Raw genomic sequence first — 72,089 nt, forward strand, 5'->3', positions numbered from 1 at the left:
TTTATTTACATGCACAGTCAAATTAAATTTGCCTGGCCTTCGAAAACTTGCATCTGTTGAGTGTCTAATTTGTATTGCCATTTGTTCCACAGATGTGTAACAAGACAAATACCTGTCCAGGCTTACATGGGATTCAGAAATGCTTACGTTAATCATGCTGGTGGAAAGGGGTTAAGGGCTATACAATAAATCAGCCTCCAAATGGTTTCACTTGGAAAGGCCTGGGAGAACAGGGTTATTTTTATCCTAGGATGCTTTTAATTTGAATCAAAAATGCTTTACCACATGTTCTGCCACAAGTTCAAAAGGATTGGTAACAAACATTTAATCTTTTTCTTCTCGGATTGGCGCTAAGCCCTCATCAAAAAGCGTATGCAGTCAAGCAGCTTATCTCCACTGAGCTGCTTCCCTTAATGTGTTCCTAATTATAATCGTATATATTGCTCACTGTGGCCGATTGAACAATATGGCAGTAATTTCTTTACAGGCCTCCCTGCTCTTTGAACTGTGAGTACAGAGGGCTAGAACAGAACCAGATCAATGGGATTTGAGTGCTGGCAAATCAAGCCAGATGCGATCTTTAGAGAATGAATCTCCAGCTGTTTCCCAGAAAGGAATTTCAACCGACAGCTGGGAACCTTATCATTATCATCATGATCGTGATCATCACCATTCCCACAAAATAGACCCACGACTCTAGGAAATGTGCAACTATTCTCATCTCTTCTTAAATCACTACCCACCATAGAGTCTCCTAAAGGCTTTGAAATGGAGGCTGCGTAACACAGATAAGGCTGTGACTGATGACGTGGAATGGAAGCATAATAATATTATATTGACACAATATATTTGTCAGTGCTGTGTGATATGTGGCTGCAAGCAATATCTAGAAGTCATTTTTCAAGTATCAAATGCTCACAACATTTCTCAGTGTTTGTAAGAGGGAGATAACCTAATCCTTGTTCCCTTGGTCAAAATGACATGTTATGGCTTTGTGCACACACCTTTGTGTCCTCCACATTACTGTCACCAGGGCTTGTTTGAGGTAGCGTCCAATAACTGTTCCTGGGAGGAATGAGTCTTTGCTTAGTACTGAGTCTTGTGCTGCATGGGAAGAAGGCAAGCTTAAAAAATCCAAAGGAAGTAGCTGAGACTGTGAAATGAGGCTCCCAATCTAAGAGAACTAATACATGAGTTTAAAATGATTATTATTTAGAATAATTTAAGAATCATTCAAGACAAAGGAAATATCCAATGGGAGTGGGACCCACAGGGTTTCCTACATGCAACTTTTACAGTTGGCTGCCCTCTATGAAATGATTTATGCCTCCCTCAAAAGCCTACCTCATAAAAACCCTTCACCTCTCACCTGCTCCTGGCCTCCCTTTCTCAGGACTTTCTGTGGATATCTCATTTCTGTTGGGTTACACCATTATATTTCCAGGGAAGAACTTCAGAAGAGCCAGGATCAGTCAAATTAAACTCATTATAACCTGTTGTCACCTAAATGAGGTTGGTCAGGTAAAATACATAGAGGAGTATGAGGTGGGAAGTCAAGGTCAGGAATCCTTAGGGACTCCCAAGATATGAGCAAATGAGAACAAGACGAGCGAGCTGTTTTTTTGGAACAGTGGCCAAAGAAGAGGAAATCTGAAAGAAGTAGAGAGGGGTAGTCATGGAGAAACCATCTACAAGGCTTTGTTCATATCTTGCTTAAAACTTTCTCCGTTTTATTTCAGTTTGTATCTTTTTTCCAATAGCTTGTAAACTCCATGAAGACAGGAATCATCAATTCTACTTTGTTCATCACTTAATCTTCATTACTTAACGCTTGAAACAAGCAAACACTAAATAAATATTTATTAACCTTTGTATCTTCAGTGTATCATAGTAGGTGCTCCATAAATATTTGAAGACTATATAACTCTTAATTTTAGTTTGACTATCCTTAACTGAAAAATTCTTCTAGATTCTGATTCTCAAAAACAGACAAACAAACAAACAGCCTTTAGGACTAAAAGTGTATTGTACAATTAGTCCTTCCATGTGGATTTTGGCACTGAGGGTAAAACAGTGTTTTAAATCTATTGCAAGACCTAGAGTGTACAGGGGATGAATCAGGAAAGTTTAATCCTATTTGCTTAGCTGAACTGAAAATTCAAGGAAGTATATCACTTTACATAGGTGTAGAGGAACATAATTTATTTTAACCAGCCAAATATATTGGTACATAAATAGTACCTGAATGTGATTTAAATCACATAATATGTCTTGAAGCTATTTTTTTCTTAGGTCACACAGATAGTAAACGTGAGTTGTTTGGAGCGGTGGTCTCCAACATTTTTTGATTAAAAACTATTATGAGTTTTAAAAAATTGTGAGCATGCATCCCCTATATTCATAAGTTATACATGTACTTCTATTGATAGTTAATCTATTTCTTCTTAGCGTTAGATAAAAATAAATTTAAATAGCAATTCAAATGGAATTTGTCCACAAGCTAATGGCTCCTCTTGCCCTGTCCTGGGTGTGAACACCTCACTTGGGAACAGGCCACAGCTCTAGGGAAGTGGCTGGACAGTTGTGGATCTCATCATTCTCGATTTGTTCTCCTCTTTAGGACAACGTAGAGAGTTAGAAAAGGGCAGAAACGTACCTTTGGCTGTGCAGAGAGAATGCCAATGACCTGCCTGTGCAAGGGAGGGGACTAAATTGCTTACACAATCAAAAAAGCATGGGTTTTTTTCATTTTGGGGGAGTTTTTTTGGTTGTTTTTTTTTTGCGGTACAAGGGCCTCTCACTGTTGTGGCCTCTCCCGTTGCGGAGCACAGGCTCCGGACGCGCAGGCTCAGCGGCCGTGGCTCACGGGCCCAGCCGCTCCGCGGCATGGGGGATCTTCCGGGACCGGGGCACGAACCCGTGTCCCATGCATCGTCAGGTGGACTCTCAACCACTGCGCCACCAGGGAAGCCCAAAGCATGGGTTTTTGAAGCCTCTACAATGTCCATCTGTTCTTGGCCAACACTTTAGTAAGTATATCTCTGCAATAGGGTGGAGAGGACCAGTGCCTTCTGAAGAATATGTGAAATCATCACAACCTTACTTAAGTTTGTGCTCTGCAGAAAATTAAAAGTGAAACTAATTTCCACTATGAACCTATTACAGTGTTTTCCTGCTCCCAGGCCACAGGTCTGTGAGCAAATTTGAATTAAGACTTGGATAAATTGTTCTTTCTGAGCAGGAAGGGCAGGTAATGTGATCAGGGATGGGTAAACAGAGGGCTTCAACTCTCTTTGCTTTATTATTGAATTTTTTTTTTTAAGTGGATAAAGAGAAATAGTAGATATTATCCTGGAAATATTTTAAGAAATTTAGAAAGTCCTCGAAGTGGGTTTACTAGAATGATTTAAATAATCAGGTATATAGGGATTGGAGACACTTAAATTACTCTGAAGTGACTTGTTGTAATGAGGCCCAACTTGATGGAGCATGTTGTTAGAGAATTTGGTCTTCTTCCTTTTAAGTCCAACTTTGGAAGGATGAACACTGTGGTATTAAAAAAAAAGTTTAACTTCCTTTTAGGAGTGCATACCAGTACTTATAGCTTGTATAAATACTCTCTTTTATGCCAGTTGGATAGTCACCGGTTCTATAAAATCCTCCATTATAATTTTCATGGAAAACAAATCAATTCTAATTCAATTCAGCAATTACACATTGATCGCCTAAAATGTGCCAAACATAATACATGCATTTTACAGGAAAATTGGACTGCACTAAGATATGCAGTAAATCATCTGCAATTTTATGAAAAGGGAAGCCAAGCACGTTAATGGAGTTTGTTTTTATAAACATGAAGTGTTTGGGCATGTTTGATTTTTCAGTTGGGCTGCTCAGCCAAGCTTAGTTAACACCTTGTAAAAAGTGAGTTGCTTCTCATTTCCTTAATGGAAAGCGGTGAGAGTCATAGTCAAGATCTCTCCTATCAGCTGGAGGCCTTCTGCAGCATTCCTTAAGCCTCTGAGGTTGGATCTAGGATGCAAATCCATCTGGATACTTGAGACCAGAATGTGTATTTCTCCAGAGACTTAAAACTCTCTCCCCATCAATCTTAGACAAGTAAACTATATAAAAGCAGATCTTTGTTTCAAATTGCTAAGTTGGAATAAAGGTGCTATTGATAAGCTTTTACATCTTAATAATTTCTTGAAATATGTAGCTGGATCCTCATTTTTACAATCCATTTGGCCTTCAGTACATACCATATTTCTGCATCTGTGTGGATATCACTTTTCTCAGTAATATAATGTTAACTTAAGAATGTGATAAAACAGGAAACATGCTGGAACTTTTTCTTGTCCCGTGGCCTTAACAAGCCACAGCTGTATCAGCAGCTGGTCACTGAAGGAGCCTGGTCCGAGCCTCTCCCAGCATCCTTTTTCAACTAGATCAAAAGGCAATAGATGAGGCACAAGGTTTTATCATCAAAGCCAATAGAAATCTGTGGGAACCAATATTTCCATTTAGATTGCTTTAGCCTCATCAGACTGAAAAGATTTTTCTCTAGTGAGAAGCCGTTGTTAAATCAGCCAATTTGAAAAGCTTTTTTATCCTCACAAATTTATCCTCACTGAGTTTGTCAAAGAAAAGGAGTAGTGTGTCAAAAAGTTTGTTCACCTCCCAGCATTCTTTGCTAAGTTGTCAGCTTATTCTCTTACCAGTTATTTTAAAAGTTGTATTAAATATCTCTAGTGATTGCTTAGATAGCATTTTCATGGCAAATAGCTTGCCGTAGAGTTAATAAATGAACCTCAAACTTCTATTTCATTTGTAGGTAGAGCTAAGGAATAAGTACCATGAGGGAATAAATATTAATGGTTTCTAGAGATAAGTCAAATGAACTTTGTTTCCTTTGAAACTGTTAAAAATAAATATCTTAATTCTTTCAGCTGACGCTGTTTCAATCCAATTGCTTGCCCATCCCTACAGGCTAAGTTCAATTTATCATTCAGTGGACTCACTAAGGCCATAGAGAAACGTTGAGAAATATTCTGTTTACTTTTTTAAATCTTTTTTAAAGACTTCATTTTCTTTAGAGGAGTTTTAGGTTCACATTAAAATTGAGAGAAAAGTACAGAGATATCTGACATACCCTCGGGTGCCACACATGCATAGCTTCCCGGGTTATCAACAAACCCCCATATGGTACATTTGTTACAACTGATGAACCTACATTGACACATCATTGACACCTATAGTACAGACATTAGGGTTCCCTCTTCGTGTTGTCCATTCTGTGATTTTGGAGTTGATGGTTAGGATGTGGGGAAATTGGATCCCTTGGGCCCCATTGATGGGAATGTAAAATGGTGCACCTGCTGTGAAACATAGTGAAGTTCCTCAAAAAAAACCCCCCAAAACCATAGGATCACCATATGATCTAGCAATTCCACTTCTAGGTATATAACCCAAAGAACTGAAAGCAGAGACTCAGACATTTGTCCACCCACGTTTATAGCAGCATTATTCACAATAGCCAAGGACTGCAAATGACCCAACTGTCTTATTAACAGATGAATGGGTACACAAAATGTGGTATATAATATAATGGAATGTTATTCAGCCTTGAAAAGGAAGGAAATTATGACACATGCTACAACATGGATAAACCTTGAGGATATTAATTGAAACAAGTCAGTCATAAAAGGACAAATATGGTATGATTTCACTTATATGAGGGACCTACAGTAGTTTCACAGAGACAGAAATTAAAAGGGTTGTCAGAGGTTGGGAGGGAGGAGATAATAAGGAATTATTGTTTAATGGGCACAGAGTCTCATTTTTGTGAGATGAAAAGAGTTCTGTGGATGGATGGTGGTTATCGTTGCCCAAAAATGTAAATGTACTTAATGACACTGACCTGTACACATAGCAATGGTTACAATGGTAAACCACAATTTTTTAAAGGGTAAAACAAAAAACTTTTATTTTTTTTCTATTGTAGTATACTTGACTTAAAATATTGTTAGTTTCAGGTGTACAACATAGTGATTCAATATTTTTATAGATTATACTCCATATAAAATTATTATAAAATATTGGCTATATTCCCTATGCTGTACATCACATCCTTGCAACTTTTTATTTTATACCTAGTCATTTGTACCTCTTAATCTCTTTCACCTATCTTGTCCCTCCCCCCACTCCTCTCCTCTCTGGTAACTGCTAGTTTGTTCCCTGTGTCTATGAGTCTGTTTCTGTTTTGCCATATACATTCCTTTGTTTTATTTTTTATGTTTTAGCTGCTGTAGCTGCCTTTATTAATTTATAATTAATTTTTATTGAAGTTTTACAATGTTGTGTTAGTTTCTGCTGTACAGCAAAGTGAATCAGCCATACATACATCCCCTTTTTTGGATTTCCTTGCCGTCTAGGTCACCACAGAGCACTGAGTAGAGTTCCCTGTGCTGTAGGTTCTCATTAACTATCTATTTTATACACACTAGTGTATATATTTCAATCCCAATCTCCCAATTCGTCTCACTCTCCCTTCCCCCTCCCCATATCCACATGTCCATTCTCTACATCTGTGTTTCTATTTCTGCTTTGCAGATAAGTTCATCTGTATCGTTTTTCTAGATTCCACATATAAGCGATATCATACAATATTTGTTTTTCTCTTTCTGACTTACTTCACTCTGTATGACAGTCTCTAGGTCTATCCACGTGTCTGCAAATTGCACAATTTTGTTCCTTTTTATGGCTGAGTAATATTCCATTGTATATATATACCACATTTTCTTTATCCACTCTTCTGTTGATGGACATTTAGGTTGTTTCCACATATTTTCTATTGTAAATAATGCTGCCATGAACATTGGGATGCACAAAACACTTTAAAAGTAAAAAGAACACAACATATAGTGTTCAGATCTTGGTTTCTAAATACCATTCTCCAATAAAAGGAACCAAGACTCTTTTGAGAAATGGCTGTTTCTAGATTTGGGGCGGTGAAAGTACAAGATAAGCCTGGAGAATCTTGCCAAAAAGTAACGAAGTGCTCAAAGAAACAAAGGGAGCAGAATGAAACAGAACAACAACAAATGATGGGGCATGTTAAAGGGACACTGGAGTCAACTGAAAAAGCCAGCTGGCCAAAGCTTGAACAATTTGAGCAATAAAATAAATAATGTAGTAGTATTGGATTCTAACCCAAAGTATGAAATAAACATCTGTGAGTGCATACTAATATATCAGTGTTTTATAAATCAATAAGTGCAAGAGGTGGGGCCAAGCTTTCTTATAGAATAATTTTAAATAATATATGTAGGTGCTCTCTCCCCTAGGAGGTGAAGGTAGGCGAGATTTCATGACTAGCTTGGCGAATAGAGTATGGAAGAGGGAAGAAATAGTAATTTTGCAATGGGGAAACCTAGCAAACATTACCTTAATCAAGACTAACACCAGAGACAAGTAAGGCTGATATCACGTACTCATGCATGCGATGTGATAAGAAGGGCACTTGTCTGTTGCATTCTTCCCCCAAGCCTGTAACTCTAACCATGAGAAAAACATCAGAGAACCTCAAACTGAGGAGCATTGAACAAAATCCCTGACCAGAACTCTTCAGACTTACTAGGGTTATCAAAAACAAGACTGAGAAACTGTCACAGGTTGCAAGAAACTAAGGAGACCTGAGGACCAGGTGCACTAGGGTACCCTGGATGTGATCCTGGGGCAGAAAAAGCAAATTAGTGAGAAAACTGGAGAAATCTGGATTAAATCTGGAGTTTATTTAATAGTATATACCAATGTGAATATCTTAGTTTTGACAAATGCACTGTGACTATGTACCGATCAAATTAGGGGAAAGTGGGTGAGGGTATATAGGAATTCTCCGTATTATCCTTAGAACTTTTCTATAAAACTTATTTTTAAAAAGAAATTTAAGTTACTTGCCTTGGCATGATAAACTATATCTATTTCAAACCAGTAGCTAATCAGATATAAAAGGATATTGGAGATTTTTTTTAATTAGGAAAAAAATCTAGGAAATAATGAACTAATAAATAATATATAATATTTATGAAGAAATTATGAGAGGACCTAGCACTCTTTCATACTCAGGAAGTGATAAATGTTATCACTTAACATTATTTTGGAAGTACTTACGTGTGAAAACAATAAAAATTATATTTTGGGGAAGAGAAAATATTTCTATTTACATTATTTTTATTATATATTATTTGTACTACATCCTTGTAAACAGTAAAGAATCAACTACATGACTATTATTAGTAGAAACTATAAGTATTTAAAAAATTTAGTGAACTGACTTGGCACAAGATAAATACATCTAATAACTTTTCTATGTATCAGCAAAAATAATCTGCATAAACAGAGTGGAAAAAGAAATCATTAAGAGAATCAAGCAGCATAATCTATCTAGAAATAATATAAGTACCTAACAGTACAGAAATCAAATAAGTAGTTTATGGTTTATCTATATACATGATGGAATATTATGCAGACATTTATACTTGTGTTTTCAGGAGAATTTGTGATAATAAGTCAGGTGTCTACTATAAAGTTAAGTAAAAATTCAAGATGGTGGGCTTCCCTGGTGGCACAGTGGTTGAGAATCTGCCTGCTAATGTAGGGGACATGGGTTCGAGCCCTGGTCTGGGAGGATCCCACATGCCGTGGAGCAACTGGGCCCGTGAGCCACAACTACTGAGCCTGCGCGTCCGAAGCCTGTGATCCGCAACAAAAGAGGCCGCGATAGTGAGAGGCCCAAGCACTGCGATGAAGAGTGGCCCCCACTTGCTGCAACTAGAGAAAGCCCTTGCACAGAAACGAAGACCCAATACAGCAAAAATAAATTAATTATTTAATAAACTCCTACCCCCAACATCTTCTTTAAAAAAAAAAAAAATTCAAGATGCCAAATCACATACTAAGTAGATTCACAACTGGCAGGAAATTATGCAAATATAAAAGCTCTAAAATCGATTCATTTGTTACTTAGATCAAAATGGTTAAAGAGTTAAACCTCTATGTAGTGGTGGGACAAGAACGAATCCTTTTCATAAATGATAAAAAATTTGGTTCTTCACATGTACCATGAGGGGTTTTGATGTGAGCTGACATGAGTCAACCTAGCCATTTATCGTTGTCAGCTTCTTTTCTGTGAAATTCAGGTGGCCAGTATAGAAATGGAAAGGTGAATGAGCGGCACACTAAACATACAAAAGGAGAACCTGAGTAGACAGTTGAGTGAAAAGCAGGAGAGAGGTCAGGACTGGTGAAAGAAATTTGGAGGTCACCCAATGGTGGTTAAAGCCACAGACCTCAGTGAGATCAACTCTGAATGTGAGTTCAGAGAAGAAAAGTGAGCTGACGACTGAGCCCAGACACTTCACCAATTTTCCCTTTGACTTCATCTCAATAACTTCACATAGAAGTCAAAACACTCACTGCTTTTGCATATTTCAAGTGATTTTGCATGTTTAAAATTATGAATGATTTCAGATCTAAATTGGCAAGAGTGTAAAACAACGGTAACATGTACACAATGCTGGTAGAGGCATAAGTTGATACAACCACTCTGGAAAATAATTTGGCATTATCTAATTTTGTGCAGGCTTTTCTTTTCACTTTTTTATTTGTTTTTGCGGTGGGTGGTTCTTTCCTGTCTTTTCTTCTTTTGAAATATAGTTGAGTTACAATATTGTGTTAGTTTCAGGTGTACGGCAAAGGATTCAGTTATACATATGTATGTATATATCTTTATTCTTTTTTTTTCTATTCTTTTCCATTATAGCTTGTTACAAGATACTGAGTATAGTTCCCTGTGCTATGTGGTAGGTTCTTGCTGTTTATTTTACATATAGTAGTGTGCATCTGTTAATTCCATACTCCTAATTCATCCCTCCCCCCTTCCCCTTTAGTAACCATAAGTTTGTTTTCTATGTCTGTGAGTCTGATTCTGTTTTGTAAATACGTTTTTTATGCTCCACATATAAGTGATATCATATAATATTTGTCTTTCTCTGTCTGACTTGCTTCACTTAGTATGATAATCTCTAGGTCCATCCATGTTGGTGCAAATGGCATTATTTCATTCTTTTTTATGGCTGAGTAATAATCCACTATATATGTACCACATCTTCTTTATGCATTCATCTGTTGATGGACATTTAGGCTGTTTCCATGTCTTGGCTGTTGTAAATAGTGCTGCATTCGGGTGCATCTTTCACTTTTTTTTAATTAAGTAGTAGTACTTAATTTGCATCCAGAGACAAAACAATTATTTACTTTTTTCTGTATGACTGAACTAGTTTGAATGTTCCTGCCTGCCTAAAAAATCCTTTTTCCCTAATTCAATATAGCTTAAGGGGGAAAAAAGGATCATGGAGAGATATAAAATTAAACCATATGATGTATTTCAAAGACTCTACAACTCCAGCTGACTTACTACTACTAACTTTTAAGGTTTACACAGTAAGAGTTGACTAGTGGTCACTGTTTAGTGGGTAGTGGTTGGTCCAGAGGATCTAGGTTGGTTGGGGTCTGACTCATATAGCTAGAACAGATGAAGTTGGGGCATCTATCCAGAGGTTGAAGGGAAAACGGAAGAGGGGCAAAAGTATTTTGACAAACTCTGATATTGCCCCTCAAGCTTTGCACTTTATCCCAAAGATCATAACATATCCATATTCCCATCAAAGCTACTTTTAACAAATTCCTGGTTTGAAAACAGCAGGCATAATGTTTTGTACTGGAATAAACAAACAAACATTTGTACAGTAGTAGCCTCCCAAAGGAAAACTGTGCCAGAGGGTAAAAGAGATTGAAAGTTTTTGTCCAGTGCATGCACAATTTTGGCTTTTTGCAGTTTCTTCTAGAGGATGTTGAACAGAAGTGGAAATTTGCTATGACAAGTATTCGGTAATAACAGTGTCCCTCACATGGACGTTGCACTTGAAACTATGCTGTAGAATCTTAACAGTGCCGTGTAACTTGACACCATACCTCAAGGCTGGTCTGAGCCTTAAGTCATTACACTGGTCCACGTAAAAGTTTTCCTTTCTTCCCCCTTCCTCCATGCTCTTCACCTATGTGAAACTTCTTTGTCACTGTATGCTCTGTAAAGTTAACAGCAAGAGAATGCCAGTTGTGCCGGAAAGAATGAAGAGTTCACAAGCTTAGAACAGAAAGCGAATTACTGAACTATTAAGCTCAATTAACAAGTGAAAAATGAACTAAGTTGTTCCAGAGTGATTTTCAATTCTGTCAAATAAAGAGGAACCAGACTGCCGGGTAAACTCTTATTTATTAGTTTTGGTTAATGAGTTTTTCCATAAGCAGAATTTCTTAAATGTTATTGAATCAGTAAACTTACCATTTGGAAATCTGGTTTTTCCCATCAGAGTAGGATTTTAATTGAGCGCACAGCAAACACCCAAGTGTTGTAAAGTGACTGGATACAGGCGATATTGGCCTGGCAGACGGGGTTACAGAAGTCCCTGATTTGAATGCAATCTCTACCGTGTACCTCTTGTGCATTAATTTTTATTTTCAGGGTGATGGTATTTTCCTTGTATTTATTACCAAAGAATCATTGTAAGAATAGTAATGTCAGGGCCTCCCCTTGAAGGAAGAACACTATATCTTCCCTTCTAGCCTCTGAGAGGACAGAGCATTCTTCATCACAATGTAGAGCACCTTGAACCTCTCCCAAGAAGGACGGAGTCTGGGGTGTGGTTGCCTCTGTATCATACAGATAGCTTTGTAGGACACATCCTGCCCTAGTCGGTTGCTTTGTGAACACTTGCTTTTGTTTGTAAGAGTCGAGGGAGAAAAGTATGAATCTGTCCCCACAATTTGAAAACAGTATGAAGCCTGTGCTTTGCAGAGTTGGTCAATACAGCAGACCCCTGCTTATCCAAGGGGGATACATTCCAAGACCCACAGTGGAGGCCTTAAACTGCAGATAGTACCAAACTCTATACGTACTGTGTTTTTTCCTATACATACATACCTACAATAAGGTTTAATTTATAAATTAGGCACAGAAAGAGATTAACAGCAAAAACTAATAACAGAATAATTATAACCATATATTGTAATCAAATGTATGCAGATGTGGTCTCTCTCTCCTCCCCTCTCTCTCTCAAAATACCTTATTGTACAAATGTAATGCCTTTTCCACCTTAACTAAGCACTTATGCACTGTGGCTGTAACTTTTACAGTTTGAGGTGGGACAGCAAAGCTAGCACACATTTCTTTTTCTTTCTTCACAATTTCATGGATAGAAGATCCGTTCTTACCATAGAGCTTAGCAACCTCAGCATATGATTTTTTTCTTAAGTCGGAAACTTTCACCTTTCTCTTAAAGAAAACACGTTATGGCTTCTCTTTGGCACATCTGAGTTGCCAGCATCACTACTCTTGAGCTTTGGGGCCATTATTAAGTAAAGTAAGGGTGACCTGAACCCAGCTGCTACTAAGTGACTAACTGGATACTCTGGAAAAAGAGACGGTTCACATCCCTGGCTGAACGAGGCAGGATGAAGCAGGACAGCACAATGTTTTGTCACGCTACTCAGAACGGCATGTGATTTTAAACTTATGAATAGTTTATTTCTGGAATTTTCAGTGTAATAGTTTCAGACCATGATTGACTGCAGGTAACTGAAACCACGGAAAGTGAAACTGTGGATAAGAAGCAACGATTGTATTTCCTTCATTATTTCGGAAGCTGGTTGGTGGAAAATAAAATTCCTACAGTGTGGCCCCAAGTCCTCAGATTTCTGTTTGCATTATATGTTTTTAAAGACAAAAAGAAAAAAAGAAGTAGTAAGTGCTTAGGGATTGTTAACTTACTCCTAGGAGAATGCCTAGATTAGGCGAAAGGCTTCTGCACAGATCCTTTGTTAAATGAAAGTTGTAGGATGTACCATGACAGTCATGTACTGGGGATTAGAAGAATTGGATTTCAGCCCTATTCTCCAGATCATGTATTTACCAACCAAGTGGCTTTGTGTGAATTCTACAGGGCCTCAAGCCAGACATAGCAAGAAAGCAAGTATACTTCCCTTCCCTCTCTGAAAACTTTCTCTATAGTTCCACCTCATAAATGGTAATCCCAGGTGTGGATTCAGGTTTTGTGGGATCTGGAGCTTATAAAATTTGGGGATGCTTTTAAGAGATTCACTTGACATTGCTGTCTACTGTTCATGCTAACCACGGGGATGACATAGATGTTAGATTTATCCCACTGCTCTAGACAGCTGTGCTTTTGTAGTGTTTTCTCCAGTCTGGCAAGCCAGAGGACTACGTCCCTCAGAAAGTGTCCCCAGCTGTGAGAGGTTATTCAGGCATGGCTGCAGCTAGGTAGCCGTGGCTGGAGGTGACGACAGCCTCATCGTTACTTCCCTGATTAAGGGTGTTTGTCATGGAAGCTTCTGCGTCCTGTATTAGGCTTATGCCCTAGTCACAGAGATTTGGCCGGCTCTGTTGCTAGCTTGCAAGTACGTTTTCCATCCTCTGGTAATCCCTGGCATGAAGCCAGGTGCCCTAAGTGTCCTCTTAGGTGCGTGAGAAACCTCTCTGCTACTCAACTCCCTTGGTTAATACTTCAGGGTCTAACCCAGAAAGTCGAGTTGAGAGCTCTGTGGTGGCCTCCACCTGACCCTAAGACACCCCGCTGGACGTATGTTCCAGATGAACCAGCAGTCTCCTGGGAACCTTGTCCTGTTACATGTACTTTTTTCCTGAAAAGAGTTAACTCTGATTTTATAACATGTAGCCATTTCAGCATTATCAAAATATCTTCTGCCTTCAGATTCTTCCACAAACATTTCCCACTGTCATTTTTTTTTATTCAAGAGAGAAAAGGATACTAAAAAAAAAAAAATTCATCCATTTTATTGGAAAGGAAAAAGCAAACAACCAAAACCAGACATTAGTTTCTTATGGGTCTGTCCTTCTTTCCATGAATAATAGTTTTATGATTTTGCTCAGCATAAGCTAGAAATTTCTCCGCAGTCATTTTTTTGTCTCTCCAACTCTTAATACTGATGCCGGTGTCACAATCGCTTTTCAAATTTGCTTTAGGAACTGGTTATTTATTCTCGGGGTTCCTTTCCAAGATTCAGAGCACAGGACTAATAAAAGCTTTGGAGGGGAGAAGATTGGGAGGAAAAGGTAAAATATGTACATTCTAACTAGTACAGTTATACAGTAGAAAAGATGACATGTCCATATCATTGGTATCACTCACTGAACCAACTTACTAAAATAATAACAATGCAAATCACCGGCCTTTTAAAGATGGGCTGCACCCAGACTTTCCACACTGGTTGTCTGGAATCATCTCCCTGAGTCTCTGGAATTGCAGTGCCCCAATCGATAAACTGAGAAGCTTTTCATACTCACAGCGTGAGCGCCCTGATGACTGCCGACAACCACTGTCTCCAGCTTTGCCTGTGGGATATTCTGTTAAAGGTCAAGCCCATAAAATGGAAACATGGCTGGTATGAAAATAAACTTCTGAAAATAATTTCTGCCACTCTAAAAAAGAAACCATTAATTCCAAGCTTTAGAACTTTTCTAATTCTGTTGGCAGCTGCAACTTTAGCTCTCTCCTTTGAGGTGACACTTTCTGCCCTCACGTTCTATTGGTTTGGTTCCTTCAGGAAAACACACTTTCTCCAGCCTGTCTTATGATGACCTGCTATCAAATAATCAGGCTTGTGTACCTTCTGGGATTTCATGATTTCTCTAACACACCTAGAACACACAATGGACCAATCTATTATGGTTATCAGTGCTTCCTTTTTTTTTTAATTACCTAGTTGTTTGGATTATTTTCTAACACTCTGAAAAAGTCCTTTTTGCTTTTCTTCCCTGCTTTATGAAGGCACTTAAAAGTAAGGAAGAATATTGGACTCCCCCCACCCCTTTTTTTGTTATCGGGAATTACAGGCTTCTGCTAAGTTTTCTCCGTTGAACTACTCTTTGATTTGTGAGCAAAGGTTTAAAAGGCTAAAAAGGGGGAAATTGGTTCAATATTTCAGGCACAATGAAACATCTCTTTTGTCACTTTATTTCCCTGCTGTATGAATTTGTGGTTACTCACCTTCTCCTCAGAGATCCCTGGGGAACTCCGAATCTGACTCTCCATGATCTGACACATGAACCCAAACATTTCTCCCAATAAATTACATCTCATGTGTAATAGAGCAAAATTGGCTTCTTTGGAGTCTAGAAGAATGGCTCAGGCACCACTTGGCCACGTTTTCGTTTGTGGGTCACATACATCCTGACGATGAGGCTCTCTGTGGCCTGCGCTCGCCTGGGAAGAGGAGATTTGGGTTCGCTCGGTGGACTGAACAATGCTGGAATGTTTTTTCCCTGTCCATTCACTTAAACAATGTGCCATTCTGTACCTCATAAGCACTTAATTTATTCCAACTCTTTGGCCTGACCTGTAATCCCCCTCTCCTTACCCATCTGACCCATCTGTGTTTCATTTCCCACTCGTCAGCATCCAGAGAGCTAGGCCCGGGCCCTGTTTGGAACCATTAGACAGAGATTGGCCCTCTTCCCTCTGCCTGCACCACATCCTCCGTTGGAAAAAAAAAAATGACCATCAGATCAGAGAACAGAGCCTGCTTTGTCCCTTGCAACGGGGATCTGGAAGCATTTTCAATCATTTGCACTCCATACTCACTCAAACGCATTAATGTGATCAACATTGGGCCTGTTGTGGGCATTTTTTCCAGCAAATAGCTTGCTAACATTCCAGGCATGTACTCCCCTGAAAACAAGACTGAAACAGGGCCCTGAATATTCAATTGGAAAATCACCAAGAGCAAAAGCTTAGCTTGGCACGGCCGGTGTTGATTCTTAATAAGTGACTTCCTAAAGCTGAGGCATGGGGCTTACAGCGTCAATGACTTGTTTGAAAAATATTTTGTAGGTGCCTCATACCACTCTATTTCCTGTGGTATGCGTCATATTGTGAGCTATTCCAAGCCAGCCCGGTTAAGCATGCTAACTTTCTTCTCCCCCCCAAGATTGTGGTGTTTAACTAAAAATGTCTTTATACAAGATGAGCTCATAGCTATTAGTGCTGATGTAGTTTTAACTGCTTGGATACCAACTGCCGTTGGTTGGAAATGTGCTGAAAAAGGGTAAGCCTGAGCAAAAACATATCTCATCCTGTCTAAAATGGCGGGATGGCAGTCCCAGTGGCAGAGTTGCTTCAGGAGGAAAAAGTTCCAGATTTAAGTACAATGCATACCTTTCACTTTCATTAAAAGGACTTACTGTTCTTAGTGTATTACTGAAGTCAAGGTGCTGAAGACATCTGCAACACTGGAATAAAATTAACCCTTTTTACTCCTTCAGGTACTTTGTAAAATCTGCCCAAGAATAGAGCTAAGGTAATAGAAGAAAACAAGTGTATCTTTTTGATGGTGTTTCCTAAAAGGAAACAGAAGAAATGCAAAGAGCTAAAATTCTGTCTCTAAGATTAAAATATTTGTGAGTAGGATTTGTGTCAGGATCAAATCAGATAATGCATGTAAGACATCTCGACAAGCCTTTAGAGTTCTAGAGTTGGGGAAGGGAACTCAGATTATTGACTGCCTATTACATGCCGCCTAGAGCTTTTGGCACTAATACATACTAGAGAAAGTATTCTTCACAGCACTTATGACGTAGATGTTATTTTTTTCATTTTGCAAATAAGGAGAGAAAATCCTAGAGAGATTCAGCAAACTCCCCAAATTTACACAGTTGATTAACTATAGAAGCAGGATTCAAAACTAGGTCAGGATGAATATCAAGCTTGTGTTCTGTCCTTTACCTTGCTACTCACAGGTCAAAACAGTCTTCATGTCTATTACGGTTGTAATTGTCTACTGGTTTGAAAGGATGTGTGTTTGCCATGGTGTGAAGGGCTAGAACAGGAGATGAATACAAATCTGTGTCATGTTCTCTCCCCTGCCTCCCTCCAGTGAGTAGGTTACAGACACTGTCTAGTTTGGGCCCCGTACCCAGTGGGTGCCCAGTAGCTTTCAAGTGATTAGACATCGTACATGCCATCTCCGAGTGATTTGTATTTCTACAATAGGGCCTTTTATAACACAGAAGAGAGGAATTGATACTGTGGACACTGTTCGAGCTGTGTTTGCCTCTCGGGGCAAATAATTTTCCTTGGTGCCAGGAGCAGCTCTGACGTGGCTGCTCTACCCTTGTGTGGCCTGGGGCTTTGAGCTCCTGAGCAAGGGCTTGGCTGGATCTGGGGTGAGGCAGGCAGGCAGCAAGGTGGAGCCAGGGAAGCGGAATTGTTTGTCTGAAGAGGCAAGCATGGACGTTTCTATCTCCAGGTCTTTGAGGGCACTGGAGAATGTCTCATAGGAAATGACCAATACCTTTTCTGGGGCAAGAGCTGTTGGAAAAATGCACTGTATACAGCATTGTAAAGAGAAGGAAGAGCCTGTATTCTCCTCCACGTTTAAGAAAGCACATAACGAGGCTCAACCTGTGAGGTGGAAAAGGGGGCTTTGTGTTGTGTATTATCTGTAAGTGGTTTGGCTTTGTCAAGCTTACAGGCAACGGAATTATGCACTGGGATGGCGAATCGTTAGTTTATCCATTATCTGATATTTAGTGAATTATCTAAAGGAAAAAACTTGTGTCTTGGTTGAGATTTGCAAGCTGGACAATTTTCTTTTCACAATATGGCTTTTTAGAAATGTTTTTTAAAAATGGAAAATTCTGTGACTCTTTTCCCCCCACTGCTTACAGTTCTTAATAAATTTGCAAAACCACCTGTTCCAGATGTATAACTGAATGCCAACTATGAGATTGGTTTCTGTTCTCAAGTTCTAAGTAGTTCATATTTTCTACCTGAGGCATTAGAGGAAAGCTTCCTTTAAGTGAGTAAAAAAAATATTCGCTTATTATTTTGAGGCAATTCTGATTTCAAAAGTTTATCACCTCCGGATAGTGACATCTGGGGATAAGTCATATAAATATGTTGCTGAGCTAAGAAAACTTTGACGGTTTTTAGAATTATGTATTAGAGATTTCTTTTATTCTTACAGCTTTAAGTCTGCATCAGAACTATTTAATAAGAATGCAACCTTAGGAAAGGAAAAGAGATTTTTCTAATGAAAGCAGGTAAAGTGGGTGGCAGTCAGAAGTCAGTCAATTAAGGCCTTTTGCAACCTCAATCAAAAGTGAAAATTTTTTGTTACACTGAATACTCTTGTATAATTATTATGTTCCTTGCAGGCTGATTCACTCTCTCTTGTTAGAGAGACTTTCATCCTCAGCAAAGTAATGGGAAGGAAACATGTAAGAAAATGTCAAAAGACTAAAACTGCGTGATCCATCATGGTGTTTAAGCATACATTTGGAAATATTGGCTAGGAACAGCCGACGTCCTCAACTTGTGACGTTTGAGCTGATTTGAGTTTTCCCTAAGCTGACTCCATAGCAGGCTTTCATCTTCACCATGGACATAAATTCACTGGGGCTCTTAAGTAAGGACTACATCTGAAAGAAGTGAATAGAATGCTGGGATATTTTCCTAAGATTACACATACCCCTTCAAGTAAAGTTCCATGCAACTTTCCTTCCCAGAGCTGTGCACACGAAATTTCAGGGAACAGCAGGTCTTAATTAGGCCTCCAGTTTATAGTTTCACCTGAAAAAATACATTAAAAAAAAATCATATACGTTTGGCTGTCGAGATTTTTCAAGTCAATAAATTCTTGCTAATTAATCACATTAACGGTGCTCCTTAAAAGTTGAAACAGAATCAGAAAACAAACCAAATTCCCCATAAATATCTAACATAAAGCCCTATTCACTGATGCATTTTCAGTTTCTAAGAATTTTACAAGGGTTTTTTTCTCCCTAACGGGACACACACACACATACACACTATGTCACTATCTGTAGTCGTGTTACATTATCCGCATAGGAAAACAATTCTGGTGACAAAGTTTAATACTTCAGACTGATGTCATTGTATACACGTACTCTGTGGCTTAGGGCCCTTGTGTGTGACTGTCTTAAGAGATTAGAGCCCCCAAACCCTCAGCAACACACGTCACCCCATCTAGGAGCCCCCGCAAAAGGAGAAATGAACAATGTAGGGGCAAAGAGAAGATGATGAACTAAGGAAGCAGAAGCTAAGCGGGGCAAATGGATTTCCTCCTGCTTGTTCACCATTGCATTCTTCAAAAGGATCATAACCTTTGGTATAAACATGCCCCACTAATATCCTAGTTGCTGCCTTGGTCTGCTAGGGCACATACTGTACGAAAGCGGATTGCTTAAATCCCCTTTGGAAACATCAACAAATAGATCTAAAATCCCACCTCCCCCTGTGGTATGCTTCCTGAGAATAGTGCTACTGTTGTTCGTTAAGAAAATAACCTTTCAAACTCATAAACCTTAAGCTGCCCGCATTTCTTAGGTGTGTGTTTATCAAGATGCTGTATTTGAGCATATGTTGCAATTTCAAAACTTGCTACCACTCTGTGTGTAGTAGTTAGCCATTTCTCCAAAAGGATTTCTGAATGTGGTCAATCTGTTAGAGGGAGAAACGGCCAGTTCCTATTTTCAGCAAGTAATGAATTTTAAATCAGCAAAATGGGAGAATTCCAGTTTCAAGGGAGTTTAATTTCTTTTAAACCTTTCATATAGTATTATTAGGAGGAGATGCTCCTAATTTTATATATATCTGAAGGGGAAAATGGCTGGAAGAATTTCTGCTGTAACCCATCCCCCAAGAATAAATAGTTGATCACAGCAGAAATGCAGCATTCTGTAAGATCCCTATTCAGAGATTTTAGTAGTACAGATTTGAGCTGATGTGATGTTGCATAGACAAAGGGAAAAATCACAATATTTTACCTTCAGATACTTGCCTTTGGATTTTTCTTTCTTTCTTTCTTTTTTTTAGTGTGTTAAGCTTTTAATTTTATTTTTTTAATTTTTATTTTATATTGGAGTATAGCCGATTAACAGTGCTATGTTAGTTTCAAGTGTACGGCAAAGTGATTCAGTTATACATATACATGTATCTATTCTTTTTCAAATTCTTTTCCCATGTAGGTTATTACAGAATACTGAGCAGAGTTCCCTGCCGCTATATGGTAGATCCTTGTTGGTTATCTATTTTAAATATAGCAGTGTGTACATGTCAATCCCAAAGCTTGGTTCTTCTTTGGGGGGAGAACTTTTGATTTATTTTTCCTTCCTGACTCCTTTCCTCACATTTAGGTCTTATATTCTAGGCTCTGTATTGCCAGCCATTGAGGAAGGCTAGATAAAAAGCAGCCGGTCATGTTGAAAAGAGTACTTGACCTAGTCCCAGTTAAGCCTCTAACTCAATGTTTAACTTGGGCAAAATATTTCACCTCAGTTTCTTTACCAATAAATTAAGGGGATTCAATCACTGATTCGCTCAACACACTCTCAGTGAGCGTCAATCCTAGGCAAAGCCCTGGGTTATATGCAGCTGATGCAGAAATGCATAACAGAGTCTCTGGCTTTTGAGGGTCTGTTACACGGGCAGATGTGTCTAAGATTGGAATGGGCATGATACCTGCAGATATAGTCCCTTTTTGATCAGCAGGTCTGCTACCCTTTTATTCACCACGTGGAAAGAAGGAAAATATGTTGTAAAGTAGCTCATGACAATTCCTGGAAGGGGGAGAGAGTTGAGGGGGAGAGAGAGAGAGAAAGAGAGAGAGAAGCAGCAAGGGTCCTATGTTCTTCTCCAATTTTTTCATTGAAACTCAAGTTGAGGGATGGAGGTAGGATAAAATGAATAGGTTAGTGGAAAAACCCAAACCAGAGTGGGCTTGTGTCCCATTTCTGATTTGGGACACTGAATGGAGGGAAATTGTTCTCTGCCAACAAGGAACAGCCACAACGAGTGTAGAAATGGTGGCATAGCATGAGGGAGAGAGAGAGAGAGAGAGAGAGAGAGAGAACCTTTTGTTCCCTAGCACCTGTTGGTCGCACTGGGGCAATCCAGAATTTCCCACATGTCGCCAGTGATGAGTAAGGCTGAGAGGCAGCAGGCCTGCCAGGGGGCTGCAGCAGTGGGGACGAGGGGAGCACCTAGCAGAGGCTGAAGACAGGACAGCCTCACCAGGGATCAGATGGAGCCCAAGGCCAAGATTCAGAAGATCCGAAGGGCAGAGAAAAATGAGGTCAGGCTGAGGTGCAGAGTGTGATCTGCTGGACCATGGCTGCGCTGAGAGGAGAAACTAGCATTACATCAGCTATAGAACTTCATGAGCAGATGCAGAGAGGATAGAGACCAAAATGGAGACGGGTAAGATGAGTTTACCTCAGCCTAAGGCCCACGGGGGCCAGAAGAGAAGCACAGGGCCGAGTTAACACCAGGGTCCCTGCGGTATATGGCCGTAAGGATCTGTAAGCTTCCCCTTGTGCTCATGTGTTATCTGGGAACAGAGCGGGGGAATCTGTGAATCGGAGAGACAGTCATGATGGGAAGTTTCAGCTTTACTTTGACTCTTTGCTAAGAATGGATCAAATTAACCTAAAAGGGGATTGTTTTAAGCTGGAAGATATTGAATCACTCTGAATTGGCAGGCTTAGGTCTTCTCCCACCCCCAAGTGCATTACCGTGGGACCTCAGAACAAGATGCCGATCTGATATGGATGCGACGTACATTTTTTTTGCACGTCTATATTGCAATGTATATGGTGCAGATGTGTCCTTTTATGATAGTATAATAACAGCTTACCTTTTATTTCTAGTTTTTCAGGCACTCTCCCATCCATTATTTTATCTGCTCCTCTTGGTATGAGAGGGTGGCAGGTGAGCATTATTGCCTCTATTTAATAGGTGAGAAATCTGAAGCTCAGTGAGGTTGCCTTGCACCTCATCTATAACATGGAGACAAAATACTTACTTGGCCAAAGTTTCATGCTTATTGTGAGGATCAAATAGTGGAGAACTCAGAGGGAGACATGGTTTCCTGTAACCGTAAGAACATCTAAAAGCAGATGAAGCAGGACGATATTGTAATCAAAGTGACTGAAGTGCAAATAATGCTGTCAGACTGTAGGGATGTTTTACCTAGTGAGAGGATTCCTATAAAGGTCTCAGTACGTCCATTTAAGCGTGCGATGCTCTGGTGAACCTCATGTTAAATGAAACGCTGGAGTATCGCGATTGGGTCCAAGGAATAGATGTCTTTTGTGATGTCATGCAAAGAGCATGATTTAGAACATCTGATTCAAGTTCTGGCTTCAGCACTTAAAGGATAAGTTTGATAGGGGTATTAAGTACATTTTCCCTGGAAGTTTAAATGTATCGTATTTTTCAGCTGTCATAAATCTATGAAAGCTATGATAATTGCATGCTTTTTAAAGAATGTCATTTAATTTACCCTCACAATTTCTGTAGGATAATAGAAGTGTGGTGCTCAATTAACCCAAGTTTTGGATCAATGGCAGGTCAAGGCTGCCTCCAGGCACTTCTGCTTTCTTAGGCTAAGCTTCTCAAGGCACAAGGAATGAAGTAGCCTCTGACCTTGGCTATCATGGCCTTATGTGGTCGGGTCCCTGGTGATGTCTCCCACTTGATTTCACATCCCTTCCGGTTCACTTACTACGTGCTAGTCACAGGCCCTTCATTCCACTCCTCCTTTTCCTGAATGAGGTTTTGAGCATACAGTCTTCCTTCCGCAAAGATGGTCTTCCCCTCCCTGGATTTTCAGCTCCTTCTCATACATTCCTGTCCTCCATCACTGCCCCCTCCTCAGTGAAGCCTTCGTTAATCATTCCATCTAAATACAGTCCCATGATCTTCTCCATTGTAGCACACTTTTCTTCTGTTATTGCACTTTCATATTTTGTAAACATCTGTTCGAGTGGCTGTTTATTGTCCATCACCTCATCAAGCTATAGGATGGCACTTTGTTTCACTCACCACTGCACAACTAGTCACTGAGACATAGTATAGAACTGGTGAATGAACAGGTAAATAATGAATGAACCACGCATATAAGCTCCTTCCTAGCCTTGAGTCTATGGGAATTTTGTACACTATTTTAGCATCTTTGTCCTGCATTTTAAGGATCTGTACTAACTCACTTGCTTCATAGTATTAGTGTGAAATTAAATGAGAATTTATATACAGCACTAAGCTTCCTGCCTGAAGTATATGCAGATCTGGGGACTTGAAAAAATACCGTGCTGAAAGAAGAAACAGCTTTGGACATATCATTTTAGTGACAAGAAATTGTCTAAGGTATTTCTTCTGTTTCCTAAAAATACCCATCTTACATTGTGCTGCAGACTGAGTGCACAATAAACATTCAGTTTTGCTAATGATTTCGCTGAGAGGAATAACTCACTGGTTTCTCTGTATGTGCAGGGCAGAAGTAGCTATAAATTGGTATATATAGCAATACCAGGTTAAGGGCTTCATTTCCTGAGAGCCCGCGGAATGAGTGAATCTAGAGAGGAAGAGAATTTCAAAAACAATAGGAATATTTCTTTGCCACTTTTCAATCTAATTTTCTTTCCATTGAAAGCAGCTGTGCCTTTTCTCATTCTGACAATTCAGAAATCAGAGTAATTTGTTCTTCATAAATGCTTTGGAATATGCTGGCAGAAGCTGCTTCTGACAGTAGGCTGCTGGGTGTTCAATGGTGCTTGATTATACGGAAGGTTAAAAGACCACTGTGATTATTTCCTTCTTTGTAAAACTGTCCTTGTCTTATTACAAAACTGCTAATTCTTCCAGAAACCAGAGATTATCTAAATAACCTAGAGCAGAATAAGTATTATGTAACAACAGCAGGTTCTGCTCTTTTCTTTTTCTTTTTTTCCCCCGGGGGGTGGGTGACTTTTTAAAAACAGCCTTATTGAGATATAATTTCCATACCATGAAAGGCATACATGTAAACCATACAACACAGTGGTTTTTAGGATATTCAAGTCAGTATATTTTCAGTTTTAGATGCCATCACATCACCACAGTCAATTTTTAAAACATTTTTAGCACCTCAGAAAGAAGCCCTGTACCCTTAGCAATCCTCTTCTACCTCCAATCCCCTCCTCCCATCCCTTAAACAACCACTAATCTACTTTCTATCTCTTTAGCTTTTTCTGGATTTTCGTATGAGTAGAATCATATAGTACATGGCCTTTTGTGACTGGCATCTTTTACTTAGCAAGGTGTTATCAAGATTCATCCATGTTGCAGCATGTATTAGTAGTTCATTTCTGTTTATGGCCAATAATACCCCATTATATGGATATACCACATTTTTTAAATCTATTCATCAGCTTGTGGACATTTGGGTTGTTTCCACATTTTGGCTATTATGGATGGTGCTGCTATAAGCATTCATGCATGGGCTTTTGTGTGGAACATGTTTTTATTTTTCTTGGGTATATACCTAGGAGTGGAATTGCTGGGTCTTATTGTAACTCTATGTTTAGTCATTTGAAAAACTGCCAGACTATTTTCCAGAGCGACTGCACCATTTTCATTCTCATCAGCAGTGTGTGTGTGTGGGGGGCTGCCCCTATTTCTCTACATCCTTGCCAGCCCTTGTTATCATCAGACTATTTGATTCCAACCATCCTACTGGTTGTGAAGTGCTATCTCATAGTTTTGATTTACATTTCCCTGACGATGAATGTCGAGTATCTTTTCTTGTGCTTATTGACCATTTGTATATATTACTTGAAGAAATGTTTGTTCAGATTGCTTGCCCATTTTTCACTTGGGGTAAAGGCAGATTTTTTAAAATGATTTCTAATTCATAAATTTTTTATAAAACCTAACAACTTTATGTGTATATCATATTTAACAATATCCTTAGGAAACTCACTGGATTAAAAAGAATAATAATACCTGACATTAGAACTCCTTAAAAAAAAACAGGTTATTATATAGATCATTCAACAGCAACAAAAAAACTTTAAATAATAATGATTAAACTTTGCTGGTCATCTATGTCCTCCTGTTTAGTGTTCTCCAAGGTCTCCTACATTACAACTTGGATCCATATGTCAAGATGAATATCATTTCCAAAAATATTCTATTTAATTGCCACATTTTTCCCTTGTAAATTATTGCTCTAGTTATGAGACATTTTCTCAGATTTTCATTTGTCTATTCCCGTTAGCACTTTAAGAACTCAGAGTTAATGAGAAAGATGTTTTGATTTTTTTTTTTTTTTCCTCAAACAGCATCTCATCTTCTCTGGCAGGAAATTTTCTTACCTTACTACTGACAGAAGCCTATTGACCTATAGTAACTAGAGGTCATTGACGTCCGACACCTGGTCTCTGTCAGTCTAAGCCTGCCTGGATGGAGTGGGGCAAGCTTTCTCATACCTCAGCACACCAAATGCTGCCATCGACCTTCCCCATTTCGTATTTACGTGGAGGGTATAACCATAAGCCATGGAATTTCCAGTAAAGTTCCAATTTCAAGAAACTGATCATTTTTCAAATGTATAAGTAAATAGGACTTAATTTCCCTAATGTTTAAAAATCTTCATATAAATACATTTATAAATCTTTTTTAAAATCCCTTTTTTTCTAACCCAGTATCTTGATTTGTGTTTCAGGTACACAAACCTTCAGTGGGTTAACTGCTCACATCTCCTTTCAAACTGATATTCCATAAATATTAGTTTAATATTTATTTGGAGTCTAAAGAGAAACTGGTTTCCAATTAACAAAAATTACATACAATAGGGAATTTTCCACAGGTAAGATGGAATATATAAGAAATAATACATAATAAAGATTAATTGGAGCATCAGTTATAATAGCCAAAGTGTATAAACAACTAAATGTCCATCAGTAGGGGTTTATTAAATAATTATGGATCAACCACACAATAGAGTACCATGTGAACCATTTTAAAAATATAAAGCTCTGGGCTTCCCTGGTGGCGCAGTGGTTGAGAGTCCGCCTGCCGATGCAGGGGGCGCGGCTTCGTGCCCCGGTCCGGAAAGATCCCACATGCCGCGGAGCGGCTGGGCCCGTGAGCCATGGCCGCTGAGCCTGCGCGTCCGGAGCCCGTGCTCCACGACCGGAGAGGCCACAGCAGTGGGAGGCCCGCGTTCCGCAAAAAAATAAATAAATAAAGTTCTATATTTATGATATAAAACGTTCTCCAAGATGTTTTAATTGAAAAAATACAAAGTATTGAACAACATATATATCACCTATTACCATATCAAAATATTTCTGTAGATAAATTTATAAATGCATGAGGTTTATCCAAGGAACTGAAAATGGCTGTCACTGAGGAATGAGGTGGTAGCTGAGGGGCAGGGGAAAAATGGGGACTTCTCACTGTACACCATGGAGTGTCTTTCCACCTCATGTGTATTAATTCTCTTTAATAATTCACAAATCTTATAAATAAAGCAAAATCAGGAATTTATTACATATTTTTATTACATGCTATTTCTCATATCATACATCTTCTTGGGAGGCGTTGTAACTCCTAAAATTTAGGTAATCAAGTAACTTTTTAGCAAAATGGACTAGGCTTACATTATTAGCTTTCAGAAATTCTGCTGAGATGGCTAACTTTGTAGAACTACGTGCAAGCGGACTTCAGAGATTATGGTGCTCTTTATAGAGAGGGTGTATCAGTGAGGACCTAAAAAACAAAATCTGTTTCCATTCAATGTCTTTTTATTTCTCTGGTTATTTAAGAAGTTGAATGAGGAAACCTGAATTAACTGGCACCGTATTTCTGATTTATTCCAGTATGTTTTATTGACCTTTCAGTCTGGAGCTCTGGGACCCTGCCCGTCTAAGTTGCTTCTTAATCCTTCTGTGGTTTCACATCAATGTGAGAGTTTTGCTAATGGTGTATTACTTAAAACTTAGTAGAAAATAAAATAACAGAGAATCTAAAACCTCATTTCAATTTTAACCCAAACAGATGTTTCAACTTTGGGGATCTCTTTACTGAAGACACCAACTCTTTTTAAATCTGTTGTAAGATGCGACCATTTAAAATGTCTTCCGGGTTTCCCTGGTGGCGCAGTGGTTAAGAATCCGCCTGCCAATGTAGGGGACACGAGTTCGAGCCCTGGTCAGGGAAGATCCCACATGCTGCGGAGCAACTGAGCCCACGCGCCACAACTACTGAGCCTGCGCTCTAGAGCCCGTGAGCCACAACTACTGAGCCCCGCGTGCCACAACTACCGAAGCCCACATGCCTAGAGCCCATGCTCCGCAACAAGAGAAGCCACCGCAATGAGAAGCCTGTGCACTGCAACGAAGAGTAGCTGCGGCTCGCCCCAACTAGAGAAAAGCCCGCGGGCAGCAGCAAAGACCCAATGCAGCCAAAAATAAATAAATAAATTTATATTAAAAAAATTGTCTTCTTAAACATGACATATTGAAAAGCAAGCAAGCAATAAAAGAGCATAAAAGATGTTAAGAGAAATTGTGAGAGGAAGAATACAGAGTTGTTTCTTCATATCTTCATAGTTTTGGTTTAATTTCATTTTATTTATTTAATTTATTGTTGTTTTTGGCTGCATTGGGTCTTCGTTGCTGCATGCAGGCTTTCTCTACTTGTAGCGAGCGGGGGCTACTCTTCATTGCAGTGCGCGGGCTTCTTATTGTGATGCCTTCTCTTGTTGTGGTGCACGGGCTTCATTGCTCCGCGGCATGTGGGATCTTCCCGGACGAGGGATTGAACCCATGTCCCCTGCATTGGCAGGCGGATTCTTAACCACTGCGTCACCAGGGAAGTCCCAGTTTAATTTTGTTTTAGTTTAATGGTTCTTGTTATAAGTACCGTTTATGGTAATAATAATGAAAAATCATCTTATCATAGGAAAAAAAAACCCTTTATCCAGCTGTTATGACCAGAGATTTTCCCTTAAGTTTTAGATAGATTCTTTCTCCTTTTACTTATGTGTACTTCACGTGTGTATGTGTGTATATGTTAAATATAGTCCCTTTGCTTTGTTACAAATGAAATCTGATTTTTTCCTGTTACCAAATAGTCTATATATGATCTAATAAACTTTCACTAAAGTGACTTGACCTTACTCGGGAATGACTCTGTATACTATTTTCTCCAGAAAATGGAGTTAAATACATATTTATCCCTAAAATTGTGGCAAACAAACTAAAGTGTAATTGGGAAAAATTATGCCAATTCCCTGTTGTTTAACATTTTAGCTAAGGATTTTTTTTTCCAGTAGTAGCAACTAATCTTACACTCTGAAGCCTGCAATATAATCCATGTTTGCACTGAAGAAAATCTAATCCAAAAAGTTCACCTGTGGAAAGTGGGGGAGGGAAGAGTAACGTCACAGTGGAGAAACCTGACAAGCAATACCTCAGGCAGATGATCAAATCAGCATCAACATTGACAAGGAATGTTGATAGTATGTGCCCTTGATATGATGGGATGAATATGACACTTTACCTCTGCGTTCTTTCTCCCCAAACACACAGTCCCAGTTTAACCATGAAAAAAATTAGACAAATCTCAGTTGAAGGAAGTTCTTCAAAATACCTGCCTGATACTTTTTTAAAGTGTCAGTGTAATCAGACGCTAAGTCAGAGAAACTCTTACAGCGAAGAGAAGACTTAGGACACATAACAACAAAACATAATAATGTATCCTGGATGAGATCCTGGAACAGAAAACGGACATTATATTTTCTTTTCTAAGGATGTTGAAAGAAAATGTGGATTTTAGTTAATAATAATGTATCAATTTTGGGTCATTAATTGTAACAAAGGTGTCATTCTAGTGTGAGATGTTTATAATAAGGGAAACTGAGTGCAGGGTATATGGGAACTCTCTGTACTATCTTCTCAGTATTTCTGTAAACCTAGAACTGCTCTAAAACATTAACAACATAGTTTACCAAGACTTAAAAATATAATATATCCCTTACATTCAGCAGGGAAAATTGGTACTACTGACAGACCCTACTGGCATTAGTTTAACACAAGGCATTATAAAGGTCATTTATTATTATTCTTTTTTAGTTTGGATAAATATAACAGGAAAAATATTAATAATGCATGTATTCATAGACTTTTTCATTTTTCTCCCTCGCCACACCCAACACTCCATGGAGGAGAAAGGGAAAGGATAAAAGTTATGCAGGCAGATTCTCACTACAGAGGAATTCAGAGCTGAGAACGGTGCTCTCTGGGACCTGTTCATGGTGGGGATGGCGTGCGTGCGTGCGTGTGTGCGTGCGTACGTGCGTACTGTATATGTCCGTATCTCTGTGTTGGGGTATTAGAAGAGACCAACCTAAGATGTTCTGTTGCAAAAGGTAGCACAGGGGAGATGTGAGAGATCAGAATAGTAAGGAAAAGATATGAAGCTCTTTAGGTGAAGGAGCGTGTTTCCCAGGAATTTCAGAGACCTGAAGAAATGAAGATTTTTAAAAATTAACTTCCTAAAGGATTGAAAGAGATGTAGGAGTAGAGACTGCAATGCCCTCTGGGATGGGATGATGTGTGTTATGTACATATAAGCATTGCAGTTATATTATATGTATATATTTCTGTTTTTAAATGCAGTTTTAAAAAGGAAACAATTCATTACAATATGGATTACAACAATAATATCTTGTCAAAAAATAAAATGCTACATATAGTTCAAAAGTATTCTCAGATATAAATATATTATAAGTATAGTTCTATTGCAAAATAGAGTAGTGTAATAATGGGAACTTATTTTGAAAAATACATTTAGGTATCATAGTCATTACTATTTTCTTTCAGAGTTTCTTTGAATAATCAGGATAGACTGTTTCTTTTCTAATTTCCTTACATGTGATATATATATGTCCCAGGAACTAAATTCAGAAAATTCAAAGGTCTACAGGCAACATTGACTGAGTCTTCTCTCTGATAAAAGAATCACAGTAAATATGATTTTAAATTTTGCATTTAATGCATACTTTTTAAAAATAAATCTTGTACTAAACGTAAATTTTAATATACACTTACAAATGTATTTTTCTCATTAATAACCCCAACTTTTCTAGGATAATAAAACAAAATGGATCTCATTTCTAATAAATTTTAAAGAGATTTCATCACTGAAACAATTAATTCACAAAAGGCACATACAATTATGAACACAGCACAAAACAATTTGAAATACTCCTGTCAAGAGTTAACTAACACTCTGTTGATAAAAGATGAATTATAAATCAAAAGTTGATAAGGAATATAACGTATAGAATATAGGGTTTACTCATAAATGCTAACAACTCAAACCCAGTACTATCTTCTTTGGATGCCACTTATACCACAAAAAAACACTAAGAGGGACAGAGAAAATAAAGCAGTAATGACATCTCTTGTCAAACAACTTACTGTGGGGAGATAAGGCATATTCAGATCTGAATGCAGTATAGAGTAATGATAATGTAGGGTATCAGAGGTGGGATGAATTACTTTTCTCTAGTAGAGATAAGCTGTGTTTGAGTTGGATCTTAACCATAAGTTGGATTTGAACGTTCAGCTTTGGCAAAGTAGGGCATTCTGGGTACAGTTAAGACCCTGAGCGATGACAACATAACACAAAGGAAGAAGGCTTTGGCGAATGCAGCAAAGCGTTAAACTTGATTGAAGTGTTTGAACACAAGTAGTTTGAGATAATATATGTTAAAGGTAATATGGTGATGATGCAGGGGAGAATGGTTGTAAAATGAGATAAGGAGGTCATTAAATCCATAGTTATCTAGATACTTAATTGAATTGACTGGTTCATTGATACAGTCACTTATTCATTCAAGCATTTCTTGACTGCCTACCTTGTGTTGAATCATGGTGTATCCCTTGGACCCTCAGGACCTTATGCAGAAATCAGTTCCCGAACTTAACTTTATTTCTTCCCAAAGGGATTTAGGATTTAGGAAGAGTTAAGTAAGTCGAAGTGAACAAAGATAAGAATTCAAGTCTTCTTGCTGCCTTCCTTCTTCCCTGATAGAACAACCAGAGGCTGCTTGATGTATCTGTGAGTGGTCTCACTCTCAGAAAAGCAACACAATGTAACCAAGGCCACACAGACCATGAGGCAAACTGGCTGACTCTGGACTCTTTCTGTGTAGTGAGAGGCGGTCTAGCACGAGGCTTCAGGGCATGGGCTCTGGATGCAAGTCTGGCTTAGAATCCTCACTGTCACTTGCTAGCTGTGTGGCCTAGGGCATATCACTCCATCTGTGATGTAGTTTCCTCTGTATCACAGTTTTCTCATCTGTAATACAGTAAAGTGTTTATTTAGACCAGTGCCTGGTATATGGCAAGTACTTAAATATCAGTTAGTATTATAATAACAATTTAGCATGATTATAATGATCTAAATAATATGGGATGACTCTCAAAAGAGTCTTGGACATTTAATTTTTAAGACTGTGGTATCTCTCAGAGCCCAGAGAATGGTGCTCTCTAGCTCACTTCTTTCTGTTCAAGACTAGTGTCATAGAGTAGAGAGCTGTCCTATCTCTGCCTTTTCTATCCATTTGGTTTATGCCACACCTGTTTCCATCTAGTCCTGACATCCAGGTTGGATAAATGGATATTTATACTTTTGAAAATGCATGTCTAATCCAAGGCTGTTTATTTATTGTACTTTATGATAAATATACTAACGATGAGAACCGTAAGGCAGCATCAGTATTTCCAAGAAGAAGATCAGTAGATTAGTTCCCAATATTCCAGTTTCAAACCATCTTCAGGTAATTTAACATTTTAGATCCAGTGCCCATCTTTTTTTGACCCAAATTCCTGGTCAAATTATTAGATATCATTCTCTAAGAACCCAAGTATTAAACATTCTGTCACCCACCCCTTCTTTTTTTTTTAATAAAATATTTTTTAGAGCAGTTTAAAATTAACAGCAAAATTGACTGGAAAATGTATAGAGTTCCCATTTACCCACTCACCCCCGCACTCCAATCTGTTTTCTCTGCTTTCTTTGCATATCAATTATACCTCTTTTTAAAAAAATTTTTGATGATTGCTCTAAAGTTTGCAATACACATTTAAAACTAATCCAAGTCCACTTTAAAATAACTCTAAACCACCTCACAAGCAGTATAAATATCTTATAATAACAATATTCCCAATTCCTACACCTCCCATCCCTTTTACCATTGCAGTCATTCATTACACTTACACATAAGTGTATACATATGCATAAGCATACTTAATCAAATACATTTTTGCTATTATTTCATGTAAACTATTTTCTGTTAGATCAATTAAGAATAAGAAAATAAGTTTTTATTTTACCTTCGCTTATTCATTCCCTGATGTTCTTTCTTTCTTTATGTAGATCCAAGTTTTTTACTTACATCATTTTCCTTCTCTCTGAAGAACTTCTTTTAACATTATTTTTGCAAGGCAGGTTTACTGGCAACAAATTCCCTCAATTTTTGTTTTCCCGAGATAGTCTTTATTTCTTCTTCACTTTTGAAGTATAATTTTGCAGGGTACAGAATTCTAGCTTGTTGTATTTTTTGGGGTTTTTTTTTTTTTTTTTAATGAACCAAATATTTCACTGCACTCTTCTTGACTGCATGGTTTCTGAGGAGATATCAAGTGCAATTCTTATCTTTGCTTTTCTAAAGGTAAGATTTTTTCCTCTTGTTTTCTTTCAATTTTTTTGTCTTTATCTTTGATATTCTAAAGCTTGAATATTACATGCTTAGGGTAGATTTATTTGTTTTCATTTAGCCTGCTTGGTGTTCTCTGAGCTTTCTGGATCTATAGTTTTGTGTTCGACATTAATTTGGAAAAATTCTCAATCATTACTACTTCCAATATTGCTTTTGTTCCTTTCTCTGTTTCTTCTTCTTCTGGAATTCCCATTACATGTATGTTATACCTTTTGTAGTTGTCCCACAGTTCTTGGATGCTCTGTTCCTTTTTTTTTTTTTTCAGTATTTTCCTTGTTCATTTTTTGGGACGTTTCTATTGTCATATCATCAAGCTCAGAGATCCTTTCCTCAGCCAGATCGTGCCCTAATGAGCTCATCAAAGGCATTCTTCATTTCTGTTATAATATTTTTGATCTCTAGCATTACTTTTTTTAAATTATTTTTTAAAGTAAATTTATTTTATTACTTTATTTTATTTATTTATTTATCTTGGCTGCGTTGGGTCTTCATAGCTGCGTGTGGGCTTTTCTCTGGTTGCGGCGAGCGGGGGCTACTCCTCATTGTGGTGTGCAGGCTTCTCACTGCGGTGGCTTCTCTTGTTGCGGAGCATGGGCTCTAGGCGCGTGGGCTTCAGTGGTTGTGGTTTACGGGCTCTAGAGTGAAGACTCAGTAGTTGTGGCGCACGGGCTTAGTTGCTCTGCGGCATGTGGGATCTTCCCGGACCAGGGCTTGAAACTGTGTCCCCTGCATTGGCAGGCATATTCTTAACCACTGCACCACACCAGGGAAGCCCTCTAGCATTAATTTCAAATTCTTTCTTAGAATTTCCATCTCTCTGCTTATGTTATGCATCTGTTGCATGTTGTCTGCTTTTTCCATTAAAGCCCCTTAGCATATTAATCATAGTTTGTTTTTTAAAATTCTGGTCTGATAATTCCAGCATTTCTGCCATATCTGACTCTGGTTCTGATGCTCGTTCAGTCTCTTTAAACTGTGTTCTTTGCCTTTTAAAGTACCTCATAATTTTTTGTTGTTGTTGATAGGTAGACAAGATATAGTGGGTAAAAGGAACTGCAGTGAACAGGGCTTTATAATGTAGTGTTAGTGTGTGAGGGAGAGAAAGTGTTCTGTGGTCCTATGATCAAGGCTCAGTCTTTTGCTGAGCCTGTATCCCTGGACCATGGATTTTGCCAGTGCTTCTCAGTCCCATCACCCTCCCTTAGGTGGGGCAGGATGGGTAGAGGGAGCTGGACTCACATATTTCCCTTCCCCCTTGTAGGTTAGGCTCTGATAAAACCCCATCAGATTTAGGCTCTGGTAAAAATAGTTTCTACTGAGGGCAGGTCTTATTAAGAAGAACAGAATGCTCTGACATATTTCAAAACAGTTCCTTTTTTCCTTCCTCTTCCAGAAGCATGAGGGGATTTTCCTCCAATATTCACTGTGGGGACCTGGTAGAGCTTCTGGAGGTAATATTATCTTTGATTTTCTGTAGTTTGAAAATGATATATGTCCAGGTGTAGAGTTTTGTTTTGTTTTGTTTAGCACGTACCCTGCTTGGTGTCTGTACAAAAGTGCAGGGGATCCCCTGTGACTTGGCTCCCTGAGAATTTTTAACTCTCAGACTGGTCCACTCTGAGCCTCCAGCAATTTGTCAATTACAGTTCAGGTTTTCCTACCCAGGCACTGGTACCATGGAAGTTTCTGCTTGTGGATTTATGTTCCAGTAAGTTGTGATTCTCTGTATCCATCTCTCTGTCTCTTCAATGTTGGGGGCAGTGGTTTTCCCTTTGACCTGACTTGTCTGACATGTCTAAGAAGAGTTGTTGGTTTTTCAGTTCATACAGCTTTTTACTGCTTAGGATGGAAGAGTGACTTCTAAGCTCTTGATATGTCAGATCGGAAACCGAAAGTCACTCTGACCTCTTCTAAATACCCACATTTATGTACAACATCTGTGGAGCCCCATCAATTTTGATTATTGTTGGCTTACAGTAGGCTGGGCTTGGATCTTCCCATTCTGCAATATTTGGGTCATCAGGAACATTACTGTGAAGTTCTGGTACATCTGGTTCTCACTTTGTCCAATAAGCTAAAAAAGTAAAACCTTCATTGTCAGCCTCTGAGGCAGTGGAAGTTTCACTGTGGAGCATGAGTCTGCCTTGCCTGTCCCTCCCAATAAACAATTGCTCAGTGTGGGCCTGGGGTCCCCCCCAAGTTAAAAGACTCAGTTGCAATTTCAAAAATATCATAAGCAAGCACAGAATATTTGTGCAAGGAAACAGGGCAATAAACTCTCCTTTAACCAAGTTATGTCTAGTTTAATTACTCTGGCATTGAATGGCATTGAGCAGAATCCTAAGAGCAACAAAAATAAGCATTGTCATAACCATTAGAGATACTGTTCAATGTTGAACTTTTGCCTTTATTGCCTTTTTTATTCTCTTCTTCTACAGATTTTGTACCAGCACTGGTTAGCCTGTGTGGTCATTTATTCCGCAGACATTTATTGATTTGTCTCGTCCCAGTTTGTCCCCTGATGAGCTGTATGAGCTCTGATAAGGACTTATAAAATTCTGGATTTCAGTGTTCACAACTGAATTTCTGAATCATGGAATCCCTAACATTTCTTCTTTCTAGTCCCAAAAGTAGTTAATAAACTATGGATTAGTGAGCAAGGGACCCATTAGAGTGATGTTATTCAGAGAAAGCTACTGAGAAGGCTCAAACCTGGAGGGCTGGTCTCTCACCTTTCCTTCGCCACCCCCCTTCTCCAGCAAATTTCTGCAGTGCCTTCCAGACCTGGTTCCAGTTTCCTCTCGCCTGAGAGAATGTTCCTAAGTTTTCCTGTAGCGACTCCTCTTTTCTGCCTCCCAAGTCTCTAATATGGCTTCTAGAAACGTTCTGTGGTTCTGTGGTTTCCCTGTGTACATGCTGCTTTCCCTCATCCCAACACATCCCATACCCTGTGAGCTACACAAGAACAGGAACCATACTTCACTCATCTTCAAGTGAACAGAGCTCATCCATCCTATAATAAATGCCATTTATTTATTTCAGATGATTTGGGTAGTTGATTAAAGTCTTATGTTTTATAAATGTTATGTATGTTCCAAACAAGCCTATAAGTGTGCTCAGCAAGCATGTGTGTGTACCTTCTTTTTGTGTTTGCTTCAGTTCTGGGTACATGGCAAGCGGTCAGTAAGTGTATGCTGTAGTTTCCTGAATTGGAAGAAGACAGATGGTGATATTCTTGATGGGCCTTTTCTTAAGAATCCCTGTTTATCATCACTGAAAGGCACTAATTTGCTTGCACATCACTCATATCAAGTAGAAGTGTAAATGGTTTAATCTATGATTTTAGGCAACTAAAAATAGGCACACAGTTGTTCACTCCTGGAGGGTAAGGAAGGTGACAGTTGGTCCTGCATTACAGAGTACATTAAACAGTGCAAGGTCTTACAGCTCTTTTTAAAAATACTCTTTTATGACAAGGCTGAATCATGGGCCTGGGGAACTGGTGTGAGCAAGCAATTCCTTTGCAGCTCAGAGGGACAAACACAGATTAGGGCAGGGATACTCCCAGTGTCGTCGCACCTTCTGCAATCCAAACTGTCCACCACAGCCCTCTCTTTGTGACTTGACTAGTCTAACAGAAGGAGAGAGTTGCCAGCACGCTGTTGTGTACTTTCATTGGCAGTAGGTCCAGTATTAATCCATTCTCAGGCCTGAGGGCCAGATGGGACCAGAGTGAGTTCCTAACTATTCAGACAGGAAAAATGATGGGGGGGGGGTGGATATTGTAAGTTGTCAGGTGAATTCATTTAGGCTAATACAGACAAAGTCTCCTCTTCCTAAAAAGCCATAAGAAGGATTTTTAATTGAGTTATTCAGATAATTGCTTAAATGTGTTTTGCCTCTGTGGGCAACTTTGGAGTTTTTTCTCCTTGCCTGTTTGTTGATGATATGGTCAGTAAATCCTTGGAAGACCTCGACACCTGGCCAACAGTCATCTTCTCCACCCTCAGCCTGACGTCATTCTAGGTGACTCAGTGTGACAACCTCGCCTAGTGCTCCGTTGCCTGCCTCACCTTCAAGGGCATCATTCCCCCTCTCAGGCCCCACTCCATGGCCACACCCTAGACCTCATCACAGCCAGATCGCACTGCCACTCAAATAAAGCATCACATTCACTCTTAACCATGTGTTCCAGACACCGCCCCCTCACTCTCTCTCTCTCTTTCACATTATTGATCCCAACACACCAGTTCTTTGACTTTTCTGTATCTTTATTTGGAGTCCCTTGTCCCTTTTCCCATTAGGTCCCTCTTCTCTTCACTTATCTCCTTACCCATGCCATCTCTTCATCCCTTGGTTTACCATTATTTTGAAACCTCTTATTCTATTGTTTCCCCATCACACAGGATGGAAGAAAACTCCTTAAACCTTACTAAAGGTAATTGCTACCCTCTCTACTTTGCATTCAACTCATTGACATTTCAAGGGAAAAGTCATACAGTAGTCAGGACTGGTCCACCACAGCTTTGTGTCTCTAATCTTGACGGGGCACCTATAGCTCCCTGATAAAAAAAAAAGTATTATATTTACATATATTATATTATTATATTATTATTATATTATATTATATTTTTCCTGGTCAACATGCTCCTATTCCATGTGGCATTTCAGACAATACCTACATCTCTCAAAGGTATGACCCCTCCCTCCCCAGCTGCCCTCTTCCCCGTCGACCTCTAATCTTGTCTTCTGTTTCACAGAGAAAACAAGTACGTAATTAAACAGTAATTCCTTCAACTTACTTATATACAACCCTATCTTTTTCTTCTTTCCCCTGTTAAAATGAAAGAGATTCTCTTCCTTTTTCTTAGGGGCTTCACTCTGATTATTCCATCTCACTCTGTATATTTAATAATTCCCTCTTCACAGGCAATTTAAATGTACATATATATTCGCAGTGGTGGGGGGAACACTCCCTTGTTTCTAATTTCTGCTCACTGCTCTCTCCTTAGTTGTTTTTTTTTTCCCCTACTTAGAGTCCATCTTTTTGAAAGAACTGTCTACTGATATATCCACAGCACCCCTGCCCAACGATGACTCAACTTGGTGCTCCATTCTTACTGCTCTACTCAGAGCATTTTTAAAAATTAATTAATTAATATTATTATTAATATTTAGTTGCTACGCGGCATGTGGGATCTTCCCGGACCAGGGCTTGAGCCTGTGTCCTCTGCATTGGCAGGTGGATTCTTAACCACTATGCCACGAGGGAAACCCCACAGAGCAGATTTTTAAAAGGCCACTAACGATTTCCTTGTAGCTAACTTCAAAGAATGTTTGTAAGTCTTTATCTTCCTGGATCTCTCACTGATAAAAATACAACTGATTGCTCCCTCCTTTTTTTTAAATTAATTTTTATTGGAGTATAGTTGCTTTACAATGTTGTGTTAGTTTCTGCTGTGCAGCAAAGTGAATTAGTTACAAGAATACATATATCCCCTCTTTTTTAGATTTCCTTCCCATTTAGGTCACCACAGAGCATTGAGTGGAGTTCCCTGAGCTATACAGCAGGTTCTCATTAGTTATCTATTTCATACATAGTAGTGTATATATGTCAATCCCAACCTCCCTCCTTCTTAAAGTACTTCCTTTCATATTTTCCATGTCACAGCACTGCCTAGTTCCCCCCCGTGTCTGTATATGTTCATTCATGGTTACCTTGCTGTCTCCTCTTCCTCAGCCCATACCTTTTAACTTGATGCTACTCAAAGTGTAGTCTTGATGCTTTTCCTCTGCCATTCCATACCTTGCAGTAGGCAGAATAATAGCCCTCTCCCCAGAGACGTCCACATCCTAACTGCCAGAACCTGTGACTATGTTACCTGACATGGCAAAAGGGACTGTGCAGATATGATTAACATAAGGACTTTGAGATGGAAAGTGAGCCATTGTAATCACAAGAGTCCTTATGAGGAAAACAGGAAGGCTGGAGAGTCAGTGAAGGAGATGTGGTGATGGACGCACAGGTTGTACCTCTAGAAGATGGAAAAGGTAAGGACATATATTCTCTTCCAGAGCCTCCAGAAGGGATGCAGCTTTGCAGACACCTTGACACTCTAAGACCTACTACAAACTTCTGACTTCCAGAACTAGAATACATTTGTGTTGTTTCAAGCTGCTGAGTTTGTGATAATTTGTTACAGCAGCAATCAGAAACTAAGACAACCCTGTCCCTGTACAATCTCATCTGAGGCTTCAGGTCATTTTTTCTTTATGCATCAGAAGGTTCCTGAATTAGTTATGGCAACTTTGTTGCTGTAACAAACTCACCCCCTAAATATATGATTCCTCAGTCATAATACAGGTCAGATGTTTCTCCTGTAGCAGGAATGGGTCAGTGAAAAGGTTAGCAGAAGGACCCCTCCTCAGTTGTTTAGTAATGCAGGCTGACAGAGTTCCTGCCATCTCCAGCATCTGCTAAAAAGAAAAAGAACATGGGAAAAAGACCATGGACCAGAGCATGTGAGAAGTTTTTATAGGTCCATAGGTGAAGTATTTTTCTTCTCATATTCCACTGGCCAGATTTAGTCACACAGCAGCATCCAACTGCAAAGGATACAAGGAAATATAGTCCACTTATGTCCCCATGATGAAAGAGAAAATGTGGATTTTGTTCAGCAGCTTTGTGAAATGTCTCCCAAATGTTATTTCTAAGTCAGACCTATTTGCAGACAACTGGAGCCACATAGCCAACTTTGGACTGGATAGCTCTGGTTAGAGGCATCTAAGAACCTTGAACTCAACATTTCAGAAATGAAATCCATCATCTTCTCAATGCTGTATCTCCAGCGTTTTTATGTCACTGAATGGTAGCACTATTACCCAAGTCAGAAACATGGGGGCCATCTGTGACTTCTCTCTCACTCCTTAATCAAGCACAAGGTCAATAGTGAATAGAAGAATTATGTTTCAATTTTGTTCAACTCTCCAGCATGACTGCCACCATCCTTAATCCATGCCAACACCATCACTCACCTAGAGCACTGAAAACGCAATTTGGATCCATTCTTAATCCCCACAGTCTTCTGTAAATGCCAATTCCCCAATTTGTGCCATTCCCCAGTTCAACCAGTTGTAAGTTTTCCCAGTATTCTTAAGACAAAGTTAAAACTTACCACGGCTTCCAAGATTCTTCACCTCCAACCCCTCCCCACACAACTCTGTCCTACTGTCACACCAAACTCTTTCCAGGGTCTTTAAGTCTCCGTGGTGTCTCTTGCTTTTGGATCTTGATACATCCTATTCCCCTGCCCTGGTTCCTTCTCCCTCTCCCCTCAAACATTACCAGTCAAGTCTTAATTTATCTTTCAGACATCAGCTCAAAGGCATTTTCTCTGAGAAACACTCCCTGGTAGCCCATAAAAACTTAAAGCCCAGAGTATATACCCAGTAGTGGGATTGCTGGGTCATATGGTAGTTCTATTTTTAGTTTTTTAAGGAACCTCCATACTGTTCTCCATAGTGGCTGTATCAATTTAGATTCCCACCAACAGTTTAAGAGGGTTCCCTTTTCTCCACACCCTCTCCAGCATTTATTGTTTGTAGATTGTTTGATGATGGCCATTCTGACAGGTGTGAGGTGATACCTCATTGTAGTTTTGATTTGCGTTTCTCTAATGATTAGTGATATCGAGCATCCTTTCATGTTTTTGATGGCAATCTGTATATCTTCTTTGGAGAAATGTCTATTTAGATCTTCTGTCCATTTTTGGACTGAGTTGTTTGTTTCTTTGGTATTGAGATGCATGAGCTGCTTGTATATTTTGGAGATTAATCCTTTGTTAGTAGCTTCGTTTGCAAATATCTTCTCCCATTCTGAGGGTTATCTTTTCATCTTGTTTATGATTTCCTTTGTTGTGCAAAAGCTTTTAAGTTTCATTAGGTCCCATTTGTTTATTTTTGGTTTTATTTCCATTTCTCTAGGAGGTGGGTCAAAAAGGATCTTGCTGTGATTTATGTCATAGAGTGCTCTGCCTATGTTTTCCTCTAAGAGTTTGATAGTGTCTGGCTTTACATTTAGGTCTTGAATCCATTTTGAGTTTATTTTGTGTATGGTGTTAGGGAGTGTTCTAATTTCATTCTTTTACATGTAGCTCATTGCAGCACTATTTACAATAGCCAGGACATGGAAGCAACCTAAGTGTCCATCAACAGATGAATGGATAAAGAAGATGTGGCACATATATACAATGGAATATTACTCAGCCATACAAAGAAACAAAATTGAGTTATTTGTAGTGAGGTGGATGGACCTAGAGTCTTTCATACAGAGTGAAGTAAGTCAGAAAGAGAAAAACAAATACTGTATGCTAATACATATATATGGAATTTAAAAAAAAAAAGGTTCTGAAGAACCTAGGGACAGGACAGGAATAAAGATGTAGACGTAGAGAATGGAGTTGAAGACCCAAGGAGGGGGAAGGGTAAGCTGGGACAAACTTAGAGAGTGGCATGGACATACATACACTACCAAATGTGAAATAGATAGCTAGTGGGAAGCAGCCGCATAGCACAGGGAGATCAGCTCCGTGCTTTGTGACCATCTAGAGGGGTGGGATAGGGAGTGTGGGAGGGAGATGCGAGAGGGAGGGGATATGGGAATATATGTATACATATAGCTGATTCGCTTTGTTCTATAGCAGAAACTCACACAACAATGTAAAGCAATTATACTCCAATAAAGATGTTTAAAAAAAAAAGAAAAAAAAACCTTAAAGCCCACACCACACTCTATTTGTGTAATCATCTGTCTTTCCTGGGAAATTGCAAGTTATATGAGGGCAGGAGAAGAGTCTGTCTTATTTTTTTTGTCCTCAATGCTTAGTGTAGTGCCTATAAATATTTGTTTAAAGAAGGAACAGATCCTCATTTATGTATGTCTAAGGTATATGAAGCTAGGTAAAGACTGAGGCATTTATATTCTTCTCATCACTTAGGTCCCGTTCCCAGTTTTACTTACAATTTCCTAACTGGTTAAAATTAACATTAATAACAATAGTAGCTGCTGTCACAGCATGATCCTCAATCACAAAAAGCAGCTATGTTTTGTGTATTCAGTTATTGTTTGTTATCAAATTAACTCATTTGTAGTGCTTCAAAGGGACACAATAATAACAAAGTCACTACTTAGTATAGGTCAAGAATGCTTTACAAGTAAACACAAAAACAAAACAAAAGTTGTTTCTAATTCAAGAAAATGTGTATACATTATATATAAAATGTGTGCCTATATCTACATGCATATTCATGTGTATACATACATTTTATACATAATTTCCTTTTAACCCAACTTCATAAGCTTACAGCAGCAGAAAAAATACATAATTTTATGGTTATTAAACACTAGCCAGAAAGAGCCTAACATAGTTCTCATGTTGGTCCTACACTTTCTCATATGACAAAAGAAGAATTACTTGTGAAATCATTGTGGTCAATATGTTCTACATTTTTCTAAGTCAAACCAAGACTATCTCTAATTATGAGCAATGAAGTACATTTGTTTAATTTCAAGCTTGAAAGCATTTGCTTAAAAAATAAATAAATCATTTTGGTATGAAAAGTTTTGACCGAATGCTTTATAAATAATAAAATATACTTTTCTTGACTTTTACTTTATTTTTTTATACAAGATAACTTATTAGTTATCCATTCTATACATATTAGTGTATATATGTCAATCCAAATCTCCCAATAATAAAATATACTTTTCTTGACTTTTACTTTATTTTTTTATACAAGATAACTTATTAGTTATCCATTCTATACATATTAGTGTATATATGTCAATCCAAATCTCCCAATAATAAAATATACTTTTAATGCCCTAAACTATGTTAATATGAGGTTAGGAATAAGACTTCAATTATTCCAAAGTCTGAAAATTCAGAATCACCATTCCCAAGGAAATCATAATCCATCTCCCTAGTGTACAATTCTGTTTTCAAAAGAAGCTCTTTTAACAGAGCACAATGTGACTTTTTATTTGGAACATCAAGCAACTCAATAAATTATTATGGGAAGGAATGGATCTAGGTAAGATTTAGGGACTTTGATTTGCATTTAAATGGCATCATTTCTTAAAACTTCTCTATACCTTTACCAGTGGAGAATTTAATAAAGGATGGAAAATAACACTGACTGTAAAAGTATGCATACAATTGGTCTTTAATGATAAATGTAGAAATTTTTTACTAAACGATAAATAGGAAAACATTTATTTTTTTCTGCTGAGTGAATTTGTAACCCCAAGCCAATTTCTGCTCCAAGTAATTTGATGAGTAGTTTGATGTTTTTGTCTATAGTAACTTTCTTATAATTTTCTTTGAGTTTGGGGAAGCAAATTGTTTGATAGTAATAATCAGGCTTAAAAATAAAATTGTTCTGACTGATTCTTAATGACTCTGAACTGTTCGGGGAGCCATGGAAAAACTACTCATAGAGAAGAGGGAGCAAAGACATAAAACTTAAGAAGAGGGAAAAATGTCTATGGGGAGCCGGGAAACGAGTTTAATCTGAGAAAAACGTATTTGGTTCTTAATATTAGAACAAACAATCTGGAAACTATTACTTGTTGGTTAAAAGCACCGTTTAAAAGTTTTTTTCTTTGTTTTGTGGGGTTTTTAAAATTCAGTCAGATCTTAGTTTTGAATACTGGCTCCTACTTATTCTGTGACCGTGGGAAAATCACTCCACTGGACCTTCACTGCCCTGTTTGTAAAAAGGGATGAGGTTGGATCAAGTTTAGAAATGGCTCAGCAAATGGAGGTGCCCATAATGTGTATGACAAATTGGAGGAGACAGAAAGAAAGGATACTAGTTAAGCATTTATTTCAATACCTCAGCAGTGAGATGAGGGTGATTCTGTCGGCAGGAGTGAGGGGACATTTGGCAATGTTTAGGGGCACTTTTGGTTGTCACAACTGGGGTGGGGTGTTATTGGCATCCAGTGAGTAGAGTCCAGGGACACTGCTAAACATGCTACGATACACAGAATTGTATGTGTATTATACATTCAATACAATACACAGAACAGCCCCCAACAAAAAGAAGTATCCATTCCAATACATCAGGAGTGCCAAAGCTGATAAACTCTGTCCTAAGCTAAGGTGTGACAGTGAAGATGGGATGAAGTGGACAGATTGAAGCAATGCTTATAAAGCTAAATCAAAGGGGCTGGTAACTGACTTGATGTAGAAGGTGCCGTACTTACAGGAACGTGGTGTGAGTCATTTATCTTAACACCTATTAAAGTGCCCTGCACATACGTGGTATTCCAAAATATTTGTTGAGTGAAAAAAGTAATTGAATGCATGAATGATTGAATAAGTGAATGAAAAGAGAAACAGGAATTGAGAATGACCTCCAGTTGTTGGCTTGGGCCATTCAGTTAATAGTGGTGACAGCCTCTGGGATGCGGACATATGAAGAAAAGATGGTCTTAGGAAAAAGGTGGAGAGTTCAGGAAAGGTCTTGAGATGCCTGAGACAGCTATTTACAATACATATAGACTCAATAGTTCAGCTGGTCGATGCTTCAATTGTTAATTCTGCTAAGTGGGATAAAAATGTTTATAAATGGAAACCCTCCTTGAAAAGAGTCTTTTAAAATAATATTGGATATTTATAAATTAAAACCAAGAATAATTTCAAGTCATTATGATAGCTAGAGAAATCTAAAATTTTCATTTTATTATTTTTTTCTAGGGAAAGAAAATTTAAAATTCCAATTATGTGATCTTAGAATGCTAAATATTTTCTCCCATCATAATACTTCTTGCCTAACTTCACTATTTTGGCTCTGAAGTGAAGTAAAACAAATTTACTCATACCATGTAAGCACCAGAGGCAGGGAGATTACTTTCACACTCAGATGTGGTTAATTGTTCTTCTCCACACTCATCCCTTCTCCAAAACCATTCTGTCCCCGGGGTCCATCTGCCATTGACCTATTCTCCAATGGCCCCTAGAACCAAATGCAGACATTTGTCCCCAGGATTCCCTTTGCCTATATTCAGAGAGTGCCACTCAATGGCCTTGTTGAGTGGTTTCTATGCCACTGATGAAGCACAGGAGTGCTGGAGATACCAGGGGCATTGAGGTCATCACCCCTGTTGTTTGTACCCCTGTCACTTCACTCTGGACATAACACTTCTCTTCATACATGTCTTTGCCATGAAGAGAATATGGCTCTTTCTTGAGTCTCTTCTTATCCTCAAAGCCACCCTGTTCTTTCAATTTTTAAAACATTACCTAAAACCATTTAGGGAAGATTCCCTAGGGCCTGGGGCAGAGTGTATTTGCAAAGTGCTACACCACCATGCCCAGGAGAGAGCTCAGGAAACTTGATTCTTCTCATCTCAGGGCAAGTTCCTTGCAGGCCATGGCACCTGTTGGTGGATGGACCTCACCTCACCTTTCTGTTCAAGGGCGTTCATCTCAGTGACATTTATGTTCTTGGAGATGACAGTCATTATCATTTCTGTAAATTTTCCTCATCATATTGTCCAGAAACTTCTGGAGCCTGAATGCAAACAAGACACGTGAGGACTTGACCTGACATCTCAGTCTGGTCAAGGTGGACCCCCAGAATATATCTCACACCTGTCCTTTCTTATCTAATTTTTAAGTTAATTACTTTTATTTTCATATTGGCGCTGGCTGGAATTTTATTCTTGGACCATCTGCATTGACTGCCTTTTAAACCCAACAGAATTAGTGCTTCAAAACATAGCCATTGACATTGTGCATTTTGTTCTCTGTTGCCTTTTTTATACACCTTTACGATACCAAATGCTGCCTACATAGGATCTTAGCAAACACACTGAAAGGGAGATGTGATTGGACTGAGTCCTTTAATCATGGCCTAAAATTATTTTTGGTCAGACTTTTAAAGTCCGAGTCCATCTTGTGAACTCTGTGGTCAGGGGTGTTGGCAGTCATGCTTTCCAGAAATATTGAGACATCAGGAAGAAGGCCCTGAAGCGAATGCAGATGTCAGCACCTTCATTTATAAGAATTCACACTGCCGTCATGGAAAACATGCTGATGCCAGAAAGAGGGAGGAGAGATTAGAGGAGCTCTTGAAGCAACAAGTTGGAGATGGATTTCCTGGTGGGAGTGCGTGCGCACTGACACAGAAGGATGTCAGAAACATTTTTCCAGGTTTTTACAAATCTAGCAGAGGAACATTTTATCCATTTGTCAAAACTGTGAGCCCTGCTGCCTCAACAGCTTTAGCTTTTTGTTGAGTTTTAAGTGACTGAAATGATGAAGACAAGTTCCTTGTGAAGTCTCACCAAAAAGCATCAGGAAAACAGTATCTGTCCATGCATTGAAGCAGAGTGCACATTCTCATGGAGTATTTTCATGTCAAAATCAGTAGCTCTGTGGTTACGAAGTCCTCTTGTCAGCTATTCACTCACTACCAGGGACTACAGGTTGAGGGTTTTTTTGTTTTTTTTTTCCATTTTTAAATTTCTTCTATTGAAAGCAAGTAAAGATAATAACAGAAGACATTGGTTTATACAGAAATCCTAACGTGCCACCAAGAAGGTGATGTTTTCTGTGATCCCATGATCGAAGTTTGTCCCATGAAGGATTCATCTGATTCTGGGCATAGTTCTAAGAGTTTTTATATCCATTTTTGTGAAGCTTGAAGAGACTTCAGTGTAACACCACACCCCAAGAAGTCTCTAAAGTTGTTAAAGTATTAAGAAAGACATAATTGTTTAAAGCCTAGTTCTTAAACGAAATCCCTTGTGGAATATGAAAAATCTTCTAAGGCTGCAAGGCGACAGTGTGGCACTGAGGACGGACGTGGCCCTGTTCATTTAGAAAATACCATAAACGGCTTTATTATGGGAATTTGGTAAATAAATCTTTCATTAATAAAGAAAGTGAGCTTTACATAATTTGTTAAGATCTTTCAGAGATTCAATATCCTTCTCCTCAGTCTTAACGTAAGTACTGCATAAATATATGATCTTGAAAAAAAAGCTTATAAAATTCAGTTGTAGGTAATGTGATTTCCATTTTGGGGTTGTACCCTTTTGTTGTTTACTGAATTCATTTAATGTCATTGGGAAAACCATTCAAATTCCTACTGTAGGTTGATGTGATGTAGATGGTCTTTGTTAGTGAACCTTGATGGAAAGAGATATGTCAGGATTCTGAATTTCCAAATTCATCTAGAGGAGTCTCCAGTGGTATACGCAGAAGGGGGGCATTTCAAACACAGAATTGATGACTATGGGCTTTGATTCCAAATCCCTATGAAATCCTGAACCTGTTGATATGGCCTGGACTGCATGTGAACCTTTGAACTTCTACTGTGCCTTAGTTTACACCTAGAACGTGAGCTAGTCCAAGCAGACGCTTTATCTCCTTCCCCTGAGGACCTCTTGGTATTCATCAGTAAAAACTCCATCTGGGTCTCTGCCTCAGCTCAGAATATTTTTCCTGAAAAGTGTGTTTCCCTGGAATAGAAAAGTGATAGTGGTAAGCCAGGCATGACCCCAAAACACTGAGCAATCTCCAGATTAGAGTTTGATTACTTAGAGTTAGCTAAGAACCTTGAAATCCAATTTAAGTGTCAATGAGCACTGGGGCTATAGCCTTTGGTGCTTCAGGGTGGGGTGGGAAGCTAGATGTATGTGGATTTGGCCAAGACTTCTCTCCCCTGCCTTGCTTACCTGGACTCTGCCAGCTTCCTTTGAATCTACATGGGAGCCAAGATTTCATCCTGTGAGCCAGAAGAGTGACATGATGATATATGCATTTTCAAAAGAGAACCTAGAAGTCATCTGAGTGACAGATCAGAAGGGGAGAAGGCTGGAGCCAGGGCAATCAAGGTCATTAAATATTCCAGTTGAGAGACCAAGAAGATCGGCACAAGGGGAGAGAGCTGGTTAAAGGAATAATAATGGAAAATGACTCTCAAGATGCAGTGGGAAGGTTTCCCAAGCAGGTAAACAGGGACTTTTATTTTCTGAGCTTATCAAATGGCATGGAAGAAAATTGTGTAGGATAGGAATGCAGCAAACCTAATACCCAATGTTGAAAAGATTTTAAAGTGAGTGAAAGATGGTGGTAAGAAGTAGAATAATCCAAAGTGTACGAGTTTGCTGATGCCTCTTCCTGCTCTCCTGAAAACCTCAACTAAGACAAGTATTAATTTGACATCACAGAGCACTAGCTCTTCACTTTGTACACATCTTGATGAAGTCTTTCCTGTAACACACGATCCCTAAATAATGCATGAGGGCTCTGCTTCCGCCCGCAGCAGTCACTCTGCCTTAGTGGTTTCTACCATCAGAGATGGTGGTTCCCTAGCACATAAAAGCAAGTGATCATTATCATCAATCCCCTGGCTTCATTATTATTTCACAGGATGGACTGCAGAAGATAAAGTATAAATACCCCTTTCTTACTGTTCATTACCAGTCACATTTTCTCATATTCAATTTCATTCTTCCCTTCCAAGAAATCTAAATAGAAGTAGATATTGATTTTGGAAATGTGTTTCTTAATGGTAAGAAATAGCAGATTAAACCCTGAAATGTAACTTTAAATGTGCCTTTTATGTCCTTCAGATAAAGCAAAAATCTGTGCTTTGTCGTATCTCTAGGGGAACATATCAGGAGATGGGTATTTTGTGTTTAGCAGGAGGAAAATATGTTTACCATTTTTTCAGTGCCTAGAATGAATGAAGCGTCTAAGATTTCTTGCTTTGTAAGCCCTTTTCCAGTTTAGCAGAATCAAGAGGGGAAAATTCACCTGCAATGTTGATAGACAACCTGACAGGACATGGACTACAGTCACAAAAAACTTCTGATTGAAAGATTTATCTCCTGGAATAAATCCATGCAGATAAAGTGGCTAGATAGAGCAGGATGGAATAGCACACAGTTGCTTACATTTTTCATGTAATGGCATTGGTTTGTTCTTTGTATTAAATATTCTAAATAGTCTCACTCTCTATATTAATTGATGGAATTAAAGCAAGCTAGATATTATGTGCACGTGTGTCATTTCTTCTTTTTAAAAAATTTTATTTATTTATTTTTGGCTGCGTTGGGTCTTCGTTGTTGTGCGTGGGCTTCCTCTAGCTGCAGTGAGTCGGGGCTACTGTTCATTGCAGTGCGGGGGCTTCTCATTGCAGTGGCCTCTCGTTGCGGAGCACAGGCTCTAGGTGCGCGGGCTCAGTAGTTGTGGCTCGTGGGGTCTCGAGCGCAGGCTCAGTAGTATGTGGCACACGGGTTAAGTTGGTCTGCTGCATGTGGGATCTTCCCAGACCAAGGCTCGAACTCATGTCCCCTGCATTGGCAGGCGGATTCTTAGCCACTGCGCCACCAGGGAAGCCCTGCACGTGTGTCATTTCTGATTGGCCCAGTGCAGTCTAAGTAACACAAGACTGGAAACAGAAATGGTAATGCATTCTGAAAATCACAGTCTTGAATCAGCAAGCTATGATTTTCAGAAGTAAAAGCACAGTAAGTCTCACTGTGAGGATCCTATTCCCTGTTTAGCCTCATATGAAAAACTTATCAAATCCAAACCTTCACTTTGTAGTTTTCTATACTTAGAGACAACACTGCTGATGGTGTGATTCTCCCTGTAGGCAAGTGTGGAAGAAAAGCTTGATTTTTGTGTGTAATCTTTGCCTGCAAACAGGGTCAGCCTCATGGGGCACTCACTCAGGGCCCAGTGCCCAGAAGGGCCCTGCACTTGGTTTAATGCTCTGCTATCACCAACCATTGAAACTCTTTCTCTTTTTTTTTTTTTTTTTTTTTTTTTGCGGTACACGACCCTCTCCCTGTTGTGGCCTCTCCCGTTGCGGAGCACAGGCTCCAGACGCTCAGGCTCAGCGGCCATGGCTCACGGGCCCAGCCAATCCGCGGCATGTGGGATCCTCCCGGACCAGGGCACGAACCCACGTCCCCTGCATTGGCAGGCGGACTCTCAACCACTACGCCACCAGGGAAGCCCTCTATCTCATTTTTGAACAAGGAGCCCTGCATTTTCACTCTGAACTGGGCCCTACAAATTATGTAGCCAGTCCTGCCTGCTGGATCTATTATCTTGCAGATCTATCTTTTTGCTTTATAATGCACGAAGGCTTTTTTTTTTCTTTTCTTTGTAAAAATTGCATAGCCTCATTTTGGGGGCTGATTTATTTACACTCATGGATTCCGGATGATAGGGTATTGTTCGTATTCTATTTCTATTCTTGGAGTTAGGTCTCCCTTCAACCAATACACACACACAGTTTAATAACATGATCTCTTAATTATAGGTAATGATATAAGATAGAACTCTAAAGTCTAACTTCCATGACAAATACTGAATACATTCCTCTGGCCTTAGTTCTCTGAGATAAGAATCTCTGTGCATGTTTCATACACTCACTTGCTTTTTCCCTGATAGTCTTTCAATGTTTACTTGCTTCCACTTTTAAGCTGCAACTCAATGGGTTAGTTCTGTCAAAACTGCTTCAGAAAAGCCTAACTAAAAAAGAGTGAAGCCAGATGTTCACAAACATTTTGATTAATTTTTCCCTTTTAAACCACTTTTGAATTTTGAAATGCTTTCTGAAGAACAGACTTAGCTCCCTACTACATCACTCGAAATAGGATTAACTAAATTACAATCAAGTAATTGTCTCTTGCATCTCTATTGAGAAACTCCATGTCCCTCAATAAATGTTTTAATTTTTTTTTAGACCACAAGATTTCTGCTAATTAGATATAGTTAATTCATCCATATGTTAGTTTTTGAAAAGTTTAAATAGTTATAAATTTTAAAAGTTGGGTATTCTACCTTCTTTTAACACATGGAAGGGTCTAGCATCGATGATCCATCTGTTCTTAAATTAGTGAAGTCCAATCTATCTATCGTTTTCCTATAAATAGTTTTTTTGTGTCCTGTTTTAAAGATCTTTGCCTTTCCTAAGCTCATGAATATATTCTCTTGTATTATTTTACAGAAAATGTATTATTTTACTTTTTATATTGAAATATGTTCCATCTGGAGTTAAATTTTGTATATGATATAAGATAGTGAGGTAGGATTAAAGGCTCATTTTTGTTTCTGTTTGTGGACATCCATTTCATACAGCACAATTTATTGGGAGCCGAATGCAAAAGAAACTATCATTTTCACTGCTTGTGATGACACTTTCACCATCAGTGAAGAATTTGTAGATATGTTGGTGTGTTTCTGGAATATTTTGTTCAATGTATCTATTGTCTATACTTTAACCAACAGTAAACTTACAATATCTATAAGTTTCAATATCTGGTATTATAGGTCTTCAACTTTGATTTCCTTCAAGGTCATCATGGCTATTCTTGGTCTTTAACATTTCCACATTGTTTTAAATCAGCTTTTTAAACTTCACAAAAATGCCTGTTGAGATTTTGATTAGGAGTGCATACAATTTATAAATCAATCTGGAGAGAAATGGCTTTCCTACACTATTGTAGGAAAATATATGTATAAAAGTATTCTAACTCATGGACACAGTGTATGCTATATTGATTTAGTTCTTCTTTAATTTCTTTCCATAATATTTTATAGTTTTCCTTTTTACACACTACTGTTAAATATAATACTAGATACTTAATTTTTTGATGTTAATTTTATTTTCTAGTTATTTGCTGGTATTTTGTGCATACAGTTTATTTTGTATATTCACTTTATATCTACTGACTGATAAATTCTCTTATTGATTCTAATCGTTTAGCTTTTGGAGTTTCTATATACATTCTCATAATCTCCTCTTCAATCCATATATATTTTATTCTTTTTCTTGCTTTGTTGCATTAGAAAGATTTCCAGGACACTGTTAAATGGAAATGGCAATGGGGCTGTATTATCTCCTGAGATATCCTTATCTCAGGAAGAAATTTTCCAATATTTCATCAAGTATGATGTTTGCTATAAATTTTCTTTGAAGAAAGTCTTTATCATATAAAGAAATTTCCTCCTATGTCTGTTTTTCTAAAAGGAATTTGTTGTTACTTTGTTTTGTTTCAATCATGAGTGTTTGTAACGTTTTTATTTACTTGTGTTTTTTTGCATTTATTGAAATGGTTACATGCTTTTTTCCTTAACTGTAATGAACTGGTGTAATGAATTACAGTAATTGATTTTTGAGCAATAAATCAACCTTGCATTCCTGATTTAAACCCAATTTTCTGGGTATATATTATGCTTTGTGCCTCTGTTAACAAAATATCTGTAATTTTTCTTTTTTTTTTTTTGTCTTTGTCTGGTGTTGCTGTCAAGATTGTGATAGCCTTATAACATGAGTTGGGAAATATTCCCCCTGTATCTAGACTTTAAAAAGTCTGTGAAAGATTGAGATTATTTCTTCATAAAGTATTTAGAATGTTTCTCTTTTGAAGCATCTGGGCCCAGAGTTTTCTCTCTAGAAAGGTTTAAAATCAATCTTTTTGATAGATAATAACATTATTTGGACTTTCTATTTCTTTATCTAAATCAGTTTTGATAAGTTGTGTTCTTTTCAAGAAATGTATTTACCTAATTTATGAAATTAATTGATATAAATTTATGACCTCCTCTTACTATATTTTAATATGTATAGTGACATTCCCTTTTTATTCCTGATATTAATCATTTGTTTCTAATATTTCCCTTCTCTCCATTTTTTGATCTGTATTTCTGGAGATTTATAAATTATATTAATATTTTCAAATAACCAACTTTTACCTCTTTAATTTTTCCAGTTGAATATTTGTTTATATTACATTGAGTACCGATCTCTTTTTTTTAAATTGTTATTTCCTTCCCATCCTTTTTATTTAATATGTTTAATTGTTCTTTCTTCTAGATTTTTGAGTTGGATACTTAGATCACTGATTTTTAGCTTTTTTTCTCCCTCTTCTAGTAAATTTACTTAAGGCTTAAAATTTTTCACCTTAAGCAGTACTCTTTCTACGTTGCACATGTCACTCATTTCCAAATCTTTTCTTGTTTCCTCAGTTAAAACTTTGATTTTTATCTCTGCAGTGTAGTGAGAATGCAACAAACCCTACACCACTGTTCTCTGTTTTGCTTCCATGCTCTGTGCCCCAAACCAGACTATCCCCCAAGGGCTTGTGAGGCTCACATCGAAGTATCTTCTTTTTCTCTGGAATCCTGGCAAAATTTTCAGGGATTCAGGATCTAGAGTCCTCAACTCTTGGCTGCCTTGGTTTCTTTCTGTAATATTCAAATAGTATTTTCTTTAAAATAAAACACACACAGATCTTATAGTTGTTCTATCAGAGAATGAGTCTGATACAAATGACTTCCTCGTAGCCAAAAACGGAAGTCCCCTCGCCATATTAAAATGCTACCAGTAAAATACCTTTCACCTCTGCTTATGTTACAATACATATTTGTTCAACTTACTATCTAGAGAATGGCAATCTAGGAATATGGATGTTATTTTTGAAAATGTTTAGTTTCACAATTAGTCATTTCCCTATTTCCCTTTTCTTTGCGTGTTTTAATACAATTGTGTGTGTGTATATATTATTTCAATATCAGATTTTATCACTTACACAATTGTAATTTTGGGGGAAAGACTGCCATGGCCAAAATTGTTTTTGTGTGTATGGGGGTCAGGCATCAAGCACTAATCATTCTGAGGTTTCATCAAACCTGTGTCCTCCTTTTTCAGTGTATCAGAATTAGAATTGCTGTGGCAGCGATGATGCGGGGTCGCCTACCAGTGTGGCTAAAACTTCTGTGGGATGTTCTCTGCTTCACAGCTATGGGTCAGCACTTTCAATTAGTTCTCATTTGTTATGCTGCAAATCCTTTCTCACTGCTGAAAACAATTCTGACTCTGTCGGTGGGTCAGTGGCATCATCTTTCTCTAGAAAGAACAATCCCTAATGATGTTCATTACTTTAGTGTTACTCTGGGGAATGTCTCCATCAAAAACAGGTGATTCATTCATCACATGCAATGAATGTATTATGATGTGGCCATTCAGCTCCAGGTTCCCTTTGTGATGATTTCTTTAATTTATTAAACAGAAAAGAAGACTTTTGGTGCCAATGTTTTATGTTCTCAGTGAGAACACGTTATCACTTTCCGTCCAGGCTGGTGAGAATTCTGTCTCTTAAATTCTATCAGACGGCTCTTTCCTCTGTAAGCTTTGCAGCCTGGCTCCTCTCTGGAGGCTCTGGACTCAGGGTTGTGACTCTCTGAGTACCTTGTCCTAAGTCATGCTTTTATTCAGATGAGCTCAGGCTGTGGTGAACATCAAGACAGCCTTGAAAAAGAAAAGACACACAAAATTAATATCTTGCAGTTTGAAGGTAGAAGGAGGGAGAGAAAGTCAGGCTGTTCCGCCATCTTGTCCAGGGCTGGGAAAGAAACTATGCTCTGAATATATATATATATATATATATATATATATATATATATACACACGCACACACACACACACACACACACACACACACATATGGAGAGAGAGAGAGAGGGAGGTGCTATGGAGTAATGAGACTTCTTTGGCAGGTCACTCAGGAAAGTCATATTCTTCCGGCCACACCAAACAGCTTTAGGTCTTTCTTAGGTAGTGATATCAGAGCCACTTTCTTTTTCTTCATTCTGGAAGACTGACCCCTTGGACCAGCTATGTGCCTCCCCATCATCTTTCATCCAGTTGAAGATGTAAGTGGAAGATCATTGTGTGCACCCTGGGCTTATTAAGCACAGCTGGATGGAGAAGGCTTGGGAACTGAAGATAGTCATGACCTAGAGAAAGGCCTCCACTGCATTACTTGGATGAGTATACCCTTTTGTTCTCCAGAATAATTGTTAGTCTTTATTTGAAACAGATCCAGTAGCGAGCCCTTGCATTCTTGCCACTCTCCAAGCCAGAAACAGAACTGGTGATAGTGATACAGGGCAACTGAGAGAGATGGAGAGAGGGGAGAACACATTATTAGAAAAACACGGGCAGTGTCTTAGTCTGTTTGGGCTCCTATAACAGAATCCCATAGACTGGGGGGCTAAAACAGAAATTTATTTCTCACAGTTCTGGAGGCTGTAAAGTCCAAGATCAAGGTGCTAGCATGCTCAGTGTCTGGTGAGAGCCCCACTTCCTGTTTCATAGATAACTGTCTTCTCATTGTGTTCTCACCTGGTGGAAGGGGTGAGCGAGCTCTTTGGGATCTGTTTTATAAGGGCATTAATCCCACGCACGAGGAAGCTATTCTCACGTCCCAGAAGCCCCATCTCCTAATACCATCACAATGGGGGTTCAAATTTCAACATATGAATTTTGGGGAGACACAACCATTCAGTCTATAGCAGGTAGGGTATGAGTTGCCTTGTTGGACTATTTTTGGAGGGGAAACAGTGACTTAGGAAGGTCATAGTCAGAAATGACCATGTGAAAAATGGACCAGAGAAGCTGGTGGATAATGGTTAGAGCAAAAAAGGAGGAAGGGCTGCTGCATTTTATTACCTCTCTTGGGTTCCAGCATTTCTAAGGGTTGCGATGCTTGCTTCTGAAGCAATGCTGGAATAATTTGGATTTATACAGAGGAACGTCAACACGCATTTAGAAAATGCCTGGTGCCTCTAGTGTAGTTGGTGTTTGCCAAGCACCCATTTACTTCTGCAGTTCCCTAAAACAAGTTAGCTAATGAAACTCCAGCTCCAATTCCTTCTTCCCCTGCCCATATAAATGTGGTAAATTCTTCATTTACAAAATAAGGTGACTAAACTAAATAATTCCCAAGATCCTGATAGCTTTGATAGTTGAAGCTCTACTTTTGTGAAACCTAAGGTTTTATGACTTCTCACCCAGTTTAAATATTGAGTCACATTTATACAGTACTCAGTGATATTCCAGGTGATGTAAGGACCCTTTTGTTCAATCCAGCTGTGATAGAAACTGCCAGGTGCTTAACATCAAACTTCATTTTCTCCAAGTGGATTGCCAACACCTTGAAGCTAAAGATCACAGTTGCCTTTTGGAATATCATGTGATAACTGATATCACAGCAGTGCCAGCCAATTCAAGAGAAAGATGACACTGGTTACTTGTTTCAAGAGGGCAATTCAGGTAGAGGCAGGGTGAACTTTGCTGTATTAAAATGAAGCTTGCTGATGAAGGGCAACTCACAAAGCCTGGTGCCAACTGTTTTCTTTTGGCAGGTCACCAAGTCACTCAGATCTCACTTTAGCAATTGTAGATGCTAATTACTTTGAAGTTTATCAATCTACCTAAAGGCAAAAGCAATCATCTGTTGAGTCGAATTATCACTCATATCAAGCATCAATAATGTGTCTTTGCCCATCAGAATAAAGTGTAGCTCAGTAGAATAGAAAGGAACTTGCATTAGGAGTCAAAAATCCCAGGTCCTAGGATTTCATCATTTATTTTCTGAACACCCTCTGGGAAAACCATTGATCTGCTCTGAGCCCTTTCCCACATCTAAACTTTGGAATAATTCCTACACAACCCCATTTTATAAAATTGTTAAAGGACCAGTGAGAACATCTAATTCACCCTCTAGCCTTTGTATAAGTGAGAAAACAGAGATTCAAAGAACTTCATTAACTTAAGCAATGTGTCCAAGTTTGTGGAACTGGAAATTTGATGTGCTTTCCATTAGGTCAAATTAGGTCTATTCTGAAGATCAAAAGAGAGACTGTATACCAAAGTTATAACATAGAAACTGTAATCTACTACAGTGTATCGAATATTTGAATAGTATATTGGCAAAGAAGGAAAGTAATGACATCTCTATTTTCCAAATGAGAAAACTAAGACACAGGTAAATCGAAAGATTACTTGGAATCAGCTATCAAAGGATAGAAGTTGGATTATTTTTTATACACCTATTTTAGTAGTCTCTCCATGAGAATATTCTGTAAGGGAATATTGTTTTCAGTAGGGACTAAATTTACTTGTCACTAAGTGGCAGTATAGAATAATAGAAAAAGCGTAAGCTCTGGAGGCAAGCAAACCTGGGTTCCCATCCTGGACCCATCCCTTACTAGCTATGTCACTTTGGAGAGACATTTAACCTCTTGAGTATGGGATTCCTCAGGTAAAGAGTGGAGATATATCTAATTAGTAATAAGACTATTGAATACTTATGGAGCATTTATCATGTAATAGTTACTGCTTTAATCATTTTACTATTATTGTTTTAATGGTTTTAAATGTATAGCTCTGTGACTATTGTGAAAACTTTCGTGAGGAGATTAAATGTGTAAAAGCATCTGTTGTAATTTCCTTCCTGCCTTCTTGATATTCATTCTGGTGACAAAATATATGCAGTGACAAATGAATCTTCTCCTCTTTCCACTGTGATCCAAATTCGGAAGTGTGGGGATAGGAACGGAAAAGTAGTGGGATTGATTGTTTCATATCTGTGACAATTTGGAGACAAAATATTGATTTTTAGTGTTTTTCCCAAGCATTAATGATTATAACACTCTGGTCTAACATTATGGTCATCTCTACCCAACCTGAAACAAATAACAACTTTCATTTGATTTTGAAGTTATGTTGTTGATGTTTATCCACAGCTGAGCAAAAATATTTTTCCTCTAAGAATTGCCTTCTAATAAAATATAGGCAAACTACATCCATTACATATGCACATATCATTCAGTTCTTGTAATTTTATCTTGTAAAAAATATAATGAGAAGGAACTAACTTTCATGGGAGATTTTTTTCTAAAGAAATTTTATCCTGTAATCAAAATCAAAATTGACTTTCCAATTAGAAAAGGAATTCAGGTCAAGTATGTGAACTAGCAGTTTCAAAATACAACCACATATATGGTTCAGAATGAATATTAAAAACAAACTCTTTTTGCTGCCCTATTTACCAGAAGGTCTTTTCAGCAGTTTCTATAAATTCTTACCTTGTTGCCAAAGAGTGATTTGAGGTTCAAAAGCAACTGGAGAATAGAGCTATTATTTCCATGATTTTCATTAATTCTGGGCCTTATGGTGACTGAACATCTTTCTTTCCAGAAACTCAGAGACATTGTTTACTGAGCTGCTATGCTAATTTGTACTTTGGAACAAAGCTTGATCTAGTACTTACTTCAGAGATGGTGCAAATGAATTGGGTAGAAGCAATGGTACCCAGATCTTGTAGTTTGGGAGACTGTCAAAATTTCAACAACAAACTATTTGATGATTACTCTTAAATCTATGTCTTTAGTCATAATCTTCTTCTGAATTTTAAATATATTATATTAACCATGTCCTCCAGAAGTCCCAGAGGCACCTCAAAATCAACTCATCCCATATATACTCAATATTTTCCTCCAAGTCTTCTGTTCCTTTGGAACTCTACATCTTGATTAATGATTTTCCTAGATGTCCAAGCCAGAAACCTGACCATCATTCTTGAGTCTTCCTTTCATTCAGCATTTATATCCAGTGAGTTTTCCAAAATGTCTTTGAATCTGCTCATTCCTCCAACCACTATCCTCATTTTCTCTCTCCTGGATTATTGTCATAGCTTTCTACTGGGTCTGCCCGTCTCCAGGGTAACCACTTTCCTTTCCACCCACTGAACTGCTGTCAGAGTGTGCTTTCTGAATAACAAATCTGATCTCGACACACACAATTAAAATACTCCACTAGGTCCTAGCCACTTACAGCATGAAAATTCAAACCTTCGAGTGTAGCCTGCAAAGACTTTTTTTGATCTAGCTCCTATGTCTTTCATCTGCAACCCAAGACTATCCTCCCTGACCTGCTCACGCAGTCTGGCCTCATGTGATACTCTCTCATGTTTCCATGGCTTTACACATGCAGGTCCCAGGCCTGGACCAACCTTTCTCTCTTCCACCCCTAAACACCCACTCATAGTTCGGGTGGAACCGGTTCTGGGCAGCTCTTCCTATGTTTCTCTGTGCATATTCTGAGTTGCAATCTCGTGCACATCCTTGCAGTAGTTTTTACTTCATTATATTTTAATTCATCATTTATATAATAGTTTCCCCTCCTTTCTGTGTATTCATTTGAGCATTCTTTGTATTCCCAGCCTCTATCAGAGCGCTTGGCAGTAGAGTAGGAACTCAGTACATGTTTGCTGAATATGAATGAATACCGAGGCAGCCAGTCTTGGTCAACGCGCAGCAACCCCAGGCATGCAACCTACTAATGTTTTTTCAGACTTTGTCCTCATTTGCAAATCCAGGGACGGCATGACCTATCCTCCTGTGCTGCTATAAAAATTAAATAAGATGCAGACATATTCTGTAAACAATAAATCAATATTCTCACATAAATATATTATACATAGGGTCATGTAATTATTGTGACCCATTACACACTGAACAATGTACTTCTAAGAACGGATTTATCAATACACATGACACATGGGGACACTTCCCCAAATAGCCAAGGCTTTCCTTTCACTCCCATCTCCTCTGCTTTCCTTCCTCCCATCACTGAGTCACTGGTACACATACCCTTGACGTTATAACCACCATACCCGGTGTCCCCTTTCACACCTGCATGACTGCTTTTGCTGTTCCCTCACTCAGAATGTCCCTTTCTTCTGCTCTCCTGGTGAATGTGTCGTCTGATTCCAGAGTTCCGTACTCTTCCAGGCCTTTCCTGTCTCCATCCAGGATGACTGACTGCACTCTTCCCTCAGCTCCCCAAACACTTGGTATAGGCTTGCACCACTGAGTGCAGCTTCTGTTTGTGTGCTCATCTAATGGCTGGCATCATTGTATATAGTTCTCATGTATTCATCTTTTCCACCTTCTACTGTGAGCTCCTTGAGGTACTATCTCATTTTCCTAGGACCGTTATTACCATTTCCCTGTGATTGCCTTCTGCAAAGTAGATCTCACTCAGATTCCCAAACCAAACCATGCACAACACAAACAAAATATTTAAGCATCCACAGTCCCCCAGGTTGTCCCTCTTCTGGATGAAGGGTATGTGCTCTGGGGGACTCATCTGGGTTCATGAGTTACTCCCTGAATTCCCCTTGACGACTGCCTGACGTTTGCCTGGGTCTCCCAGGCATGTTGGAGGTTCCTCCGGTCACTGGTGTCCCTGGCATTTTGTGGCTTGATTCATTTTGGAGCTTTGAATGGATGCAGTGTCCTTGGTTTTCCTCTCAGTATCAACTCAAGTCTCCACACGAGGCTGGCACTTTCTTTCCTCCCTGGTTCACTTCTTTCTAACGTCTGAAGCTTTGCTCGGGAGCCACAGCCCTGCAGCATCCCCTGAGCTATCTTACCCAGGAGATATGCCCTTGAACCTCCTCCCCGTCTCCCTCCTCCTTCCCTATCCTCTGATTTCCTTCCTTCCCCTTCCTCTCCCTCTTCTCTCTCCTTCCCCTATATTAACAGTGTTTTTAAAAGGCAGCCAATTGTCACAGAAGAGTTGCTAGTGTCCGGCATTGTGCTAAGCCCTGTCCATGCATTAGATCATTGCTCCTTACAATAAATCCATGAGGAGTTACTACTGCTGCCCCTATTTTAAAAGAGAAGGACACTGAGGCTTGGAGAGAGATCGTGACTTGGCAGACAGGATTTCAACCTATCTTGGTCTTCTTGAGCCTAAAGCTCATTCTCTAGACCCCAATGATATTCTCCCTCTGAGGCATCACTGACCCCACCACTCTTGCTCCTGTCTGACCCCGCCCCTTTCTCTGAGCCCTAGAAGCAATATTCAGAATTCTTTTGATCACAGATTTAAGTACCACTCATTTATATAGAAATATTTGAATGTCAGTTTATTTTTTTATTGAAGAATATTTGATTTACAATATCATATTAGTTTCAGATGTACAGCATTGTGATTCAGTATTTTTACAGATTATACTCCATTAAACGTTATTATAAGATAATGTGTATAATTCCCTGTGTTATACAGTATATCCTTGTTACTTATCTGTTTTATTTATTTATTTTTGTATTTATCTAACTCAGTTGTTTATTCTTATTTGTAATGGGTATGTGTACGGGGATATATGCTTATTTAAATTTTATTATTTTTTATTGAAGTATAGTTGCTGTACCATATTATATATTGACATGTTAGTTTGAATGTTCTCAAGCAGATTCCCCAAAATTGACTACCAGGCAATCTTGTTGGTTTGGGTTGAATTAAGGCAATATATTTAAACCTAAATGTAGAGGACTGGGTTCTTCTAAAACTGAAAAGGGAAATTTAGCCCCATAAAAACATTTAATTGTGCCTTCATCTCAATTAACATTAACTTCAGTATATTATTATAATTAGAAGCAACCATATTGTTTGCAATTTCTCTTTGCAACATTCCTGTGAGATAGAAAAAGAACAGGCGATTATAAACTTGTTTGTGGAAAGGTGGCTTGGTCAAAATCTTACAATGAACCCAAGAAACTGCCTCCCTTTTCATGACTTTGATCACTGGCAAATCATTCATCCAGCTTTTGGCTCTTGAGAGCTACTTATAAAATTAGCAGTTGGTAAAGCAAAGCTAATTAGAAGTCAGACATGTAACTTGTGTGATCATGAATCACTGTAGATGGTATGCTATAGACTAAATGCATTTGGTTTTGTGTAAAGTAAGCTAAATCAAGAGTTTTCTTCCTTGAATCTTGAGTGTGTCATGAGAAAAGACAGGAAATAAATATTCTACATGAGCCAGGAAAGAATATAAAAATAACTTCTGGATCCATGAATTGAATCCTACAAATTTCTGTTTATAGTTATTGCTGTCTACTGTGTTCATCTATATGCAATATCTCAGAACAAGTGATCACTTATCTGTCTGAAAATAGCAGCTGTACTTAGCTATGCATCTCACTGTCCTGCTGCTAAGCGCTCTGTCTACCAATTCACCTAGACAAAGATTAGCAGTGGGAGATGTAAGGCAAGGCACAGCACTGAAGGGTATTAGACATTTCAGTGTCTGGAGTGAAATACATTGTCTCCTTTTGTCATCCTCAAGTAAAGGATAGAAAACATCTTCCACCCCGATCTACAACCCATCCTTTAATGTTCAATTAAGAGAATTTTCTTGGAGAAATGACTTTAAGGTTGAAAACCATGTGGTAGATGTATTATAATAATTATGGCAGTTTATCTTTTATTTAAGAGCCACAATCACATTGGATTTATATGTCTATATGAAGTCATAGAATCAGCCATTGTTTTAAAACTTTTCTGTGTGTATAATTATGGATTTTTTTCAAATTGATTTTATAGGTCACATAGCTGCTACAAACACTGGTTTGTTTGTTTTTTCAAATGTCCACCCTCTGGCCAACCAGTATGTAATTGTAAATGTATTTGAATTCCAATTCTAAAATAAATAACAGGAGTTACTCAGTTTTCCTAGGTCTCTCCCATGTATACATGTTATTAAACTTTGTTTGGTTTTCCCATTAAAAAATAAAATAAATAACAAATTTTGAAGGGATGAGTATGCCAGAGAAGATTAGCTTAATGAAAAGGAGGAAATATACTTTGGTCTTTATAGAAATGTAGTTTAAGAATTTTTTTTAAACTACTCAGAAGCCATCTGTCCACTCTGCCAAATGCTACCTGAGATGAGAGCATTCACTCGTGTGTTCATTTAGCACATAATTACTGAATAACTGCTTTAAACCATATGTTATTCTACTTTGAAGATGTATGTTAAAGAGTAATGTCCATGGGCTTCCCTGGTGGCGCAGTGGTTGAGAGTCCGCCTGCCGATGCAGCGGACACGGGTTCATGCCCCAGTCCGGGAAGATCCCACAATGCTGCGGAGCGGCTGGGCCCGTGAGCCATGGCCGCTGAGCCTGCGCGTCGGAGCCTGTGCTCCGTAATGGGAGAGGCCACAGCAGTGAGAGGCCCGCGTACCGAGTAATGTCCATGATGGATCAGTCAGTGAGAACAAATTTGATGTCATTCAGCAATTCTACATGTTGATTCTCCAAGCCCGTGCCTTCTTGAATAGTAGAGAATCCCGAGGGTTCTGTAAGTGGAGCCCAGAATCCACCAATATTTATGTTCTTGGTAATAATATTTTCCAGTTTGTCTATAGGTTCACTGATTAGTTCCTAAATACTAAAAGACAGTGTGTCAGCCCCTCCTTTCTTAACTCTCTAGGAATCCTGTGGGGTGGAGCTATGGATGAGCTGCTGACATGTAACCACATAATCTGTCCACTGCTCCAGGGGCTTCTGCTCTCACTGCCTGATTGTAGCTTTCCCTCTGCCTCCTTGTCTGATGTTCCTCTGAGGTCTTTCTTTGTTCCTATGTCACAGCCAGGCCCATCCAGTCATCATCCTTCACTCGATGCTGCTACTGCTCTTGTCTTTCTAGGTATAATCTGTTTAGTCACGTGTGATAGGCCGAAGAATGCCCCCACCAAAAGATGTCCAGGATCTAATTCCCCAGAACGTATGAAAATGTTATGTTGCATGGCAAAAAGGAATTTAGGTTACAGATTGCATTAAGGTCACTAATCAATTGACCTTAAAATAAGGAGATTATTCTGGATTATCCAGGTAGGCCTAATGTAATCACAAAGATCCTTAGATGCAAGAGGTTGACAAAAGGGGAGGTCAGGCTGATGCAAAATAAGAAGGACGTGACCCACCATTGCTGGCTTTTGAAGGGGTCACTGTCCGAGGAATGTGAGTGGCCTCTAGAAGCTGGAAAAGGCAAGGTAACAGATGCTCCACCAGAGCCTTCAACAGGAGCCCAGACCCACTAGCACCTTGATTTTATGCCAGTAAAACTCATCTCAGACTTCTGAACTATAAAATCATAAATCTGTGTTGTTTTAAGCCACCGAGTTTGTGGTAATTTGTTACGGCAGCTGTAGTAATATAATGAAGCATCTTCATGATGGAGACGTCCTGTCTGTCCACACCCTTGGGAAACAGGATTCCCACACTCTCCTAGAGTGCTCATGTATCTGACTTTGAATTTTTTTTTTTCAGTGTAATAATTTATTCAAACAAGGATCATCAATGGATCTAAAGTCATTGGGTTGGGGAAAAGGCTATTCACATAGTTTCAAAGTATTAGCTCATATATCACTTATTAACAATAAACAAAAAGTGGTAGCCTTACAATGGAGAAATCTAGCTCCCCAAACAGGGATCAAACCCAGGCCCCCTGCATTGGGAGCGTGGAGTCTTACCAATTAGACAACCAGGGAAGTCCTCTTGCCTAAGGTTTTTTTTTTTTTTTTAACATCTTTATTGGAGTATAATTGCTTTACAATGGTGTGTTACTTTCTGCTGTATAACAAACTGAATCAGCTATACATATACATATATCCGCATATCTCTTCCTTCTTGCATCTCCCTCCCACCCTCCCTATGCCAGCCCTTTAGGTGGTCACAGAGCACTGAGCTGATCTCCCTGTGCTATGTGGCTGCTTCCCACTAGCTATCTATTTTATATTTGGTAGTGTATATATGTCCATGCCACTCTCTCACTTCATCTCATCTTACCCTTCCCCCTCCCCGTGTCCTCAAGTCCATTCTCTACATCTGCGTCTTTATTCCTGTCCTGCCCCTAGGTTCTTCAGAACCTTTTTTTTTAGATTCCATATATATGTGTTAGCATACAGTTTTTGTTTTTCTCTTTCTGACTTACTTCACTCTGTATGACAGACTCTAGGTCCATCTACCTCACAACAAATAACTCAATTTTGTTTCTCTTTATGGCTGAGTAATATTCCATTGTATATATGTGCCACACCTTCTTTACCCATTTATCTGTCGATGGATGCTTAGGTTGCTTCACACAGACCAGAGGACATGTCTACCTTTCTCACCTCAGTGCATTTTAGTACAGAGTGGTGGATCTAAATGAGAAATGCTTGGGCCCTGGTGATATTCTAATTTTATTTTTTTAATACCCTTCTTCCATCTGGGTTACAGATATTCTGGATTAGTTTGGAGAGTGCTGAGTGGGGAATTGGTCACGAGCCATCTCACTTGGCACGTGGAACTACTGCTCCCCTTTCACACATAGTGCCCACTGAGGGGTCAGGCCCTGCCTGCCAGATTTGACTTGAGGCTTTTTCCTTTAAGGGCCCCACAGTCTTCTAATGAAGTCTGGCTCCTTCTCCCCACCTCCGTCCCTTTACTAGGTATATCTGCATATGTCGAACACCAATGGTGGGCAGGTTCCATGCGCTTTCCGATGACATTTTGGAGTTCCAGGGAAATCAGACGGGTAACCAAACCACTGTTTCTGTGTATACCACATATACTTTGATGGGTAAGAAGTTCCCTGAGCATTCTAGACCAAAAAAAGAGGTGTATATGCTTGAGAACTGCTCCATTTGCCATCCTAATTTAGCTCCAGTATAGCTAATGTGCCCTGTGACATAAAATTAAATATCAGGTGCCCTCTGTCCTCAAGGAGCTTAGATACCTATTGGAGAGATAACACATGTGATCTTTCTGGCAGGTTTGTAGTGGGACTTGTGCGTGGCAGGATCTGTTTTGGTTAGCGAAGGCCATCTTGGCTTGGCCACTTGATCTGCCATGTTAGCTGTTATGTGTTTCAGAGTTGGGAGGACAGTGAAATTGAGCTTAACTCACCTTCAGTTGGAAATGGAAGCCTGTTGCGAGAGTGGAGTCAGAACCCTGAAGAATTAATCAGAGCTACTAAGAGAAAAAAAAAAGAGCTACTAAGTAGTAGAAAGAGAATTCCAGGGCATGCGTGAAGGTCAAGATTCCAACCATTCTTCGCTACATATGGAAGTATGAAGTAGTCCAAAATGGCTACAGTGGGTGCCAAATAAGTGCCTATGGGGGCCAGAGGACTCTAGATAATTTGTCTCTAAAGCAATTTGATTCTAAATATTTTTGAACAGATGATCAACATAACAGTTTCCTTAAAAATTTTTTTGTTGTTGAAATGAGTGTCGCTAGTTACTTTTTTCCCCTCAAAGTTTGCTCTTTCTGGTGCACTATGAAATAAATCGTCCATATGGCTTGAAGCATTATTGATTTGTAAAATGGCTTTTTAATTTTAATTTTTCTTTTTAAAATTTTGAACTAATTGCTTAGCTATTTATTTCTTCCTTGGGCTATTTGTAATAGTTGAAAGCACAACCTAAATATCCATCAGTAGCAGGAAGTATAATGACTATTTAGAAGCATGGTTGGTGTGTGTGCAAATCCCATGTCTGGACATAGTGACAATATGGCCTTGAACCTGAACTTGGCATCCTATTTTCACATTGATAAACTGACATTCATCATCTCTACTTCACAGAATTATTGAGGATTAAAACAGACAATTAAAACTAAAAGCTCCCACAGTTCCCAGCACACAGTAACCTCTTATTCATTAAAAGGTAGCTTCTTTCATCATTAGTTTCTTCTATTACTTTTTTCTCCTTAAAAATAAAGCAATGAATTAGTACTGCAGGAAGAAAACAAAAATAGTGTAAATATAAAGAATACAGTAATCCCACCCATTCAAAGATAACTGCTATTACTCTCTTGCCAAATATTTTCCAATCCCTTTTATATGATTTCTATATATTCTTTTATATTACTGATTTTTTTTTGTAAGATGAAATCATACCATGTATGCACTACATTATAACCTACTATAGTTAATTTAAGCAAACCACAATTTGATGGACATTTACGCTATTCAAAGTTTTTGCTATATGGCAGTGCAAAACCAAAAAATGAATTATAAATTTAAAAAGCACTAATCATTCTAAAATTTGGCACAAATCCTTTAATACACACAAAGAGTAACAAAATAATGCACAATTGGCCAATACCTTAAACAAACCATTTGGTCATTTAAACTTCATTTTCATGTGGATCTGCTTTCTTTCCATTAGAATGTTCTTTAAAATATTTTGTTTAACGTTCTGGCTAAGTCATATGCTATCAGGGAAGACATGAAACTTTGGTGGCAGGAGGAGGTGAGGGCATGAAGGGCTTGTATGCCATGTTAAAAAACTTGACCATGGAGGATGAAGAACCTTTGAAGAGTTTTAAAGCAGAAGCTGAGGAAGGCCCATCCTTGCTTTAGACCATGCAGAACTGAGGCCTGGAAAGAGTTACTCAGATATTGAAGTCACCTTCAGATGAGGGTAAGGGCAGTGACTTAAACTGAAAATTCCAGTAGGTTGCTTTGAATCCTTTCTGGACAGGTTGAGTAAAATATAACTAAGTATTAACCAGTGGAAATGGGTCATATCTCTTTTGTACCCTGTTGAAACTTATAGAAATTCCTTTTTTTGTTGTAAAATGTGTTATACCAATAAACTCTGAATACCTGTGGCCCACATTAGTATTCTAAAGATGAAGGAAGAAAATAAATTAGCTGTTACTCTATTTAAGAACTGGACTGACTGCAAAAGGAAATGGTTAATGCCTCCTGGCTCCAAGGAAGCACTTTATCTCAGTGACATGTTGAAGAGTTACTGTCCAAAGCAGACGCTTTCTCAGGCCGGGTCCTGCTTCTACTTCCATTGTGTCTGAAACAGGGAAACTGTGCAGAATGTTTCAGACTTGCATAGTGGTCTTGTCAATTTCCTTTTAATTCCATCTCTGAAGTCTACCTATTTTTTAAAATGTGTCCAGATCTTTTAAAAATAGGCCTCTCTGGTGACATGTCTGATTGACCGACATTTGGGCACAAGAAAATTGTCAGTAATGAGTGCTGTGAATACACACGCATACCTGATTCATCCACTGGGCTCAGCTTGGTACCAGTGCTTTTGTTTTACATTCATTAAAATTCCTATCAGGACACAAAATGCTGAACATCACCCAAAACAAAACCAAACAAAACCAACCAACCAAAAAAAGAAAAGAAAAAAAAAGCTTAGACATAGATACAGCAATGTTGGTCGATGAAGAAACAAAACAAGCCATTTACATATTGCTCAGTCTTCTTTAGCTAATTGTAATTTTTTTTTAATTTGAAGTTTTATGGCAGCTAAAACCCCCAAATATTAGTTTTTGCTAATTCAATTTTGTCTTTCTCATGAAGATAATCTGAAAAAGAAAAAGAAAAAACTTTAATGGAAGCTGTTCAGTCTTTCACATCTCCTCTAAATAGTCAGTATACTGGAATATCCTGATTTTCATTTTAACTCAGATATTTTGGTCATTATACCTTCTAAGAATATAATTTTGCTGTATGCAAGTTTAGGAAGCATAGGGGTTAAAATAGGTAATTTTTTTTAGTGTAGATAAAATAAATCTCTACCAACCATATGTTACACAAACATGCAAAAAGTTTGGTCTTTATTTTTAAAATATGAATGCAAGTTAATTTCAATTTTAGGAAATGCAGTTATATCCTAAGGGAAAAACCATAACAATTTCAGGATAGAATTGTCATTTGATATAAGATATTGCGTTTTATTTTTTAATTGAATACATAGCACCCACTGGTTTTACGTTATTGTGTAGTAGGGAATAAAGATAGAATGAAAGGTCATGGGTTAGGCATTTTTTAAAGATATTATGTTAAACTAGAGAATCAACCATTTTCAGTGAATGTGGCAGAGGCTTCTGTTCATCTCATAGGCCTTGTTTTCACTGTCTCCTATGATAACAGAAAGTCTGATTTGGGGTTTGGCAAACACACTGGAGGCAACACCGCATTTTTCAATCTCCCTGACTAGGTGTGACCCTGTAACAAGTCCTGCATATGTTGTGCTCAACTTCTGAAACATTTCCTCCTTCTCCCCTCCCTCCTTCCTGCTGCTTGGACATGGGTGTGATGGCTGGCTATTCATCTTGAACTGTGAGGATAAGAAAGCATCCTCGCAGTGGTGATGTGGAAACTGGAAGCAACGTGTGCCCCAGACCTGACTATTGAATCACTGTGGAATCATCTAAACGACCTCAATCCAGACTTTTATGCAAAAGGAAATGAAGACTCATCTTGTTTATGTTTCCTGTATTTAAGATCTCTATTAGGAACTGACAAATATAAACCCTAATGGATACAGAATTGGATGCCTGAAAGTAGAGAGTTGGTCGCGACAAAGTCTAAATTGTAGATGCTGATGCCTCAGATAATGGAAGGTGAAAAGCTAAATTCTCTTGTTATGTTACAGCAGAATATTTGATGAAATGATGCCTATGGCATCTTAGAAAGCAGGCCACAGGCTATGGTTCTAGCATTAGGGGAAATCGTAGGAAACATTCAAGATGTCTTATGTTTGTTACTTCTTGCTGCTTTAGGAGAGTCTACAAAAGAGGTGGACTCATTTGGGAGCTAATCAGTCTGGTAACAGACTACATCCTGCAATACAAGTTGACCAAGAGCCCAGTACTACTATATTAGTAAGTTAATACTAACTACGGATACGCGCTGCTGATTCTGTGCCAGGCACCACTGTAGTGCTTTATATGTCTTAAGTGACTTACTCTTCAAGCAACACAATGAAATAGATACTGTTTTTAGCCCCATTTTGCAGATGAGAACCAAAGAGGTCAAGTAACTTGCCAGTTGCACATCTGATAAGTGAGGAACCTGGTTGGAACTAGGCAATTTGGGTCCAAAGTCCATGTTACTAACAGTCAGCAGTTTGGACCTTATAAGATTGAAAAAGCTAACTGCTTTTGTACCCTCAGACTGGAGCAGTTTTAAGTAAAGGCTGCAAAGGTGCAGACTTCGCAAAAGATAAGATGGTGCCTCTGAGGCTTTCCCAAGCACCTGTAGTTAATCTTTCTCTGGCAGACAATGGGCAGCTCAGTGGCAAAGATCAGATGAAGAGTCTTGTCTCCCACTCTGGTTCTTTGTTTCAAATGGCTTTAAGAAAACCAGGCTGAAACATGAAAAAAGGGGGATGGGCAGAGAGCCCAGAGGCAATAAGTAAAAGACCTGTGTCTCTTCACTCTTGAAAACTCTGACTCTACAAGATATTTATCTGTCATTATTAGCACATAGAACTGACCAGGAGCAAATAAACTGGAAGTCCACTAGATTTTTGAGGAAATGATATTACCAGAAAAACCCAAATCCTGTTCAATCCCAAAAGCTTGGGACTGAAACCAACCATTTGACCTCCGAACCAGTACCAGTGAGGGGCAGGCTACAAAAGCCATACAGATTTTAAAAGGGCACCCTCTCCGATGCCCACCTGAGATGAGCCATGGAGAACAGTGATCAAGGAAGCCCACTCAAAGGTGCTTTCAGATGCAATAAACTGGGAACTTACCCTACTAACAAGAAGGGAGTCATCATTATTCCTGCCCAACAAGATACGATCACTTCCAAGATGGTTCTGTTTCCCATTCTCCATTTTCTAAATGGGAGTTTTTAATTGTGGATGCCATGTTTTGGGAGCACTGAAGTATATTTTTGTTGGGGGCAGATAACTGGGCTATGTGGAGCCATATATGTGTCTGTTAGAGATGAGATAACTGCCCATCAATGCAGATATCCAAGACTTGATGGACTTTGGAAATCTCTCCCTTGGAGAGAGACTGAGAAGGAGGGGTTTCTGTAAAGAAAGGTGTATGTGAATATCTAGGTGGCCAAAGTGGCAGGTGATAACCGATGTTATTTGTCCTGTAATATCTCTTCTGCCCTCCTATATAAAACTGAGACCATAATCAATTGGAATAAAAGACTTTAATTCCCTGCATAAGTTGAAGCTAACTGTGACCATGTAACTGAGATGTGGCTAGTGGAAAGTGAGAGGAAATGATGCCTGCAATTTTTGAAACATGTTCTTAAAGGGAGTGGGTGTGTCCCTTCTCTTCCCCTTCATCAGTCCTCTTTCTTGAAACAGGGATAAAACGGCTGGAGATCCATTGTGGTAGTCTGGATGCTGTCTCTCCCCTCCTGTTCCCAAAACAGATGCACATCCTAGTCCCTGGAACCTGTGAATGTTACCTAATATTACAAACAAGAACTCTGTGGTTGTGATTAAATTAAAGATCTCAAGAAAGGGCAGTCATATTGGATTATCCATGTGGGCTTTAAATGCAGTCATACACCCATCTTTATGAGAGAGACTGAGGGAGATTTGCCACAGAAAAAAGAGAAGACCATGTGACTATAGAGGCAGAGATTAGAGTGGTGTGGCCACAAGCTAAGCAATGCCACGGCCACCAGAAGAGGCAAGGAATGGATTGTCCCCAAGATGCCTTCAGAGAAAGCCTTCCTGGTTTGATCCCAGATTCCAGGCTTCGAGCCTCTATAACTGTGAGACAATAAATTTCTGTTGCTTTAAGCCACCAAGTTTGTGGTTACTTGTTACAGCATCCCCAGGAAATGAATCCATCCACCTTAGACCAGGAGAATGAGAGCTACACTATGGGAAACGTGGAGTGGAAATTTGGAAGTCACTAAGTTCCCAAATAACTGTGGAGCCACCAAAACAGCCCTGAGCTTCCTTCCTTCAGTTTTTACACTGAAGGTAAAGAAAGTAATAAACATCTGTCTTCTTTCAATCACAATTATTTGGAGTTTCTGTTATAACTAGCCAATCCTAAAAACAACCAGGAATTATGTCATTTAACTCTCTACCTCCAAGCCAAAATATAACTAAGCCATAAATATAATGTATGTATATATATATATATATATATATGGATGTCTGTCTACCCTAAGAATAAAATTCAGTATCACTTTTTTCATATAGTCATAGGAAATAGGTAAGGAAAACCTTTTCGTCTGAGCTTGGTACCACTTATTTCCATGACTGGACTCAAGACTTGTGGAAATGATATTTTTAGTACAAAGACTTTATAAGTCAGAGAAATGGTTTCAGTGGTGTTAGAATAAGCATAATTGCATGCTTCATGGAAAACAGAAATCTTGGAGGTTCTTGGACACATTGAAACATGGTGGAAAATAAATCAGTCTTTACCAGAATTTTCCTCTGTTCGCTGGAGATGTTCTCATCAACTGTCCACCCTGTTTGTTTTTTACCATAAACTTTGCTTCCATTTCAGAGTCAAGGTTGACCATCTGGAGCAAGTCCTGTGATCTCTAGAAGCCTCAATTTCCTTGTAGGTAAAAGTGGGACTACGTTGCAGGATTGCAGTAACCATTCAATGAGATTAGGCTGTTGTAGAGTGCCTGCCACAATGTAAGAGTCTAATAATGGGAAACTAACATAGACTGTTAAGGATGAGATAGGCCTATTAAGGAACCAAGAAAAGAACTAATAGAGATTTTGAGACCACTAATAGAAGGCAGTTTGGAAGGTCAAGTTGAAGTTGTATAGTGATCCATTCCTACCAAAAGTTTGTTCCATACAAAATTTTAGCTTACGTGAAGCTTTTCCCATATAACGTTTCAGTCACCATGAGAATTCTATTTCCATATGA

The sequence above is a fragment of the Neophocaena asiaeorientalis genome, unplaced genomic scaffold, assembly GCF_003031525.2.
Source record: "Neophocaena asiaeorientalis asiaeorientalis breed wild unplaced genomic scaffold, Neophocaena_asiaeorientalis_V1.1 scaffold158, whole genome shotgun sequence".
NCBI classification, from domain to species: Eukaryota; Metazoa; Chordata; class Mammalia; order Artiodactyla; family Phocoenidae; genus Neophocaena; species Neophocaena asiaeorientalis.